General features: G+C 46.0%; 2 protein-coding genes and 1 pseudogene across 3 annotated transcripts in view; all 3 read left to right on the forward strand.

The window, feature by feature from the left end:
* Positions 1 to 9361: 9361 nt before the first annotated feature.
* On the forward strand, positions 9362 to 13291 carry LOC113198188 (cytokine receptor-like factor 3 pseudogene; annotated as a pseudogene).
* A 23757-nt stretch (positions 13292 to 37048) lies between these two features.
* On the forward strand, positions 37049 to 38644 carry Slc18a3 (solute carrier family 18 member A3). Its single transcript, XM_026410865.2, has one exon. It carries the CDS (start codon positions 37049 to 37051, stop codon positions 38642 to 38644), a length of 1596 nt encoding a protein of 531 aa, XP_026266650.1.
* Positions 38645 to 42713: 4069 nt separating this feature from the next.
* Positions 42714 to 71701, forward strand: part of Chat (choline O-acetyltransferase) — a 45420-nt gene continuing 16432 nt past the window's right edge. The window contains exons 1-6 of one of the 2 annotated variants that reach the window (XM_026410862.2): positions 42714 to 42788; positions 45552 to 45740; positions 46358 to 46476; positions 47914 to 47967; positions 50855 to 51035; positions 52988 to 53165. In XM_026410862.2, the coding sequence (XP_026266647.2) occupies positions 42723 to 42788; positions 45552 to 45740; positions 46358 to 46476; positions 47914 to 47967; positions 50855 to 51035; positions 52988 to 53165 (787 nt within the window). In that variant the 5' untranslated portion in view covers positions 42714 to 42722. Of the gene's footprint in view, positions 42789 to 45548; positions 45741 to 46357; positions 46477 to 47913; positions 47968 to 50854; positions 51036 to 52987; positions 53166 to 71701 lie in introns of both variants that reach the window. The other variant, XM_026410861.2, reaches the window with a different exon arrangement.

The following is a 71701-nucleotide window of genomic DNA, read 5'->3' on the forward strand; positions in this document are numbered from 1 at the left end:
TCTGTGGGTCAAGTCATTCTGAGTGCCTTAACATCTATGCTGCCCTTTAGGGTATATGTGTCTTGGACAGTTGTGGTCTGTGCTATTCAGGGATTTCATCTTAGTTATCAACATTTCCTACAGAAATGTGTGAACTATTAAAGAAATGAACCAGAACCATTCAGGAGTGCAGATGCTTTGCTCACTGGTGTATTTCTCAATGCCTTAGTGACCGGAATATCTTCTGAACCTTCTCTGAAAATGTAGTTGGGAGGGAGTAGATAAGTCCTGTCCAACATTTCTATCTCCATAGCCTTTGAATTTCATTCTTTGAATCATGCCAGGGAAGTTCTAGCATGCTATCCTCACTAAATATAGGTCAATCATGCCCAAGTTTCAATCAACAAAGAAAGCTATTAGAATCACCTCCAGCTGCATGAGCTAATGCATTAAGTCCAGAATGTATTACACCCATTGAGATGCACCCATATCAATGAATGAGGCTTAGTTTAGTGTTATATTCTACCCTGCTTGATCTAACATCCTAGGATCTACTCCTATTCATGTCTCCCAGGCTTCTGACTATATACACTAATAAAATCTTGTAATTATTTATGTGTAAGTTATTCAAGGGAGAGAAGTCATTGTGTATAACTGTTCCCCTGAAGGATGCTGAGATTTGACATTAGTTATGGATCTAGTGGCAACAAAAGGTGGTTTGGGTGGATTCTGAGGAATATGAGCACCCCTCTTAAAGACTTCTGCCTTGGGTGAAGTTTTACACAAGATTTTCAGACAAAGGAAACTTCATGTTACCAGAGGGCAAAATTCTTCCACAGGTAAGGGCATTGCAGAGCAGTTTTTTTTTTTTTTTAAGAGAGAGTGAGAGAGGAGAGAGAGAGAGAGAGAGAGAGAGAGGGAGAGAGAGAGAGAGAATTTTAATATTTATTTTTTTTTAGTTCTCGGTGGACACAACATCTTTGTTGGTATGTGGTGCTGAGGATCGAACCCGGACCGCACGCATGCCAGGCGAGCGCACTACCGCTGAGCCACATCTCCAGCCCCTGCAGAGCAATTTAGAGGTTCATGATTGTCATTCTTTTCTGGGTCCAACAAGATTTTCCCATTCTAGATTTCAGAATCACATTCTTTACCACCAATGCTCTAAAATTTAAGTGCAACTCTGCAAAAAAAAATAAATTTTCTGTTTGATTTTTAAATGTTATCAGCTCAGTTATAAGAAATGAGATTTTTTTTTAAGCAATCCAGTTTTCAGACTGTGACTTGAGTTGATAGGGAACCTGTGCTGCCTACTTTCTATTTGTAAGTATTCAAGTGTGCTTAAAATAGAAAATGATCTTATATCAGAGTCCTTGGAATCATCATCATTACCAAAGCAGGTCAGTCCAGCAAGCACTTGGACTCCCGAGAACCGAGAACTTGCTTCTGTTGATACTTCATCACTGCCAACCATAGGTAACAACATGACCCACGTGCTGTGGGTTACTGGCACCCCATCTCCCATGAACAAGGAGCTGAGAACTGCACTCAAGCTCAAAGGCCTGACCATAGCAACTCAAATATCTGTCTCTGTTGTCTTTCTCCTGGGAGGACGCCTGGTATCAATCAGGATCCAGACAGAAGAGTGAAAACCACACCATCATTTGATTAAGAAATTTTTGACATAAAGAATTATTAATATAACAGGGGATTAGAGTAATAGGGATTAGCTGGTAAAAATAAGTAGAGAGAACTCTAAAGAACATCAGAATAGTGGCTTTAATGTGCAGCTACAACTCCTAGAGCTGAGAGCATCCCCAGAGAAGAGGGCTGAGGTCCAGCCCTTCCTGGAGAGTCCACAGCTGAGGATCTGAATAGCAGAGAAGTCTCTAATGTCACATCTAGGGAAATGAGTCTATATCAATTAGGGTTCTCCAGAGAAGCAGAATCAAAAGAATGTAAATATAACCAATAATATATATATGATAGAGTATATAGAGAAATATACCCCCACATACATATATTTTCATTTCTGAGAATATATAAACATTCAAGTTTATTACAAATTCTCCACAGAACTTCAATAGATAACTCTGCCCTCTGTCACTACATAACTAGGAGTCCTTTCCCTCTGTTTTCCAATGAAATAGTCCTCATTTCCTTCTCTGAGCCCTTGCTAGTGGCATCATTAAATCTCATATTTCTACTAAGTCTGTTCAGGATAACTTAAGTTTTTTCTATCATGATTTTCAAAATTCCCCCCAAAATAATTCCTTCAGCCTCAGCCCACATTTTGGGCACTTTTTATGGATATACGACACTTTACAGTACCAAGATCCATCTTGGGTGTCTGTTACTATGAGAAGTGCCACATTTGTGTGTGTGTGTGTGTGTGTGTGTGTGTGTGTGTGTATGCACATGCTAAACAAGTACTATCAATGAGCTACATCCTTAGCCCACGGTTCTGCAAATTTAGCTGCTTGACAACTATTTATTAGCTTATAGTTCTGTAGATCAGAAGTTCATGTTCAGCATGACTGTATTGTGCTCAGTATCTCACAAAGTTCAAATCAAGGAATTGGCCAATGCTACATTCTCATGTGGAGCCCAGGACCCCTTTCCAAGATCACCTGTTGTGGCAGAATTCAGTTCCTTGCAGTTGTAGAACTGAAGCCCCCATTTCCTTGCTGATTGTCAGTTCCTAGAATGATACCTGCATTCATTGCCATATAGCCCCCTCCATCTTTAAAGCCAGGCATAGAGAATCTCTCTCGTGTCCAATTCATTTCACATTTCAAATCTCTTTCATCAAGAAGAGACCAAGCCTTTTTAAGGACTCATCTGAGGCTCACCCACTAAACATAATCTCCCTATATTAAGGTCAATATACTTGAGATCTTCATTATATTTTCAAAGCCCCTTTGTGCTATATAATTTAATAAAATCATAGGAGAGATAACCTAAGCATAGGTTCTGCCCACTCTCCAAACGAATAGCTCACACGGACAAAGGGTCACTGGGGATTATCTTAGAATTCCAATTATCATAAGTTCCTACCTCACAGAGATTTTGTAAAGACTAAATAATTTAATATATAGATCTTCCTTAACTTACACTGAAGTTATGTCCCAATAAGCCCATTGTATGTTGAAAATATCATAAGTTGACTATGTACTTAATACGTTTAGCCTATCAAAACTCTAACTTAGCAACGCAGCACAGTAACATATCAGTTGTTTACCATCATGACCACATGACTGATTGGGAGCTACAACTCACTGTCACTGCCCAGCATGGCTAAAAGTTTCCTACTGTGTGTCACTATCCCAAGTAAAGATCAGAATTCTAAACTCAAAGTACAATTTCTACTGAAGGCCTCTTGCTTTTCCATCATTGTGAAGTTAAAAATTATGAGTCAAACCCTCATAAATCAGGGACCATATATATATACGAAAAATTGAGGACAATGACTGGCATATGTCTCTTATCAAATGTCAGCTGTTATTGGTGTTGACATTAAATACAGAATCCCAGGCCAACTTCAGGCCACTGGAACCAGAATCCTCAGAGTTGGCTGGGAAAGGGCTTATCTCCCCAGCAACCTGGAGACCGGGGTAGAAGTTGAGAGGTGGCCTCCAGGATCCACACTAGATAATACATTTCTTTCTTTCTTTCTTTTTTTTTTTTTTTTCTTTTGTGATGCTATGATGGGGAAAACACTCAGGGCCTTGTGTATGCTCCACAAATGCTCTAGATCACTGGGTCACACCCTCAGCCTTTCTCTTTTATTTTATCTTCCCTTTTCCCCTAGGAATTAACCCAGGGAGAGCCTCACCCCTGTGCAGGCACGGCCAAATCCTTTCCCACTGAGCTCAGCTTCCCAGCCCTCATTTTATCATCTTTTGGATGTTGCTTTTGTTTCATAAAACTTTAAGTTTGTTCAAAGTGTTAAAAGATTTTACTCTCTTGGGCCTGGGATTGTAGCTCAGTGGTAGAGCTCTTGCCTAGCATGTGTGAGGCAATGGGTTCAATTCTCAGCACTGCCTATTAATAAATGAATAAAATAAAGAGGTCCATCAACAACTAAATACACACACACACACACACACACACACACACACACACACACACACATAAAAGATTTCACTCTCTAGACTGGGGTTTTAGTTCAGTGGTAGAGCATTTGCCTAGCACTTGTGAGGCATTGGGTTTAATCTTCAGTGCCATATAAAAATAAATAAGTAAAATAAAGGTATAGGGGTTTGTCCATACAAACAGGGTCAAGAGAGCTAGCCTACTAACCAATCCTGGGTAAGGCACTCAGTGTCCAGGAGCTCTTCACCCACTTGCTCTGTGGTCCAATCAGGTTATTGTCCTCCCCTTTTTTGGTGGGAGTCTGAGCACTAGGCAGTATATGTCTCACTATCATTTAGTTCATCCATCCCAGTCCCTTACAGAGGAATTTTCCTGACCTTGTTGAGGCTTGATTTCTGTCCTGTAGTGTATCAGCCCTGCTGCAGGGAGAACTGCCCTCTAAGAAGCTCAAGTTTCCTGCCTGTTCGTTTTACCATTTTCTCCTGCTGCAAAGCGAGAGTATGGGTGATGATACATTTCTGACTCCACCTCTCTCAAGGAAGCTCCTCCTCCTAGGTGACATCCTCAGAATGGTTCCTTCTGTTGACCAATGTTTTCTTGTGTTTCCCTCTACCTCGTGGCTATTCCTGACTATCATCTTGACTTTCTGCTCACCAGAATAACTGTTGTGGAGTATTATGGTAATATTGTTTTCCAGAACTTACACTGTTTCATGTTTCTCACTGAAGAGATCTAATATTTTATTTGTAGTTGGCTACTCTAGCCTAGGGGGCCAACGTGGAAGTGACACAGGTAGGGGCAGAAGTCAGGATGTAGAACTCAGCAAATGTGCCAGGAAAAATTCAAACCAATATTCAAGAAAAAGGTGTAAACTCCTTTCAAACAATTAATACCTTGGGATCATGGCTTTAATTTAAAGATTTGAAATCCTTATTAAGGATTAGGACTGGAAATCATAGCCAGTGTGGTGTGTATTGGTTTCCATCTGATAAAGGAACTGAACCTTTTGGTCCAGCAGAGAAAATACTGGGCTCAGCAAGTTTCCAAAGTGGAAGCAATTTGGAAGTGGCTTGGAGATCAATTCCCTGCCCAAAAGGTCTAAACAAACTCAAGCAAGAGCTTTTTCCACAAATGATTAGAAATGAAAGCAAAAATTTCATCAAAGCAAAGGTGTGCGTGCAGCATATTGGCCCCTTGGTGTCATTTGAAGGAAATTAATGTGGAGGGCCAAAGAGATGGAGTCTGCAATATGCAATGCTTCAGAGACTTGCCTGTGATTTTGTTCCTAGTGTAGCAGAAATGAAAGCTCCCAGTAAATCTTCCGGGAGAAATAAGACATGTGCATAAGTAAGATTAATCAGTAAAGCTAACACCGACCTAATGAGTCATCTTTGACATCATAAAACTAGAAAAATACAAGGTTGTGGCATGGCAGCAAGATGGGGGGGACTGCCCAAGCACACAGCAGTGTGTGGCTCTTAAGCACACTAGCCTTGACAGAGAAGAAGAAGTCATAAAGAAATGGTGGCTTTCTAGGTGTTATTGACTTGGGGTGGGCTGCTGGGGTATGATGGGGGGGAAGCAGAATTGGTGCCCAAGCATCTTCTCCTATCAGGAGCCTTCTTCTTTTATTCTAGTGAATCTGGGGGTGGGGGCTGTTTCCTTGGGAGTTTCTGGGATGCATTGCTGGCTTCCGGAAGTCTGTGGAAAGGAGGTTCACAGAGCTGAGCTGGGGGTATGCCATTCAGGGAAGGCCTGGGGCTGGACACTGCTCTGCAGCCTTTCACAGTATTTTCATCATATCCTTTGACAATTTTTCATTGTTGGACAATTCTTCATTGTTTTTATTAATCCCACTTTTCAGGTGAACAAGCCGAGGTTCCCAAGTCACACATCAAGGACTAGGTGAAGCTGAGGTCTAAGCCCCACTGGGAGATTTTGCCCAGGTTTCTCCTCTTGGCAGGGCCTCTGAGGGGTAAGACCTTCCAAAGTTTCCTGGCCTGCAGAAGAGGGTTGGAGTGGCCTTTGTTCACTCCTGCTGCTGATTCTATGCTCCATTTGTCCCTAGATCCTGTGGGCCAGCGCTCCTGTGGAATTAACCCTACCTCTCTGCCTTCGTTTGTTCTTGCTCAAATAACCTCTTAGGCCTAAAAATGTCTTCATGTCCTTTCTCCCTCCATGAGTCCTCAGACTCAGCTAAGGATCATTTGAGGATTGTGGTACTATCCTCATAAACGTCCCTTTTACAAGATGGCCTATTCTGTTCAGAGCCTCAGATTTCCCTGCCCCTGCCACACTTAGCCATCAAAATGTAAATATCTAACCCCAGAAACCCTATATATGGTTTTAGGGCAAGTCAGACCACAACTGCTTAACCATATACAACCCAGGTACTTTGAAAGCTTTCTCTAAACACTTGAAATTCTGAATCCTACCTTCCTGCTATTGACCATCCGATGGTTCACTAAATCATTTCTCTATGGTTGAAGGCTTGTAGAAGAACAGCCAGGTCCTAGATCCCAGGCACAGCCAGATTCTGTGGGGCAAAGACCACACTGCTGGGCACCACCATTGGCACCATCCATACTCAAGATCACTCCTGCCCACAGCAAGACTGGCTACTCAAATATTCCAAAGACTCAACCACAGGATACTGAGTACATGTCCCTAGATGATCTTGAAAGTCCTCAGCAAGGGCACCTCATTGGGCTCTATAGAGGAGAAGTTTCTGGGGCTCTTCTCCTGATAGTCATTGAGCCCATAGAAAAGCAGGAGCTTTGGAGCAAATGTAGAAAATGTGGGCTGGTGTCCAGCTCAGGCACTGATGTGCATCCTGGCAAGCAAACAAATACCTCCGAGCCTTGGTTTCCTTCTTTCACTCATCAGTGCTTATTTACCTTGCCTCCTATGCACCTGCACTGCTCTGGACACTGAGGATATGACAGCAAATAACAAAAGTACGTTTTTTGGCTCTCTTGGAGCTTATGTTTCAATAGAGAAAGAAAATAATGCAATAAAGTCAGACAGAGGTAAATACCCTGAGGAACATGGAAGGAAGGCCCTGTAGAGGGACTGTGCCTGGTGGGAGAAGAGGAACTTGGAAAGACTGGTCACTAGTCAGATAAGGCTACACTGAGAAAGTGATCTTGAAGGTGAGCCCCCATCGCCAAGAAAGGCCAGCATGAGTCGGCCTACAGTGGGGTGCGCAGAGAGAGAAGTTGAGGTCGGAGTGAATTCAGTGTTACAGGGATCTCCCCTTATCTGTGGGGGATGCATTCCAAGTCCCCCAGTGGGCATCTGAAACAGCAGGTAGTACCAAGCCCTATCTATTGTTTTTTCCTCTTATGTACCTATGATAAAGTTTAATCTATGAATTAGGCGCAGTAAGAAATTAACAACAAATAATGATAAAATGGAACAATTATAATAATACACTTAATGATCATGTGAATGTGCTCTCTGTTTCTCCCCCCACCCCCACCCATTCTTGGTAGATCTTACCGACCTCAGCACATGATTATTTTTCTTTCCTTACTAAGGTGAGATCTTTCACCTTTTCACTTAAAGGAAGCTGTTTTACTCTGCTTTTTCACTGCTGCGACTAAAAGACCTGACCAGAACAACTGTAAAAGAAGAGGAGTTTACTTGAGGGCTCACCGTTTCAGAGATATTGGTCTGTAGAAGGAAGGCTCCTTTCCTCAGGGCTCGAGGTGAGGCAGAATTTCATGGCAGAAGAATGTACAAAATATATTCCCCAAAGCCACACCCCCAGCGAACCACTTCCTCCAGCCACACCCTACCTGCCTTTAGTCACCACCCAATTAATCCCATCAGGGACCAGTTCACTGATTAGGTTAAGATTATAGCCCAATCATTTCTCTTTCAAATCTTCTTGTATAGTCTATCTCACGCGTGAGCTTTTGGGGGGGGACACCACATCTGAACCACAACAGAAGCACCTTATGACTTTTCTTTGGCATATCTGAATTGCCAGCATCTCTACTCTTGGACTTTGGCTATTACTAAATAAAGTAAGGGTGGTGGTCACTGGGAAACAGGAAAATTCTAGTGTAATGAGGCCAGAACTATCAAATGGGGGAGGAAAATAGAAAACAAGAATGAAAGGCTTATAAATGTCGTGGCTAAGAACCAGAATTTTCACCAAGGATGCAGAAAACAAGTTTTGCCAAAGAGTGAAAGACTGTTCCAAACATCATTAGGACATGAGAGCTAAATAATACCTAGTCAGTCCCTGGCTGAGCATGGATAGGTAGGTCAACACAGAGTTCTGAGTAATTTTTAGCCATTTATAAGATGTGGGATGAAACCGTTATTTCAAAATGTCAAATGATCCAATCATTTCCAAAGATCTCTACTGTTTCTCTATGTATTGAACAGACCACAACTAAAACTTCACAACTATGAACCTCAGGTGCTAGACTTTGTGATGTGTATGTGTGTGAATTAGACAGAGAGAGAAGGGGCGGGGAGGGCGGGGAGGGAGAGGGAGAGAGATCACAGCACAAAGGAGAGAGCTGGAGACAGAATCAGATCATTAAATTTGGTGATAAATTAACCTTTTGAAAATCAGATCTCTCTGTGATATAGTATTGTATCATACATCTTTCTCCTTAAGTCTCTCTCTTCCTTCACTCCTTCTCAGTCCTCTTTTGTTCAATATACAATTATTGACTTTTAAATTTAACATTACAAATACAACTGTACCTAGGTAAATAAGACCCTATATGGTACTCCCTAGAGTACAGAAAGAAGAAAACCCACCCTTTCCCCTTGGAGGCAGTGTGTTCCACATACTTCAGAGCATTGCTTCTGTTCCACTAAATAAACCCTTTATGCTTTTCTAACTGTGTCTCTCAGCTGAAATTTTTCTTTCAGGAAAACAAGACCTGAGGACCTCCACCTGGTGAACATACATGGTTCCATAACTTGGACCTGGCTTAGATCACTGTGGGAACCTGAGGAATGAGCTGGACAGACTTAGCCCCACTGCTACCCAACTTCTGTCCTTGGCTGCACAAACTCTCACTCTTGTCTCGGACGGCTTTCCTTTGTCATATCTGCCCCCTTGGCTCACGTTGTGTTTGCAAAACCACACTTTCACATAGACCACTTCTGTGATCTACCTTTGCCCCATTGATAGGATCTTTGCCCTCTCCTTGGTCTTTTCCACCACTGTCCTCTCTGTCCATGGACAGACCCCAGGCTCCAAACCCCTCTCCTGTGTTATTTTCTCCTGGATAACCCTATTTTTCTTCAGGTCATAACGATGACTCTCATTCTCACCTGGACTGCCCACCTTATTCTGAGGTACATCCCCAGCCCTTTTCATTTTTTATTTTGAGACAGGGTCTCACTAAGTTGCCCAGGCTGACCTTGAACTTGTGATCTTTCTGCCTCAACCTCCAGGGTTGTTGGGATTACAGGCATGCACCACACCCTGCTAATAGTTATATCTTAATTAATTGACTCCTTTCTTAACATATAATGCCTTCTTTATCTTTTGTAACAATCTTTTATAACAATTTTCCCTACAGTCTGTTTTGTTTTTGATATTATTATAGCCACTCCGACTCTGTTTTGAATATAATTTGCTTGGAATATTGAATATGTTTTTCTGACCTTCATATTCAACCTATTTGTGTCTTTGAATCTAAAATGAGTTTTCTGTAGATAGCTTATAATGGTTGGATCATTGTTTAAAATTCCATCTGCCAATCACTGCTTTTTGATTAGAGAGCTTGATCAAGTTACATTTAAAGTATTTACTTACTGGGAAACACTTATTTCTGTCATTTTACTATTTTTTTTCCTGTGTATCTTATATTTTTCCTATTCCTCTTTTTGCCTTTTGTTTCTTTTTGTAATTACCCCTTTGATTCCCTTCTCATTTCCTGTTCTTCAGTTTTTAGATTTTATTTTTTGTGGTTACCATGAGAATTACTACTAGCATCCTAAATTTATAACAATCTAATTTGAATTGTCATCAATTAGCTTCAGTAGTATACAGAAACTTTGCACCTCTGTTGCTCTTTCTGACTCATTTTATGTTGCTGTTGTCACAAATTGCATTTTTATATATTGTCTATTATCATAGATTTATAAGTATTACTTTAAACATTTGTTTTTTTACATCATATAAAAAACGAAAAGTAGAATTACATACCAAAATCTAATAATACTAGCTTTTGTATTACCTTTGGATTATCTTGGCTGGAATTCTATATTTCTCTGGATGGCTGTGAATTATTGTCTAGTGTCTTCACTTCAGCCTGAAGTGCTCCCATTAACAGTCCTTGTAGAGCAGGTCTACTAGTAACAAACCCTATTACTTTTTGTTTATCTAGGAATGTCAATTCCTCTTTTAATTTTGAAGGATACTTTTGCTAAATACTGAAATCTTGGTCCACAGGATTTTTTTCTATTCAGCACTTTAGATCTGTCATCCAACTCCCGGTGGCTCTTTGATTTCTGAACACAATTCAGCTCTTAATCTTAAGGAGGACCCTTGTGTTTAACAGGTTGCTTCTCTCTTGCTACTTTCAAGATTCTTTTGTCCTCTCTGGCTTTTGACAATTTGATTATAATGTGCTCTGTATGGATAGCTTTGTGTTTATCCTTTGAGTCAGTTGAGCTTCTTATGTGTGTAATATAATGTCAAACTTGGAGAGTCCTTGGCCATTATGGTGGTCCCTACTTATCAATGGAGGGAGGATATGTTCCAAAACCCCAGTGGGTGCCCAAACTCCTCATATTATACCTCTGTGTGTGTTGTTTGTTGTGTGTTTGTGTGTTTTCCTATACATATATACCTATGGCAAAGCTTAATTCATAAATTAGGCAAAGTAAGAGATTAATAACAAATCCAATAATAATAAAATGGAACAATTATAACATTATACAATAACAAAATTGCCAACATAAATACTCTTACACTGTGGGGCCATTATTAAGTAAAATAAGGGTTACTTGCTCCTCCTACCTGCTCTAGGCTCTATGCCACAGCAGCTACACTGCCTGATGAGAGCGGTAGTGGAGCTGACCCAGAGTTCCTGCTGCAGGAGGTCCACAAGAACATGGAGGACGTGTAGAGCTACCAGCCTGCACTGGACCACAGACTGCAGGGGCTGCAGGAGGCACAGAAATCAAAAAGAGTGCATCACAGACAAGGGATGTCCTCAAATGGCAAGTTAATGACTTAAAGGGAAGCCTGGTAAGCTCCTGGACAAATGATTTGTGACCCTTTTGTAAGTAGGGAACACCATTAAACGGGAATCCATTCAACCACTAGATGACTGCCAGAAGCTCATGAAACGTGGAGTGAACACTGCAGAGGATTTGGTCCAGGAAGGGGAGATTGCCATTCTTAGTGGTATAGAAGAGCACAATGAGAAACAGTGGAGCTTTACCATGAAGGCTTCACACATTCAGTTGGACAGTTTACCAGAAGTGCCTTTACTGGTTGATATGCCTTGTTTATCTGCTTAGTTGGCTGATTCAGTTCTAACATAAAGACATTATTTTAAAGCATGAAATAGTAGCATCTCACCTACCAGTGCAGACAGAAGAACTAATAGAGAAACCTGGAGGCATCATACTAAGATGGTGTCAGGTGGATGACCACTTTAAGCCCAAGATGACAGGCTCCAGTTCTACAAATATACTTCAAATCATTTTGAAACTGAATTCAGAGTATTGCACAGAGACCACAATATTGATTATCATTTTAGAGTCTGCACCGGACGAGATAGTTGACAGGAGTGGAGTCCTTGGAACATCCCCCACATAGGTGCCTCATGAGTGGACAACTGGCTCTGAGGGATTCAGCCTGAACAGCTGAAGAAGTACAGCACTCTGGGATGATTCTGAATCCTCAGGTGTTCTCTATGCCAGCGCTCCAACCTATTTCTGTGCACAGACATTAACATTCAGAGAGAAGCAGAATGGATAAGAATCTCTACAGCCAGATCACCAACGGTGCAGTTTTTACAAATGGAAAAGAAATGACCAGTAAATTGCCTGCAATGACCTATGGATTCACTGTCACATCTGACATCAAAGCTGTGACTCTAGGAACCACCAATAATAATGAAGTAACTATTAGCTTGAATAACAGAGAATTGGTTTTTGACTGGTTACTTGGTCAGTCTTGGTTCTCTTTGCTTTGGATGCTCTTTTTTTTTTTCTTTTTTCTTTCTTTTTTTTTTTTTTATCCTGGATAGAAAGTGTTTGTGTTTTAGAGTTTTGGTGGCTTGACTTTCATTTATTGTAGCCATCCTCAGCCCAGTTTAGCTGTACCTGAATTTTTTTAAAGTAGGTTTTTCAGGCCATTAGAAGTGGAAAGTGTTTACTGGATTCATTTTGTATACTTAGCAATAAGACAGTTGGACCTATGGACCCAACTATCATTCAGTCAATTTCGTCTTCAGCATACTGTTAATTAAAATATCAAATTATAACAAAAATCAAATTAGCTTTAAATGTTTGGAAAGATACAAAACATCTTGTATCATTCCACTGTACTTCTTCTTAAAGTTGGTTATTAGATCAGAAATATGTCATGTACCTTTATTTTATTAAATCTCCATCTGCATCCTAGGTCATGTAAAACTTCAGAGTAAATCAATAGGAATAGACCAGACAGAAGCTAGAGTTCTGTAATGCATGTTCACTTGTGTGTTTTCCACATGAGTGCATTGACTGTGTGCTGCAGGTTCAGGAATCTGGATTTTATTCCATTATCAACAATCTTTAAAATCTAAAAAGCTTTTATTATTTTTGCATTTTTTCACAATGCCTGAGCAGATGTATATAATAGGCCAGTATTATCTTTTGTTCTTTTCATACAGCTTGATTTTAGATAAGATAGAGAAGGCAGGGCGTGATCATGCAGGAAATCACAATTATATCAGAAAAGGTCTACTCTGATCACTCTGGAAGCATGGGCCAGGGTCCCGCATTGGGAGCTCAGGTTGCCATCTTTAAGGCCACTGACAGGCCAAGGCAGAGCTTTCCTAACTATTCCTAAGTACCCCCCTCCCCTTGATTCAGGATTTTCTTGGTTGCTGTAAACTTCCGCCTATTCTTCAGAGTTCTGAAGAAGTCGATTCAGACAGCGTCTGCTGGGTTTTCCCCTATTTCTGTGGAAAAACGGGCCCTGGGAACCATCTACTCCAGTATTTTCACTTACATCACTTAATCAGTTATTTTAATGAACAGGATCCATAGGATGTCAGCAGAGACTAATTTTATAACTTTTCCTATGTGCCTTTAAACCTGCTCTGCAGGCTATTTATCTTTAACCCTAAATTTAAAATCTTAGATAGATTCTATAACTTTTCTAGTTATACTTAGATAATGAATAAACACATCCTTGGCAGCCCAGTATAATAAAAATATAATTCCATTTTATACCAGTGTAACAACCCTTTTATAAATTAAACCAATTTAAAACTGCTCTCTGCCTTGGTCCCTCCCTATCTCAGATGAGGATACCTGGAAGATGAAATTGTTTGAGGAAGAACACAGTCATCATCTTCACTGTTTTCCAGCTCCTTTTTTCTTCCAAAATTTTTTTTTAGTTGTAGATGGACACAATATCTTTGTTTTATTTGTTTATTTTTATGTGGTGCTGAGGATTGAACCCAGTGCCTTACACATGTTAAGCCAGCAGCTTCACCACTGAGCTGCAAACCCAGCCCCTTCAGCTCTTTACCCATGTTACGATTTGGGTACTTCCCCAGGATTCGTGTGTTGAAAACTTAGTCCACAGTGCATCAGTGTTGAGAAGTGGGGCCTTTGAAAGGCAACTTGGTTCTTGAATGGATTAACAGGTTATGGAGGGGTGTCTTTGTTGTAAAAGTAAGCCATTTCTGGCTCACTTGCTGTGTCTCACCATGTGATATCTTCTGTTTTGTTCTGAGGAAGCAAGAAGGCCCTTACTAAATGCTGGCACCAACCTCTTGGACTTCCCATTCTCCAGAACTGTGAGCAAAATAAATCTCTATTCTTTATAAATTACTCAGTCTCAGGGATTCTGGCATAGCTACAGAAAACAGACTAAGACAGCCTTCTTCTAGCTAGACTGGGTTGAACCTAGAGGGAGAAATAATTAACAGAAAGGCATAAAATCCTTGGTCATCTGGTAAAAGTGAGCCCCAGATGCCAAACAATTAAGTAGCTATGCAGAGTGTTTTTTTTTTTTTTTTTTTTTTTGGGTCTCCTACTGGAAACTGTCTGGATGGTAATGGCCTTGGAATCTGGACAAATGCCTCCCTTGTCCCTTTCCACAAACTAAGCCCAGATGGAGCAAGGACCCAGCTTTATTCATGAATCCAGCATAGTATCTCTCAAACTGTGGTCCCAGAGCAGCAATAGCAGCAACTACCCAGAAATGTATTAGAAATTAATATTAGACTATATACCAGGAAAAATTAGAACTTTAATTTGTTTAACCTCGCACTCTGTGATTTTAAGCCCTGCAGGTAATTCTGATGCATGCTAAAGTCTAAGAACCTTTGATCTAAAATCATGTCTCAAACATGTTGGATATTCGCATTGCCAGGGCACCTTTAAATAACACCAAAACCTATGTCTCACATGCAGAGATTCAGATTAATTGGTCTAAAATGGGACTTGGATGCCTGGATTTTTAAAAATCTTCTTTGGTGACTTTACTATGCAGTCAAGGTTGATATACCTGCCAGAAGGGTAATGGGAAAATAGAATGAAAAGAACTGAGCGCCCGCCCTGATGACCACATGGAATAGAACCTCCTGCTGACTTGGAAACTTCACTGGGGAACTTTGTTCTTTAAGTCACATATTTTGGGGTGTCCTCTTAGAGGGATTTTAGCTTGAGCAGTACATGACTCTGTAAGGTGTGACCCAAAGTCGGTAGCTCATTCTGCTCTGCTCTTCCTATTAGGTCCCCTTAGATGAATTGACCCAGATTAAGCTCCTGGGGCTCAAACCCCAGCTCAGGCCTACTTGATCAGCCTTAGCCACCATAGGAAGAGCTTCAAACCAAGGGAGTGACATACGCTGGAAGGAAAGGAAGGAGTATGGTCTGAGTGAGGTGAGAGTGATGGGAGAGGATTTTAGTTATAGACATGGATAGCACCCGTTGGTGCAAACTCATGGCAATGGCCCAGTGTTTGAGAGGATCCTGCCTGGTACAGGTTGGAGCCTCTGGGGCCTAGAGAGTTGAGTTGCTATGCAACAGTGAGGAGGAGGACATTCCTCCCTGACTATTCCTGCCTCACCCCACCTGTCATTTCCCACTGGACAGTGCTATAATTTGAATGCATCCCCCAAAAGATCCCATGTTGGAATCTTAATCCTCAAGGCATATGTTAATGGTATTTGAAAGTAGGCATTTGTAGGAGGTAATTAGGTCAGATGAACATGTTCGTCAGCTTAATGAAATACTTATGAAGAAAGATTCTTATTTTGGCTCACCATTTTGGAGGTCCCAGTCCATGACTGGGTGTCCTGTGGCTTTGGGCCTGTAGTGAGGCAGCCCGTTATGGCAGGAGTGTGTGGTGGAGCAAAACCCCAGGGCCAGGAAATAAAGGAGAGTAGGAAGTGATCTGTGATCCCACAATCCCCTTCAAGAGCACGTCCCCAATGACCCCAAGACTTCCCACTAGGCCCTATCTCTTACAGATTCCACTGCCTCTCCATAGTGCCACTGTCGGGACCAGTCCTTTAACAAATGGGCATATGAAGGACATTCAAATGGATAAAAACTGTAGCAATGTGGTATGAGGATGGGCCCCCATGGTGAATTAGTGACTTTATAAGGAGAGGAGTTGAGACTCGAGTTAGCAAGCTGCTGTGTCTCACTATGTGATACCCTCCATCAAGTCATGATGCCGAAAGAGGCCCTCCACCAGGTACAGAGTAGATGTCATTGCCATGCTCTTGGGCTTCCTGCCTATAGAACCATGAGCCAAAATAAGCCTCTGTTTTCTATAAGATTTCCATTCTCAGGTATTTTATTATAGCAATAGAAAACAGACTAAGACAGGTGTTCATGGTCCCACAGAAAAGGAGATGACTATAAGCAATTATAAAAAGGGAAACTTTCCTGGCTTTGAGTTTCAAAAGCTAAGAAGGCACTTAGATGAGAGGTGTGGGAAGCCACCCATGAAATGTGTGGGGACCTTTTCAGCATTGAAGCCAGTGAGGGGGTAGATTGGGAACTTATAGTGGCACTCCCACTATTAAGACTGCACAAATCAAGTGAACTCTCTCTCAGCTCTGCCCAAAAGTTCCCAAGCAGCCTACCTGCCCCCACCTCTATCCTGTTTTGGTTATGAACTTTCTATCAAATCCCTTTAATCTATTCCAATGTAAATAAAGCAAGCACGGGCTCCCTTCTTTGTCAGAAGCTGTACCTGTCTGGTCAGCTTGGCCCATCGCTGCCCGCCTTCTGCAACTATACTTCTGTGCCCTGTAGTTATTTTGTAGTGCTACTTTTCTTGGCTTTTAATTCTCAGCCAGCCCATCGCTCTGGAGGGGAACCCTTTTCTTTACCCATGCAGATCTGAGTGTGAGAAAGGAGTTCTGTAAATTACTTTCAGCTGAGAAAAAGGCATCAAATCCTCACTTATCAGTGGGATCCATGAGCACAGGTAAGTTATGACTGCCTCCTGGGGAAGACCCTGGCAAAGAGTCAGGGACTGTCCTTGGGGGAAATGTCAGCAGTAGATGTCCATGCAGAGAGCCACTTGGGCAAACTCTCAACACAACAATTCATGAAGTCTAAGAACAGCCCAGAAGACAGGCCCCTAAGAGGCCATGCGACAGGAATGAGGGATGCCACCCTCTCCACCACTGTGAACTGCAAAGACAAATGACATCAAGGACTAGAATCTTCTGTCTTTGTTTTCTGTTGCTATAATTGAATACCAGGACTGGGTACTTTATAAAGAATAAATGTTTGCTCCATTCACATTTCTGAGGCTGGGAAGTTTAAGGTGGAGTTTCTGTATCGGATGAGGGCCTTCTTGCTGGTGCAGACTGTCTACAGAGTCCCAAGGCGGTGAAAGGCATTATATGATAAGGGGATACACATAATACGGCAAACTGATGTTTTAGCAGGCTCATTCTTGTGATAACTAATTCACTCGCTCAGTGATTTATTAATCCATGGAGGTTTTGCCTCCATGACCCAATCAATCCCTCCCAAAAATTCATCTCCAAATACCATTAAACATAAAATTTTAGGTGTTAAGTTTTCAAGGCATGAATATTTGGAGAGAAACATTTAACTCATAGTACCCTCTCTTTCCCAAATATCAGATTCAGTTATAAGGGAAGGGGGAGGCTTTCCTTACCTCTGAAAAGTAGAGTCTGGAATTCAAATAAAGAGCATTCATATTTCCTGTGAGCCTAAACTATGGGTTGACCATTGCAGTCTGCCAGTTGCTCTCAGTTATGAGCACAGGATGTAGAAGAAGTGCTGCCAAGATTTCCTTTTTGTTTCTTTCCCCTCATTTCCTTAATTCTCATGACCCAACAGCAAATCAATGGATCAACTCAGGTTAATAACAAGGAAGTGACCACACCTGGCTTGTCCATCCATTCATTCAGCTGCCATATGTCCTAGGCAGCAGCATACAGAACTGCTGACTCTGGCAGCCACCGTCGGCAGGAGCCTCACAGAGGAGAGATTCACTGAAGGATGGTCCTTGAAAGAGTATGATTTCGTGGACAAAAGCAGGTAGGGTGAGTGACTCCTCCTCAAGACCTCTGAGAAAGGTGTTGGACAGCAGGGTTCATGGCTCCTTTTCTTACATTCCCATTGCCCTGCAAAGAAACTGACCCAAGATGGATACACAAATGGATGAATGGGCAAAGAAAGCAATGGATGAATGACTGTATATGGCTATTTAAAGCAAGGTAAAGAAGAGTCAGGGAACACAAGCAAATTCAAATCTCAGTCAATCTAGATTCCAGCCTTGCTTGAAATCCTCCTGTTAGCCTTGGCATGATGATCTCTGGTTCAGGCTGAGAACAGGCGCTGTGTGGGAAATACACCAGACCTCAACTGGTTTGGATAGTGAAAGTCCTCCAAAGACCCTTTTATTAGAGGCTTGTTTCCCAGAATGGTGCTATTGGGAGGTGGTGGAATCTGTAAGAAGTGGGAAAGGTCATTGGGGGTGTGCCCATGGAAAGTAGTTCTGTGACTCCTTGATAGTTCTTGCAAGAAAACTGTTATAAAGCCTGCAATTGTTCTACCCTCCTCTCTGCTCCTGGATGAGATGCAATCACTCACTTGTTTCCCCACATTTGGCCATCCATGCCATGGTGGTGCAGCCAAGGGGCGGCCACCAAGCCTTTTCTATGCTGTTTGGACTTCCAGTCTCTAAAACTATGAGCTAAATAACCCTTTTCTCTTTATAAAGTCAATGCCTCAGATATTTTATTGTAGTAACATGAAACTGACTAACATACTCTCCCTCTACTTCTCCCACCTTCACACTGCAACACTTCTCAGTTCCCTATGGATCTCTGACCCAAGCAGGTTCCCTCTCACATGGGCTGTCCCTTTACCAGGAAAATCAATGTCCTCCCCTCTAAGTCTGTTTTCACTTATTTGTTCTCAGGTCAATTTGAGGACTCCAAAAAAAGAGACTCTACCTTATTGCACGGGTTCTCTCTCTCTCTCTCTCTCTCTCTCTCTCTCTCTCTCTCTCTCTCTCTCTCTCTCTCCTCTAACTTCTCAGCTGTCAGAAGATTTGTTTGTATGTCATCTGTCTCCTCCCCTCCAGAACATATGGGGTTACTTTTATTCTTTAGGACACCCTCTCCACCACAGAAGCAACCTCAACCAAATCATCTAGACAAGAAGAACATCATCACCTAGAACCAGAGAATTAAATATGACAGCAGGATGTATACACCATCAGCTGAAAATATGATCGTATAAAGGTGGGTGGGGGCTGCTCCTTGGCGTCTCCATGCCTGGCAGCAGCTCTTCTTCTTCCCTGAAGTTCAGCCCTCCCCAGCTCAGAATCTCACTCCCACCTAGCCACCAGGAAGCAGAATTTGGGATTATGTTGTGTCCTTATATCACACACACACACACACACACACACACACACACACATTATATAATATACACACATGTGAAACATATATTATATATAACATATACTATATATTATATATTAGATAAAATAGATAAGCTGGATAAATTAATAATTGTCCCTAAAGAAAACTTACAGAGGTAACAGTTATTTTGGAAAAAATTTTCAAAGGCCTATGGAAAAATAAGATCTTTATTGAGAATTTTTTAAGTAAAATAACTTATCCCAATGAAGGTACTTCTGGTGAAATAAAAATTGAAATGAACAGCCAGATGGATTTTGGAATTGGCCTGAGACAGAAGAACAGCATGCCATTTTCCACAATGACCAGATGGTGGCAGCAAAGACCAGTAATGGGATCATCCCAGCCTGGTTCTCAGGAGTTGATCAGCACCAGAAGGCATTCCAGGCAAGAGCAAATAAAACCCTGCTGAGAACTTGTTAGAAATGCAAATCTCAAACCGGAGGAATCTGAAACCTCTAGTAATGGGCCCCAGCAACCTGCATCTTAACAAGGTGATTTGGATGCTGGTTCAGTTTTAACTACCTTTGGCAAATCCTGCAGCCCAGCACGAGGCAGTTTTCTTCAAAATTTGCAGTCACTATAGTGCAAGTTGATCATGGATTTCTTTATTTTTCTAAACAGCTTCTGCCTAGCCACAAACTTCTTATTTTTGAAAGAAACAAAATGCGGTCAACTCAATATCAGACTCAAATGTCAACCACTCCCACCTAACTTTGTCTGCAGTTTAACCAGGTAAATGTAGGCAGGTTTTGAATCCAGTGTCTGCAAAAAGTGCCCAGCCTGGTCACTCTTGCCCCTACCTGTGTTCCAGGCCTGGGCACTGTGACCATTCCAGCCTAGCCCTCTCTCCTGCTTTGATGTTTCTCACGCTGATTACCTGCAAGGAGAGCTTTGCTGTTTGTCTTGGGTCTCCTCTTGGGAAGGAATCCTATGATCTATCCCCCAGGAAGTAGGGCCTGCATTTTCATGTCTTGACTCTTTCCCAAGAAGAGGGGAGACGGCACTGATGAGAGAGAGAGAGAGAGAGAGAGAGAGAGAGAGAGAGAGAGAGAGCAGGCTGCTCCCTGAACAATGGAAAATGTAAGCTTTTATGGACTTATGGGGTGGGCTAAAATCTAGTAGTTTCTCATTGTTCAGGGGCAAGAAGATCGGTTTTGTTTTTGTCTTTGTATGCATGAGTCTGTGATAGGACTGGGCTGTTGCAGCTTCTAAGAGTGCCCTCCAGTGGGGATGGAAGAAAACACAAACCATGCTTTGGCAAGTTCACAGGTTAAGAGCCCAGGAGTCTGTTTGCCTTCTGTCTGCGGTGATACCCCAATACTGTCATTTCCTCATCTAGTTTATTCCTAGAGATGTGAGGTATCCTAACATGATATACACATAGAACATAGAATGTTTATGATAAGTCATATGTTTTATGATGTACCTGGTCACTGGAGATGATAAGATTGAGAATGAGGGGGACAGGGAAGGACACACAGCATGTATTTGGGAATGTATCTGCTTTTTGTCCCCATGGTGGTCCCTGACTAACTCAAGGATGATTCCTTTACCTGTAGGCTGACTTCATTTAACTCCGCTTCTGTGCCTTGCCCTTCACCCCCTCTGCCCTGCTACACCTTTAATAAGATGCCCTGTCACTAGAGCAGGTCCAAGAAGGTCCTGGAGAGGGCGACCTCAATTCAGGATGATGGGGTCCCTCACAAACATCACAGAAAAGAATTTCAATCTGAGTCAGAGGCATTAGCAGAAATTTAATCAGGAAGGCAAGTACACATTCAAGGGAGGATACAGGCTATCTCCAAAGTGAGATTGCTTTTGGTATCTCAATTTCTTCTTTTAAAGGAAACTTGTTGAGGGAAGGCGTTCAACCCAGAACCTCAAAGACCCCCAGCATACTGTTTACCAATCTCAAAGAAGGAACTTAAAGGACTCAATGGAAAGATTTGGAAGATTTTATTACTCACGTGCTCCTCAGTGACGGCAGGCTTATATATAATGGAGAGTCATGCCATGCCTACAAACAGGTGGAGTACATGGGACAGGTTGCACGCCCACTGTGCACGTAGATTTCATTGGATGTTCTCTGTGTACATTCTTTTACTTTGCCACCAAGTTCACTCTGCTTTGATCCTCACCTAAAGACTGGAGACACAGAAGCGGCCAGCTTCCCCTCTCCATTTACTTTGTTATCACAGTCTTTAAAGTCCTTATCTCACTGCCTGGAACAAAAAGCTTTCCTAGGTATTGACGAGTGTTTACCCCAACAGATGGGCATGGGAAAGAAAAAATATGGGGATGACCTTAGTGTGGCCACGGCAAGATGATTGATGGTGCTCGCTGTTGTGAGTCTCTAGGTTGGCATTGTCTCCTCTATCTGATCAATAGATACTGTTGGAAATGTAACCTATTTTATAGGTTTTTAAAAACATCTTATCTCCCTTTGCTTAATCTTTTCTAAAAATATTGTGTTAGTACTTTGTACAGGGCAATTTTCATAAGAGGGTGAATTTCAAGCAACTTTAAGACCAATGTGGAATGCTGTTTCTGAAACTGCTCTGCACCTCGGGTAGAAATGGAGACTGTTGATCAAGTTCAGCTACCCCATGGCACAGATCCTCCAGAGATAACTGGGATGTCCCCTTCTCAGTCACGATTCCAAATAGCCTAGTCTCTGACCATCTATGATTTTTAAAAACAAGATTTCTCAGCACCATGTTTTCCATGGTCCCACAAATCATGGTGGTGTACTAATCACAATAGCACCCCTCCAGCAATGTTGGGGCTAGGAAGACCCTTGCTAGGCTACAAAGCTTGCATCTGAGCCCAGCTCTACCACTTCCTAGCTCTGTGACTGTATTAGCCAGTTCTTTTTGCTGCTGTGACCAAAGGACCTGACCAGAACAACTGTAGAGGAGGAAAGTTTTATTTAGGGGCTCACGGTTTCAGCAGTCTCAATCCATAGAGAGATGGCTCCATTCCTCAGGGTATAAGGTAGGCTGAACATCATGGAGGAAGAATGTGGCAGAGAGAAGCCGCTCACATGATGATTAGGAAGCAGAGAGAGAGATCTCCACTTGCCAGATACAAATATATACCCCAAAGCCACACTCCAATTCCCACTTCCTTTAGCCATACCCTACCACTTCAGTTACCACTGTTAATCCCTATCATGGGATTAATTCATTGATTAGGTTAAAGCTATAACCCAATCATTTCTCCTCTAAACCTTCTTGCATTTTCCTACACATGAGATTTTGGGGGCCACCACACCTAAACCATAACAGTGACCTTGGCTCATCACTTAAGTTCGCAAAGCCTCAGTTTGGAGATGAGTACAAATCCACAGTCCTTTGGCTGCAATTTCAAATTTTAAAAAGCACTAAAAGCCAGATTTCTTGTGATTCTCAGGGTTCATTGGGTAACAAAATCTAACCGGAAGAGACATGAGTCTATTTATGATCTTCATCAACTCTGTAAAATATGAACATTTGTACATGTCTCTGAAACAAATACACATGCCTTTGGTTATAAGCTGCTCCCCAGATCCTGGGAGTAGTTATAAAATGTACAGTAACAGACAGTATGTGAACCATATTATTGCCCTAAAATGTTTAAGATTCTCAATTCCAGGGCTGGGGTTGTGGCTCAGCAGAAGAGCACTAGCCTAGCACGACTGAGGAGGCCCCGGGTTCGATCCTCAGCACCACATAAAAATAAACAAATAAAATAAAGGTATTGTGTCCAACTACAACTAAAAAAATAAAAATAAAAAGATTCTCAATTCCAAGATCCATAAGGCTCCAGGGTCTCAGATAAGGATTTGCAGATCTTTGGCTCACAGGTGGTTGGGGAATTACGTGTGATGTTCCATGTAGAGGCACATGGCAAAAACTCAAAACTACCAGCCACTAGGCATATGGCTTCTCATAATGAGTACCATTCTCTCCTTCCCAGGGCTCCTTCCTGTCCCTTGAGACCTCTTCTGAGCATCACCAGTACTGCACTGTCCCCATGGGGTAGGCTCTCCTCAGAGGACAGTTCTGTTACCAGTTCTGGCCCTCCCCACCCCGGGAGGCACCAGATGGCATCCTTTATATCCATGAGCCCTGAGCCTGGCCTGGCCTGCCCCTGCCCTTTCTCCTTCCCCTTCCCACCTTCCACACCCTATTTCTGACACTGAAGGATGGGGATTTAGTGGGTCCTCCTTCAGCTGGTGCCAGCCTGATGATTTAGTTCTTCCTCAGAACCAATATCTGAGTTATTGGGGTTGGGGGCAGAGGCAGAGAAGCATGGAGACTACCAGGCGGCTCCTGATTGCCTCCTTCTAATGGGATCTACAGGATCCTGAATAAGCCATTAGAGACCATCTATGCCTCCTTCCCTTCTATGCATGGCTGTTGGAGGGCACAGTCCTGCCACGGAGGGAAGCTGGACAGAATATCTCCCTTCTAGAAAGCCTCCAGCTTCATGGGGTGGTGGTCTGTACCTGCAAGGTTTAGTCTATGATTTTTACCCATAAGGAGGTTCACAACTGGCAGATTACAATTCCCTTGGGGCCAGGTCCCTTCCAGGAGGGCTGTGGTCTGCCCTCTCCTGAGGTGGCCCCAGGAAAGAAGAACACAGATCTCCCAGGCAGAGGGGCTATGGGGACTACCTCAGTGGTAGTTCTATTGAGACTGTGAACAAGCTAAAGCAAGATGGGGAAGGTCAGTGCCTATGAGATCAGAGGTCAGTCTCTCCAGACTGTCGTCAAGGCTGAGATCATCTGGGTTGTGCTTTGATGCATTCACAATCCCAGGAGTGGGCAGATTTGCCTCTATGAACCCTCTCCCTTTCTCTCTGATATGTCTTCTCAAAGTCCCTTATGATCAGCTCAGCTTCCCCTTCCTACTAAACCTGCTTCTACAGGCAGCTAACTCCTCCCTAAAGCCCACCTTCCTTGAACATGCCCCCAACCTTGGGGCTTTCCTGAATCCTGGCTTTCTGGTAGGACACCATCTCTTTACCACCTCCCCTCTGAGTTAATTCAGCAGCTCCTCAAGGGTCTCTGCATGCCAGCAGCTGCCACTCCCAGGACTCACATCAGAGGGGACCAGGTGTTCAGCCTTGACTACATGCCATGGCCTAGACTAGCACCCAAATTTAGACAGGAATTTAGAAGCTTCCAACTCTTCTATAGCCCTCCTTGGGCCATGGGTGGTCAGATTCTCCCTTTTCTAGCTGACATTCAACTCTTTACCTCCCCACCCTCTCCCCCACACCCCACTCTCATGGAGCATGCCTTCTAAGGAGGGAGACAGTACACATAATCCATGAACCATGTCATGTGTCAGCAACTGAAGAAGATAAAAAGTGCTGGGGTAGAGTTTTAAATAAGGAAGTTTCGGAAGGTTCACTGTCAAGAACAGACAGCAGGAAATGAGACTGGCAGATGAATGCCTTTGGGGGTGGGTGGGCAGGAGGTCACACAAAAGACCCAAGGCAGTAGATAAGGGTATGCTGAGTTGAGGCAAAGGTGGAGTCCAGATCAGAGGGCCTGGAAGGGCATGACACCCACATCCCTAATCATAAAAAAGCAGTTATTAAACAACCTGGCAAGGATCTCCTGTTAGCTCTTGGTTCCTCTAAGGTAATAACCTTAAGGTAGCCAGGCCAGTGGCACACACCTGTAAACCCAGAAGCTCAGGAGGCTGAGGCAGGAAGATCGCCAGTTCAAAGCCAGCCTCAACAACAGCAAGGCACTAAACGATTCAGTGAGACCCTGTCTCTAAATAAAATACAAAATAGGGCTGGGGATGTGGCTCAGTGGTTAAGTGCCCCTGAGTTCAATCCCTGGTACCCTCCCTCCAAAATAACTTTAAGGTAATAACCTTAGAAAGGCACCTTTCACAATAGATGCAGTGGAATCCAGCATCAGGCTTTTAGAGAGCTTTGGCTTTATCTATGAAGAGATATAAAAATGGTCCTACCTTTTGGAAAGAACATCCTGTATCTGGAACTGCATGCTTGAGAAGATTTCCAGCTGTGGGAATCCTGTGTGGCTCCCTTTGCTTAGCCATGGAAACTCTGTGGCTCACCAAGACTGGGTACACTGCCCCTCCAGCCCCTGGGAGTCTGCTCTCCATCAACACCCCTACCCATGACCACCAGGAGCACTTACCTTACTTAGTGTGACCTCAGTCTTCTTCCACCATGTCAGGGTGGCAGAGCAGCCCTTCTCCACTCCTGCACAGAAAAGTCCCCTTCTTCCCCTTTCAAAAATAGCCTCAGTCCTGGACCAGAGTCCTCTCTGCATCCCTCTCATGGAGGGATAGAAGAGGGAGGACAGCTCAGGTCAGCCCCTTGCTCCCACCATGAGTAGAAAACCTGTTTTGGATAGCCTGGCCCCTCCTGAACCCTGGGGTGTTCTCAGTGATCCTACCTGTCACTAGGGACAGCTGAGAAGGGCTAGTCAAGGGCCTGTTGTTCTCCTCTCTCCAGCCACAGAGGCAGGACAGAGGCATTCTGAACCAATCAACTGAACAGACTGAACACTGCACAAAGGGAGTCTGAAATTTACACAACATCTGGGCTCAAATGGAAACACTCTGGGCCACGTTGTGTGCTACTAGATGATATCAAAGGAATTTAAGTGAAGAAATGGCACCTCAGTTACAGGCAGTCCACTCTGAGCCAGTATGGTGGGGCCTGAAGCCCACCAGTGGTCTGACTCATGCAGTGGGACTGCACATCCTGAGGGAGGCAGCACCCTCCTTTGTAAGCGATGCCTGCCATATGTTTGTCATCAAGCTTTAGTTTGACACTAACTTTAAATGCAGTTTAATTAATTACATCTTAGCGGGGAAACAATGCTCTGGTTATTTTTCTTGACACTCAAAGTAGATCATGTTTTCAAGTAAATCAGAGTGTCTGGGTGACCTTCCCCACAGCCAACACCCCACGCTGCCTGGTCTCCTCACAGCTGGGGAAGGATGGAGGCCACATCCACATTCCCATCTCCACCTGCGAAGTCTCAGAGTTCCTGTTCACATTACCCTTCAAGGCCATTCAGGAGACTTTCTCTCCCCTGCTCAGAGAACAATGAATCAGGGTTTGCCAAAGAACTTGACCAATATGGACAGGTCACAGTCAGGGTTGTCAGGGATGTCCTGGACCACTTCTCCACACCCCAAGGGGCTAATTATTTCAACATAAATATAGAGATCTTTCTCTATCCCCACCCTAAACATCATTGGGAATTCAGGGGTCGGATCCCCTTAGGCTCTCAATTTATCAGCCCAGAGCTTTTGATCTCTAGAGATCTCCCCTGGGGCCTCATTGTACCATGTGGACACAGTAGAGATCTCTAAGATTATTGAGGTATGTTTCACATCCTTGAACCTCAACAAGAGAGGATCAGAACTCTGGACACTTTCTTCTCCTTGAGAGTCTCCAAGGTGAGCAACATTTTATGTGTTCATTTCACATGTGCCAGGTGCTGGGAACACAGTCATGACAGATCTTAAGAGGATCACAGATCATGTACTCGAAACAGTAACCATCATGGGCATGTCGTCTTGGGCAGTGATGGGGGTGTCATGGTCCAGTATTCCACGGTTAGATGCCCAGCACCCCCAGAACTGCTCTGGAACCTATCCTGCTCACTGGGGATTTGCCTCACCTCTCACCCTAGGCCCGGTTCTGTCCCTGAGCATAAATAGCAAATGAGGAAAGGGTTGGATACCAATGGCTTCAGTCCAAGCTGACTGTCCCTAACTCCCCACAAGGGCAAGATCAGGGCTTTGGGCAGGATCACCTGCAGCTACTGCTGGACCCAGAGGGAAGGGTGGCAGCTCCAGCTCATTCTTTTCTTCTGCCAATTCCCAAGGGTGGACAGGAGCTTCAGGACATCTCTGAGGAAGCTTAGTGTGGCCTTGTGTCCCATGCATCACCTAGCCCTGAGGCTTGTAATCGTCATCAAAACCACATTTGTTCAGGATGGTAGGGAGCAGGCTGGGGGCCACCTGCCAGGGTTCCAGCCCCAGCTCTGTTATCTTCTTAGTGGTGTGGGCTGGAGTAAGTTACTTCACTTCTCTGATCTCAGTTTCATCTCAAATAAAATGGGAAGGAGTGACAGTCCTGACATGATGAAGATGTGGTAAGGAGGTACAGGTCAACAGCCTTTTGTTAATTATAGAACCAATTTGGTGAGTTGTGACCAACATTTAACATGAAAATAAAGATAAAAAGAATGTGCCTCACTTCAGAGGGATCCATACAGACATGTATGCATGTGGAGAACCATTCCAGGTGTTTTTCAGCCTGGGGCCCCATGGTGGGCTCGGGAGATGTGAGATGGGTTGAACATGGCCCAGAATCCCTCCCGGTGATGTCAGGGTGGAGGTCCACGTGTGGGCATGTGCTCCCTGCAGGGAGTAACCCATTCTGCTGGGAAAGAGGACATAGTCAACAGTGGGGCTGGCCCAGCAGGACCCGGTCATCCTGGGCAGTCGAGGCTGTAAGTGGCAGAGAGTGCTAGGAAGAGCAGCATTGGGGAGATTGGAGACCACAGATAGGAGGCCTGGAAACCATGATGAGTGGGTGGCTGACCCCAGGCAATGGGAATTTGAAGCAGGAGGCTGATTACTTTAACAACTCTCCATTGTGTACCTACTGTGGGGAAGATTTGTATTTTAAAAGTTGACTCTTAGAGCAGTTTGGGGGATCAAGAACTGGTATCAATACTAGAGTCGGGGGACCTCCCAAGAGGCTGTTGCAATAGCCCCAGCAAGAGCTCACAAGGACAGAGGTCAATCTGTCTGACGATGAAGGAAATAAAGGGTACCTGCTCCTAGGTACATGGGGTTGGACCATCTCCAGCACTCAGGGGAGTACAGCGGCATCGATCCTGTGGAAGTGGAGGTGCTGTGGAAAAAACAGGGCTTTGAAGGCCGTGGAAGAATACCACAGGCACCCAAAGCACTAAAGCCACGTGACCGAACAGTGAGTCAGACAGCTTGTGACCTTGGAACTTTACTCCATCTTCCCACCCTGCCAATCTTCAGCTAAAAGAGTCCAGAAGAGGAATTACCTCACAGGGTGTTATGAGATTGAAAACTAATAATGATAAAAGCCTTCCACCGTGACTGGCATGGTGCTGCAGCTGGTACTGCGGCTGCTCTTGACCTCTCTTGCATCACGGATTTGTCTGGACAAGGCACCAGGTGCCAGGCTGGAAAGACCCGACTTCCAGCCACTCAGACAGATACAAGTCATTGACACAGGGCTGACTACAAGCACGACTGGCCCTCTTGAAACCCCTGAACAAAACTCAGCCCCTCTGTAGTGAGGTTGTGGGCACAGTACACAGGCTCTTCAAAGCCCAATCTTCCCACTAGATGGGGCCTTCTTCTTGCATCTCTACCATCCATGTCCACACCTGGGAGCCTGTTTTCAGAGGCTTCAAGACAGATAATCTTGAAGCTGTGATCACATTAGCCAGGCACATAGAGTAAATGGCCACTATTTACCCATTCAGAATGACTGGCTCCGTGATGAGTATCTCCTTTAGATTCTCACAAAGCCCTTCCATGTACCACAGTGTGCTGGGTGCCAGGGAGACACAGATGCATCCTCCCATGCCAGTCCCCTGTCGATGACTCTGTCCTCAGAACTATCTTTTCCTTACCCCAAACCCATGCTTGTCAAGTCTAAAAATGGAAGTGACTCTGGTTGCCTGGACTGAGCTCGGACAAGCCTCAGAATCTGGAAAGATGACTGGTGGCCTTCATCTATAACTCTTGGTTTTCTCAGCAGAGGCAGCTCTGATAGCAAAATGCAATTTTCCTTTAATATCTTTTTGCCTACTCAACTATTCAATCAGGGGAACCATTTCCCAGTTTCCTCAGGGTATATCTGAGAGTATTTTTCAGGAATATCTCATCCTCCCATTAAGGATTTCCCAGTACATTCCAGGGTCACAGAACTTTGGCACAATGAGAAAGCCCTAATTCTTTTAAAATGATAAACAGGTGCATTCCTCCATTCCATGGTTAACTATTCAGGGTGTTCTGTACCAGTCAGGGAGTGAGACCTGTCTGTCTCAGACCCAACTGTCAAGGGTACACACTTCATTAGAGGAAGCAGAGCACATCATTGTAAAATACTGTGATATGCACAGCAAGAGGTATGTGGTCATGACACAAGGGAGGAAGAGATAATTCTATTTGGGGTGGAGATTGATTTGATCATAAAAATTGAGTAGAAGTCCTCTAGGCAAACAGGAGGTGGTATAATGAACAATAGCATCAAAATTTACAAGTAATCTCATTCCATCTATATTGAACCCTATAAGGTACTGTAAATGCACCCATTTTATAGATGGGTAGGTATGTTTCAGAGAGGTTAGGTAACTTGCACAAGATCAGAGTTAGAAACTTGTAAAGGAGGGACAACTCTGTAAGTTTTTTTAAATGACAGATCCTAGACCCAGAGAATTTAAGTCAACTTGCTCCAAGTTAAAGAGACAGACAGAGATTCAACTTGCTCCAAGTTAAAGAGACAGACAGAGATTGAAGGTGATGAAATCAGGATCAAATACGGGCATCACATTGAGACTGTAGAGATGGATGAATAATAGAGGACCTTTTATGTTAAATTAAAGAACTTGGACTCTCTCCCATTGCTGATGAAGAGTCTCTGAAGGGTTTTAACTGATGCAGCAATGTCATATCCACTCTCATTTATCCTGCCCAATAAATAAAAACATCAAATCTAGTAATGAAGAAGTATCAATAATTTTAATCTCTAATGTACATGTCTGGGACAAAGATATTCCAGTTTTAAATATTGAGACTACTTACAACTCAGGTGAAAAAAAGACAAACAACCTAATAGAAAAGCAAAGAGAGAAAAAGGAAAAACAAATGGCTAATAAATATACAAAAAGTTTTTTGGCCAACTAAAAAGTTAAATGATTATAATGATATTAAATGCCCCTTTTTTCCATCAGACTGATGAAAGGGGAAAATACTGGTAAAGAGTGAATGCGGGCATGGGCATGGGGGACTTGTACCCCCCACACATTGCTCGAAGAGTGATACATTTATGCAACCACTCTGGAGGGCAATTTGGAAATTTCTTTTAAAATGTAAAATGGGTAGAGATTGTTGGGGTTTCAGCAATCCCAGTTACTAGTGCATCATTAAGCATCTCCACACTAGCACAAGAAGATTCATTGTCACACTGTAACATCTATAAATCAGAACTAATCTAAATGTCCATTGATAGGGAAACGTTAAAAAGCACTGGTTTACTCATAAGAACAAAAATGACACAAAGCTATTCAGAAGCTTAAGAAAACAGAGCTATTTTAATTAGAGACTAAAGTGGATAGTGTTCAATGAAAAATGAGAGCAGAGGAGACATATATAACAAAATTCATGTTAAATATTCTTAAATAGTGCTGAGGATATAACTCCGTTGGTAGGGTGCTTGCCTTGCATGCACAAGCCCTGGAGTTCAAACCCCACCACCACCAAAAAAAAAAAAAAAAAAAAAAAAGAAAGAAAGAAAGAAAAGAAAAGAAATTCTTAAATATGTTTATGTGAGCAAAATGTTTGTTAAATTTTATATGAGCTCATATATGTGTATGGAAAGAGTTAAGAAAATGGTTGAAAAATATACTTTGAAAAGAGTAATTGTGTCTCCTGGACTGTTACTGCAGGTTTATAAGTTTCTGGTAATTCTGTGTATGCAGAGTTAGGTCATATTTGTCCTAAGAAACTCAGTCAGTGGATTATCACTGATGGTAAAGGAATTGACATCAAGAGGAATCAGCAAGCATAAATGTAATTAACATAATTTTGAAATAGTGTTTGTATTGGGTTAATAAATACAGTTTCTGGAATTGAGGGAAAAAAAGTAAAAAAAAAAGGAACAGTGGGAGGGAGGAGAGAGAAATGGGAAGTACTGTGGATTCAATTGGAACAAATTATATTCCATGCTTGTATAATTATGTCCAAATGAATCCCAATATTATGTGTAACCATTATGCACTAACAAAAACTCAGTGAATCTATAATGAACTAATTTAAAAATTATAAATAAATAGAAGGAAAAAAAGAGTAATTGTGGCAGAGGAGACCAAACAGTTATCATGCTCTAGTTTCTATAAGAAGAATATTTCTCTGTATTACTTATTTGATTAATTTTCATTTTAATAAATGTAGAAGTGGATTCAAACACCACTGACCCATCAGTTCCCATGCCAGGTGCTACAGCTGGTGCTGTGTAGGTACCTAACAAGTAAGCCACAGTACCTGTCTTCAAGCCTGGTTTGGGAGAATAGCTTCAATGTTATGTTGGAGAGATTCCAGAGGAGCAGGAAATTTGATGGAATTTGGGGCTTGGGGGGAGCTGTTTACACTATTTCAGGAACCAAGGAGAGGAAAACAAGCAGGAGCCGTAAGAACATTGGTTCAATGGTGCACAGGTAAGAGCTCTGAGATCAATTAGGGAAGATGGGAGGAAAGAGGCATCTTGGAAGGCTACAATGCTCAGGGAAGAAGCTGGGCAACAGTCCCAGGAAGCAAGGGGGCTATGCAGGGTCTGTGAGCCTGGAAGCTTGCCTAGAACTTTACAGAGAAACAGTTGGTGTCCATGCAGGAGTGAGTTGACTGAGTGAGGAGGTAGGGGTGTAGGGAGGTATAGTGTAAGGAGGTATATAGTGTTAAGAGGAGATGTAGAGTCTGAGCTGACATCAGGCAGGAATCTGCCTCAATGGGGGGGGGGGGAGAGATCAATCTGAAAGACTCATTGGATTGGAATGGAAAGTAAGTGTGGGAGCGGAAACCAGAGGGATTTTTGAGGCTTTGCTTTGAGTCAATGGTTCATGTGAACTATCTGAGAGTCAGAAGGAAAGCAGGTGGGCTTTGAGGCTCACTTACATTGCAGAAGCCACAGTCCCTTTCTATGTTGTGCACAAGGCACTTCTGGACCCTGGGACGGACTAGCCGAGGGCAGCCAGGCAGGCACGTAGCACTCTGGCTTCCAGCCACCCGACTCACAGTTTTCCGGGAACAGCTGACACAGGCCACTATGTTCCTTTGAATCTGAGAATACATGGCTGTGGAAGCCTAAATTAATTAGGTGATGTTGAAGCCCTGGGGCCCTCCCAAGGCAGCATATAGAGGAGATGTAGCAAGGCCTGGGCAAACTATACCCCTCACCCCAGTGCCGGAATCCAAAGAGGCTCATGAGCTTCATTGGAACTAAGCCTGTACTTAAGTGCTTCCAGGGAGACAAAGAAATAATAAATCAGGAGCAGGCACCCCGCCCACATGCTGCCACCACCACACCAGCCTGCTTCCTCATGAAAACACAGTCATTTCACTTCTCAGGGACCCATGTCTTAGTGAAGTAATAAATGACAAAAATCCCAGAATTGATGTGTCCCTATGTCCTCCTCAGAAATGAGGCCAGGCTGGACTGGTAGCTCGCTCCATTAAAGCCACCACAACCTTGCAACCCACTCAAGAGCCCCCCATATACATAGCAGACCTCACCCAGGCATGGTGCAGGATGGCTGTCCTTCCACTGCCTCCCCAAATTCCCATACACCAGGAATCCCTAGTCCCCAATCAGCTCTCCATGGCACTAGTCCAGCAGGAGACAGACTTTGTTCTATCAGGCTGAGACCACAGCTATGTCCACTGGATAAAAAGATTTCGGCTTGTTGTCAAGCCCAAATCACCAAACTATCTCTAGCCACATAGAATAATAAAGTTCCTACTAAGATTCAAGCATTTGGGTATATCTTGTCAAGTAAGTCCTCTCGTTCTCAGCTGTGCATCAGAACATCATGGTGACTAGAAGATGGACACTGAAGCTAGATCCCCTGTATTTGAATAAGTCCCCACTGCTTGTGAGTTCTCTGTGGATAAATTACTTCACCTCAGTGTCCTTGACCATAAAAAGGTAATACAAATGTTGGTGAGAGCATTAAATGAGTTAATATTTGTAAAATGCTTTTAACAGTGCCTGGTACATTATAAGTACTTCTATGTGTTTAATAAATTAATTTCTTCCTTTACTGATTCAACTGAAACTTAGTACTACATGTACCCTGCAGTAACAATGGCTATATGTGGTTAAAAAAAAAAAAAGCTTCCATTTTCCCAGGATTGGATGGGAAGCTTCCTTTCATCTATAAGTTATGCTTAGATAGAGGAATCTTGGGGGAAAAACCTTACCAAGAGTTCAAGGAAGGGAAGTCACACGCACAGGAAGACAGTTGGGCCCTTGAAGACTGTATAGTAAGCGACAGCGCTAGGGCCAGCACCATGGACAGCTCCAGACATCCTCAGCAGGGAAAGAGGATTGTTCTCACAGCTGGTCCCAGATCAGGGGATCCTTCTCCCTAAGACCTTTTGCTGAAGAAGGCCATTGCCTACCTCCCCTGTACCCAGTCCTTGGTGCTAATTGAAGAAGGGATGGGGTGATTTCAGATCTGGAATTTGAGGAATGAAGTTTAGTGTCCCTGGGGCCTGCTGAAGGAACCTGCCCAGTACCTTCCTTTTCTCCTGGGTCTTCATCTGCTTAAGCCACCAGGTGTGGGTAAAGCAGCTGCAGCATAACAAGACTCAGCATGAGGACCACAAGGCAGGTTCCACAGTCTGGGTTTAAAGCCAGGATCTGTTACATGGATCTTGAGCTAAGATTCAAGTCTTCTATGCCCAGTTTCCTCAACCAGTAAGACAAGGGGGATAGCATTTATACTACACAAGGATTGATAAAGAACGAAGTAAAACTGAACACACAATGCCTCTGACACAGAACAAGTGCTTAATAAATGAGCCTAATTCTTGCCATATAGGAACGGAGGACTGGAGAGTTAACATGATCCCAGAGACAACTTGGCTTCATGCTCAGAAATAGCTATGAATTATGTGGGCTAGGGAGCTGGGAGAAACAGTTTTCACCTTGAAGTTACCAGGAAATTTTCTCTAATATTCCATTGTTTTTTTAACCACAAGACAGAAAACTTAAGCCTCAAATTCTTTCCTGCCTCCTGTTTTTAATCACACAGGGCAAGTAACATATGCATAAACAATCACTGCATGATGGAAGACAGCCCCCTTTAAAAGCCTCAATGGGAGTGTCCAAAGAGCTCAGAAGTCTTAAATGATTAGACCCGGGCAAGCGACAAAAATGTGAAAAGTCAGCTAAGGGCGAGACTAGGATGAGCTGGAGAATTATATGTAATGAATAAAGACTCTCAAATAAAATCTAAAATAATTCTCTTACCCTAAAAGAGCCCTTCTACAACATACATTTCCATTTGATGGCTGCAGTGAGTGGACTCCCACCTTAAACCCTTACTAGACGGAGGCCAAGGCTAAGTCCCAGATAGGGATTATGAATCACCCAAGGAAAGTCAAAGCCAGGCCTGTCCCCACAATAGGGTTCTTTCCCTCCCTCAGACAAAAGGGAGGTTCTCTGTAGAGCATGTGCCAGCAATGCCACAAGTAAAGGAGTTTCTCCTCCTTCCCTGGGATGCCTGGGAAGATTCGGCAATAGATGGCAAAGCTGTTGCCTCTCACACTGACACTCTGGTCTCCATTGCCTCATCTCACAGAGAGCTCAGGGACAGAAGCCAACTTCCCAGTTCCCTTTGCACCCTCCACCAGCCCAGACAGAGCCTGAAATCACAATGCCCACCTAACCAGAGGGCCCATCCAGTTAGCCAGGGTGCCTCCATGTCTTATCTGCTCTTCACATGTCCCTCAACTGTGACATGAGGATAAAACAGCACATTTTACAATGATAATCACAATAGCAAGTACTTACATTGCTCTTACTAAGCCAGGAACACTAAGCAGTAGGTAATCCATTGTTCCATTTTACAGAAAAAGTAACCAACAGACAGAGGCAAAATAATTCCTCCTAGGTCCCCTTATCTAATAAGTGGCAGATCTGGCCATCCTAAGTTGTCTGTCTCTAAAGACCACGTTCTTTGTACTGCATCAGGATGCCTCCTGCAAGGTGGGAGTCACAGTGGGAGAAGCTGGATCTAATAAAATGCTAGTTTGCTTTTGAGGCCAGAAGAATGAGGTTGGAGACTCTGGAAGAGAGACAAATTGTAATTTCAACAACACCAATCCCCCAACCTCAGCTGCCTCCGAGCTTCTCTCCTGCCAGTCTGCGGAGTGGAACACAGGCTCTACGTGCCATCCAGGGTCAAAGCTCTTCTGGGGAGGCATCAGGCCCAGCATACACTCCTAGACAGCTCAGCCTATCAGCTGAGAATGGGGCACCTCGGCGTGTGCAACTATCTCTAAAGGTGAGCCTCCCTCGAACCTCTCAAGACACCAAGGCTGCTGGGCCTTGCGTAGTGAGTGGGCGCAGCTCCCAGGCGGGGTTTCTCACAGCTCCAAGAGAGGACGACATAACTGACGAGCCCACCCGGGGCTGGGAAGCGGCTCTGGAGTTGGGGGAAGCCGAATCAGGGTATGTAGAAAAGTGGGCGGAGAGTCGCAGGAGCTGAGGGAGGGCTTGGTCTGGTGCGGCGAGGGCCTGGGAGGAGATAAGAGTGGGGAGGGGGTGAGGAGAATAGAAGGGAGAAGAGGCGGAGCTGGGGGACCCGCACTGAGATAGCAGAAGGGAGAGTCCAGGCAAGCGGGAGGGAGGAGGGTGCCAAGGCAGTGCGGGAGACTGCGAGGAACAGGGTTGTATTAGCGAACCCTGCCTTGGGGCGATCGACTTTCCCCCCTCAATCCCCACTTGTTTCATAGCCGGGAATTAGCTGCGGTGACATTCTGCCGAAGGGCTGGTCAGTCCAAAGCAGGCCCAGCAGTCTCTGAGCCTCCCCCTCCCTTTCCGCGGGGGTGGAAGGAGCCAGGGGGCGGGGCCAGAGTAAGGGCTTGGGGGTCAGTGCCCAGCGCCCCTCGGGTAGCGGCTCCACATTCCAGCTGCGAGAACAGATGGACGCAGCACGGCTCACCTCGGGGGCTCCCAGCCCGCTGTGCGCCGAAATCCTTCTGAGGTGGCGATCTCAAGCTCGGGTCGCCCCATCTCCCGTTGGGCTGCGGGGAACTGGCGGCCGCGCCCCTCTTCCCATGAGAAGAGCGGGGGCTGACCCCGTAGGTCCTGGAACTGGAAGAGACAGAGGGCCCGTTCCTCTCACGGTGCGCACATCTCTAGGGGTTTGTGCAGGACCATTCTGCACCAAGACCCCTTCCAGGGGCTTCTAGCCCCGGCGCACCGAGGGAGAAGACCCCTGCCCGGCAGCGCCCCGCCCCTGGCCCCCGCCCCGCCGACGTTGCATTAGCATGAGCGACGCAAGTGGCCGGGGCACCACTCGGGGGCCGGGACTCGCCGCGTCACAGCCCCGAGTGGAAAGGAAAAAAAGAGGAGGAGGCGGAGGAGGAGGCAAGAGCCGACGCGAAGGGAGGGGAACGCGGCGGCAGGGCGAGTGAACCGGCGGGCGGCAGAAGCATGCCCCTCGGCCCGTGCGAGCGGCCTCGGCACGGCAGGGAGTGCTTGCTGCGCTCCCCAGGCGTAGCACTCCCAGTCTCTGCCCCAACCCCTCTGCGCACCCGCCTTCGCAGCCGCACCTGAGCCCACTGGCGGCGGGTCCCAGGATCTGCTCAAAGCGGAGGCGGCTCCTTGCCGGACGGAGTCTTTGCATTTCCCTGGACCCGGGGGCATGAGCCCCACAGCCACCTGAGGCACAGGGGGCGCTGCGCGGCGAGGACCGCGCCCCCGAAGTCCCGCGCCCTGGTCTCTGCACTGCGGGACGCTGGTGCCCAACTCCGGTGGAGGCGTCCTCGGAGGAGCAGCTAGGTGGGGGCATGGAACCTGCGGCACCGGCCGGCCAGGCCCGGGCAGCGGCCACCAAGTTGTCGGAAGCGGTGGATGCGGCACTGCAAGAGCCCCAGAGGCAGCGGCGCCTGGTGCTGGTCATCGTGTGCGTGGCGCTGTTACTGGACAACATGCTGTACATGGTCATCGTACCCATCGTGCCAGACTACATCGCTCACATGCGCGGGGGCAGCGAGAGCCCCACCCTGACCTCCGAGGTGTGGGAGCCCACCCTGCCGCCGCCCACTCTGGCTAATGCTAGCGCCTACACTGCCAACACCTCGTCCCCGACGGCTGCCGGGCCTGCCCGATCGATCTTGCGGCCTCGCTACCCCACGGAAAGTGAAGATGTGAAAATTGGGGTTCTGTTTGCCTCCAAGGCTATACTGCAGTTGCTGGTGAATCCCTTGAGCGGGCCCTTCATTGACCGCATGAGCTACGACGTGCCGCTGCTTATTGGCTTGGGCGTTATGTTTGCCTCCACAGTTATGTTCGCCTTCGCCGAGGACTACGCCACGCTGTTCGCAGCACGCAGCCTGCAGGGCCTGGGTTCAGCCTTCGCCGACACGTCCGGCATTGCCATGATCGCGGACAAGTATCCTGAGGAGCCAGAGCGCAGTCGAGCGCTGGGCGTGGCGCTGGCGTTCATCAGTTTTGGAAGCCTAGTGGCACCGCCCTTCGGGGGCATCCTCTATGAGTTCGCTGGAAAGCGCGTGCCCTTTCTGGTGCTTGCTGCCGTGTCACTCTTCGACGCGCTGTTGCTGTTGGCGGTGGCCAAGCCCTTCTCTGCAGCTGCACGCGCTCGAGCCAACCTGCCGGTGGGCACGCCCATCCATCGCCTCATGCTGGACCCTTACATCGCTGTGGTAGCCGGCGCGCTGACCACTTGCAACATTCCCCTAGCCTTCCTCGAGCCCACTATCGCCACGTGGATGAAGAACACGATGGCGGCGTCGGAGTGGGAGATGGGAATGGCCTGGTTGCCGGCCTTTGTGCCCCACGTGCTAGGTGTCTACCTCACCGTACGCCTGGCGGCGCGCTATCCACACCTGCAGTGGCTGTATGGTGCGCTGGGGCTGGCAGTGATTGGCGCCAGCTCGTGCATTGTGCCAGCCTGCCGCTCCTTCGCGCCGCTAGTGGTCTCCCTCTGTGGCCTCTGCTTCGGCATTGCACTAGTGGACACCGCGCTGCTGCCCACGTTAGCCTTTCTCGTGGACGTGCGCCACGTCTCAGTCTACGGCAGCGTCTATGCCATCGCTGACATCTCCTATTCCGTGGCCTATGCGCTCGGGCCCATAGTAGCTGGCCATATTGTACACTCGCTTGGTTTTGAGCAGCTCAGCCTTGGCATGGGCCTGGCCAACCTGCTCTATGCGCCCGTCCTGTTGCTCCTGCGTAACGTGGGCTTCCTGACGCGCTCCCGGTCGGAACGGGATGTGCTGCTCGACGAGCCGCCGCAGGGTCTGTACGACGCGGTGCGCCTACGTGAGCGTTCTGTGCCGGGCCCGGATGGCGAGCCTTGCAGCCCGCCTGGCCCTTTTGACCGGTGCGAGGATGACTACAACTACTACTACACACACAGCTAGCAGCCCCGCTCCTCTTCCAAGCCACCCAGCCTACCCCCTTGAGTCAAGGTGCCCTGCGAGCACACTGGCCAACTCGGGCTCAGGGCCCGCCTCCTCCAGCGAGTTCCCCAGCTCCATCCCAGTCTTGTCTTTCCTTGTCCTAATCCCCTTTCCGATACCCATTCCCTATTCCCCTTTCTCTTATCCAATGGGGCCTGGAGCACCAAGGTGTGAGAAGAGATTGCACTCCTGGCAGAGGTGGAGGTGTGTGAGCCACCACCTCAGCGCTCCCTAGCGTAGAGCAGAACGTTTGTCTGTACTCCCTTTGGTTTTTCCCAGTGCCAAACTTGGCCTGCTGCCCCGCGGCACCTCCGGCCGAATTAATAAACCATGTCTGTCCGAGGAGGCCGAGTCTCTTTACTGGTGAGGGTGGGCAGATTGGCACAAAGCCCGGGAGAAGGGTGGGTGATCTGGGACTCCAAACCCCAGTTCAACCCTGAGTTTGGTAGCCGTGTGAGAATCTGTGGTTCTTTTATTACCTGGGAAAGGGGATACAAAGGAAGCAAACCCATCATGGACTTTTCTCCACATACACAGTAGAGCACATGTTCATCTCAGTCAGAGATAGCCCTTCCTATTCAAGCTCAGCAGATGGCCCGGGGGCACCGTCGGAAGCCTGGGTACCCCACCGGGCTCTTGAGGACACTTCTGGAACAGGCCAGAGCTCCTAGGATCCTAGCTGGGCTTCCCTTCCTTCCAGTATTCCGATCCATCCAGGCTTGCAGAAAGGAGTAGGAATAGAGCTGTTGTGGAGAGAGGGAGGAAAATGGGCCCCATCTTTCAGGGAGTATGTGTATGTTAGAGAGGCAGACTGTATCTTACAAGGAGTTGTCAGTTGTCAGCATCTCTGCTACGTCCCTGCCGAGCAGGTTTGGGTCCTGAAGGGAAAAGATGGGAGTGTGGGAGCTGGAAGAGAAGTTTCCCATTGTTGAGTCCTGGTACTGGGAGCCCCAGGGTCAAGTGTGCCAGATTCTCCCTGTCACGGAACCCACAACCACTGCTGCAAGTCCTTCCATTCCAGAGAGAAAAGGCAGTTGGGTTAGGGTCATCTATGTGTGTGTGTGTGTGGGGGGGCGGGTGTTTGTACTGCTGGTGTGTGCATGTCTGCCTTGGTCTTTGAGTCTGGCAAGGTGGGTGTGAGCAGCGTTTGTCTTTGTGGTGAATTTATATATACTCTTCTGATAGCATCTATATGGGAAAGGGGTTGTCTGAGAGGAATGTGTGCCTCTTGCCAAATGTCCTAAGCAGCTCAGGTCTGCCATCCAGGGTGGCCCAAATCTGCATTTCCTCAACTCCACCTCCCACCCCAAAGTGCCAGAAAGGATGGGATGGCAAATGGAAGAATGTCCTGCAGGGATCCACAAGCTGATTCATTATTATTATTTTGAAAGGGGGTATAATGTAGGGTTTGAGCCTGGCCTAGCCACTGGGGAGGGGGACAGTCATTTCCTTCAGATCGACACACCCAATTCTGCTTATGCAAACACAGCAGTGAGTGATGGGGGGCTTGGAGGATTGCGGAGACTGGGGAAGACTGGGCTTGGGGTGGACCGGCGCCGGCAGGCCAGCGTTCTTCACCCAGTTCTTGTGTCTGAATCCCGCAGCTGGTCCGCGACATCATCAGGGAAGCCGTCCAGGCAGGTTCCGGGACTGGGAGGTGGGATCGCGGGGGATGGGTTGCAGAAGCCAGAGGACCGAGAGGAAGAGAGATGGGGGAGGGGCCAGGGGAGGGAGAGAAAAGGAGAAAGGGGAGGGAGGAGGAACTGGAAGGAGAGGAGAGGCGCGGCGGCTCGCTAGCCGCCAGTCGGGCTGCCGCGGGGACCCGGCGACGTCGGAGGCTCCACTACCCGCCTAGGTGGCAGCCCCCACCTCTACGCTGCTGACGCGCCTTCCCCCACCCCCATCCCTCTGGCTCACGTTTCCGCCCCCAGTCCTGCTTGGTGGTGCAGCGGCAGCCGAGGCTACAGAGTCCGGGAGAGCAGGTGAGAAGGGCTGGGCGGGTCGGGCAGAGGGCGGCGCAGGAAGCGGAGCCCGGGAAGCGGAGGGCAGGGAACAGAGGCGCTGTCCCTCCGGAGGAACTGTCCAAGGAGCGACGGCATCGGGGCCCAGAGGCTCCAGGACCCTCGGAGGTCTACCCAGGATAGAAACAGCCGTCGGGGAACACACAGGAGGCTGCGGCATTACGCAGCTTGGGTGCCTGGGCTTGGAGAGGCTTCACCATCAGGGCTCCGGACTCCGTGTTCTCATCTCACCTAGAACCGCAGAGAACTATACTTTCGGTGCCCTCTGGGAGGGTCCGCGGGACCCAACCTGAGCTTCCTGAAGTACTGGGAGCACCCAGCTGTCTTTAAACCCTTGCAGAAAAGTGAAAGGAGCGACAGCAGGTGGCAATTCTGACCCGGGTCGCAGCTCAGAGACGCTGTGATGCCCGACTGAGTAGGGTGGGACCAACAGAGCAGAGGAGAGATCCCTTCCGCTGGCTTTCAAGACCAGGTCAGCAGGAATACAGATGGGAGGGCACCAAAAAAGACAGAAAGACATATATTCGTATATATGTAGGTGCTGGCCCCATGAAGAAGAGGAGCTGGCAGGTGGAGACCACCAGGAAATCAATGTCTGAGGTCTGTGCTCCTAATACGAGGCCTGACTAGTGTCACCCATGTGGCACCCCTGGGGAACCAAAGGAAGAAGCAGCCTTGGCTGCACCTTCTGCAGGGACTTTACAAACTTGACCTTGCCCTCATAGCCTCCTCAAAACAGCATAGTGCTAGGGTGGACTCTCACCTGAACACTGCCACTTTGGCCATATAGTCTTAGGCAGTCCTTGCAATCTCCGGGCTTAGTTTGGGAGTGCCCTTCACTTGCCTGCAAAGACTTTACATCTTTCTGCCAGCAGGGCCATTCAGTTCCAGGATCCTCCAACCTTGGACTTTAGTGCATCCATCTTTCTGGATGCTGTGTTCCAAAGATCAACTGACCCACATGCAAGCACCAGGGCTGTGCTTGCCTCTGGTTAGGGGCAGTAGTAGTAGAATGGGTTAAACATATGCCTCAGGCTCTAGGGAAAAAAAATAGATGATAGTTTGATGGAAATCCTGGTTGTATACCTCTGCAGATTAGGTTTAAGTGGATTGCAGGGGGTAGAGACTGTACCCCCACAGCTTTAAAAATTGGCCTTTGCCCTTCTTGAGCTGGCTCACTTCTACTTTACTTTCAAAATTAATGTGTACCACCAGGTTGTCAGGTGGCTCTTAAGGACCCTAGTCATCCAGTTTCCTAAATCATCTCCATCCACATTCTTATGGTACCTACCCTTGGAGCCTGCTGACCAGTGATAGCCTAAGTCATAGCCTTTCCAGCAGGCCCTAAGGTCCCTCCTGCCTTGGTCATAGGCCACTTCCAACCATCCCAGAATGCCTTCTAGAGCAAAAGGCCTTAGAGGACCTTGGAGTCATTCATGCTCATGTTAATTCACACAAGCATTTCTTTTCTTCAGCTGACTAGCATTCCCCCTACTCCATGCCATACCCCAGGCCAAGCACCAAGGATGAAGCACTGGGCACAGCAGATATAGTCTTGCCCTTGAGAAGCTCAAAATCTAATGAGAAAAAGAGATTTCAATTAACAAAGCACATGCCAATTGGATTCCAGGCAGGAGCAAAGCTAGAATCCAGTAGTGACCTCTCATGGATTGGAAATAGGCAAACCCAGCCCTGCTTCCTCCAATGCTGCCCTGGGGTGATCACTTGGCCTTTGGTAGCTGCAACCTTGATAGAGTAAATCCTAGTTGGAGGCTCACGTCAGAACCCACTCTTTCCAACATGGGTGCTCAGGGAGGTCATTGTGCTCACAGGAATAGGCATGGGATCAAAGATTAGAGCCAAATCTTCAATGTGACTCCTAGATACTGTTTTCAAATTCTAACCTCTGCATGGGGCAGAAGTCAGGCTGTGGGCAGTGGAGGATTCCTTGTGTTAATGACTCTCCTTCTTTGTCCCCAGATCTACACCTCTGCTACTTAAGACCAGGAGTCACCAAGATGCCTATCCTGGAAAAGAAAACCCATAAGATGGCTGAAAAAACTTCAAACAGTGAGGAGGAAACTGTGAGTCATTTTAGAGCCCTCTGTCTTACTTGTACCCTCCTCACTCACATGCCCTAGAATAGTCCTAAGTGGGACCGACACCCAGCATTTTCCTGTTCCCCAATGCTGCACTCTCCTGGGCATGAGGCCCAGATTGCAGTGCTGCCCCAGGCCAGCAGAGGAGCCCAGAGGCCCTGGAGGGGCTGGGTGTGGCTCAGAAGTGCTGGGGAATGCTGACAGCCACACTTCCTAATCACCAGATCAGGGAAAACCCTTGAACTCTGCCACACACTACTACTCCCCCTGCCACCTCCCCAGACCAAATTCTATTTCAGATGGCTTTGAGCCCAGTGTGTTTGTTTAGGGTGAGGCTGAATTCCCTACTCCAGACCCTGCCACAGCCCAGCACCAGCTGCTGTCACCGTTCAGCCTTAGAACATCAAGCACCACGTTCTCCACTGCTTTTCCACAATGCCACTCTCCCTGGGTAGGCATCCTCCAAGTGATAGAACACGATATCCAATTTCAGGTTGTTGCTTGTGCTGGTTCCTCTTCCATACACATCTTTTTGCCACTGCTCTTCCTCCTTCCTGTGCCTTCATTTGAAACCCTAATCAGAATTTTCTGACTTCTGACCTTGAAGTTGCTCATTAATGTTGCCCCAACCTCTGAAGTTGATCAACTCCTCTACTGTTACCTCTAGTTTATGCTGTGACCCCCGATTCCCCTAGACTGTGGTTTCCTGGAAAGCAGGCTCTTGTCTCTCCATCATCTCTGAGTCCAGTCCAGAGCCTGGCTTTTGTGAACTCCCTAGAAAGCATGTATGGACCTGAGAGAGACTCCAGGTACCAAAGTCCTTTGTTGGTTCAGTTCAGAAGTCTAGAAGTGCCTGGAAAAAGGCCCTTCTGGACCTGAGATGCCTGAGCTGAAATTTCCTGCTTCATTTTTTTTTACCCATCTCTGATTCCCTGTTACCAGGCTGAGCCCTAGCCCACAATGAGTGCCTGGAAGAAGAGTAGCCATTTCTAGCAGTGGCTCCTGTCAGACTTGCCAGCACTCTTGGCCAGGTCACCACCTGGGCTGAGCTTTCTGTAGTTGCTTGCTCACCTATTGACCACTAAGAGACCACCCCCACCAAATGCAAGAGAAGTAAGACCAGAGAAGCTGGGTAGGGAACCAGACTTGGTTTTCTGGGAGTGGGCTGAACAACCCTGCTACTGCCCAAACCCGTTCTCACATGCCCATAGTTGGCACCAACCCCCCACACCCTGCTGAAGCAATGAACTCTAGAGACAGGATCAGACAGGCAGGGAACTGTATTCATCCATCAGCACTCTGCTCTGCCCAGGGTGCAGGGGCAGGAACAGAGCAGGAAATGCTTTCCAGGGGCCTCTTCGCTCTCAACTAGCCATGGTGGGGTGAACACGGCTGCCTCATGGAAACTCTCCACCCTCCAGAGGAGAAATTCCTCCAAGGAAGGCAGCCCACTGTCTGCCAACTTTACAAATTAAGCATTATCAAGAGTCCTGCTTTCCTATTGTCAGAGACTCAGCAGGGAGGGAAGGGGTGGAAAAGGGAGAAAGAGAGAGAACAACTGGAGAGAAAGAAGCAAATCCCCGGATGTTGGGTACAGATTGGTTTCAGTTCAGGCTCTGCCATCAAATTGTTTTGTGAACTTGGACTAGTTTCTCCACTCTTTGGGCCTCAGTTTTTTCTTCTGCAAATGGGATGAAAAACTGTGGCCTGGCAAGGAGACAAAGTTGAAGACAGACATGACATCCCTAAATGAAATGCAACTGGGCAAATAGGAAGTACAGTGCCCATGTAAGGACCATGAATGGGTTCTCAGTGGTGGGGTTTCCCAGCAGTTGGGATGCTGTCCTGACTCTAGCCACACTTTGGAGTACCCCAAGATTACAGTTTTCCTCTTAGGATTTCTTTTGGAGGGATAAGGTTGGTAATACCCCCAAATGGGCCTATTTGTAGACACTCATTTTTCTCATTTAGTTCTCTGTGTGACCCTCTCAGATAAGAGTTGTTATTTATGTCCTATGGATGATAAGCCAAGACTTGGAGAGATTTGTGTATTGGTTGAGCTTCCATTGTACCTTCCCACCCCTCATCCGCACACGGAACAAAATCTTCCTCCTCGGTTTCATAACTGGGAGGGATATAACAAGGAGCTCAGGGCATGAGACATCTTGCTGGGGACCTGGGGATTATGAGTGTGGCTGTCAGCACTTTCCCAGCACTAATGACTCTGGTCATCTAGGCAGCACTGAACCATGTCTCCCACCCAAAGCAATATTTGACCCATCCAAATCTCTACAAGAGTAGCACCCTTCCCATCCGACAATGTCAGTAATTTTCACCTTAGACCTACCCTTTATGTTTTGTAAGTACTTTCATATGCATTATCCCTTTCATCCTATAAGAGGATCATTTTATATGGAAAGAAACGGATACTGACGGAGGGAAAGGAACTTGCCCAAGGTCATACCACTGTCAGCCAGAGGGTCAAGGTCTCGCTGATACCAACATCAAGGTATTTTCCTCTGTGTTTTGTGACCTTCTGGGACCCAAGCATAGTGAAAGACAGGAAAAGGAAACAGAAGTATCCTTAATTTATAATTCTGTTGAGCCAGATCCTAGAAACAGAGAGGTCCCAGAATAGGGAACAGAGAGGACAGAATGAGACACAGGCTATGGATCATCTCAGGGACAGTCATGGGCTACAAATAAGGACATGCACACTGAGTGCCTGTGAACCCCCTCTTCCAGGAGCTGCCCAAATTGCCAGTGCCCCCATTGCAGCAGACGCTGGCCACCTACCTGCAGTGCATGCAACACCTGGTCCCTGAGGAGCAGTTCAGAAACAGCCAGGCCATCGTGCAGAGATTTGGGGCCCCTGGTGGCCTCGGTGAGACCCTGCAACAGAAACTCTTGGAGCGACAGGAGAAGACAGCCAATTGGGTAAGTGTTGCTGGGACAGGCTGACAAGGGTCCCATGGGTAAGGGGCAGGAAGCCCATGTAGAGACACAGGGAGAGACAGGGATGGGGGTAGACAGGAACAGTTAGGTAACATGGGTTGGGGACCACAAAAGGCAAGAGTGAGGGGCAGGCAAGATGAGAAAAAAGGATGGAGAAAGAAGAGGAGAGATGGGGATATGACAGGTGGGGGATAGGAATAAGGGAAAGATAGGAATAGAGACGGGGGATTGAGACAAGATACAAAGATGGGGACAAGTCTTGGGGAAATGGAGATAGAAATGAAGTCAGAGAAGCAGAGCAGAGTGAAAAGCAGAAATGAGACCCACAGGCAGGGCACAGGGGTGTATTACTAACCATCCAGAATGAGACAAAGATGAAGGTGGACTGGGGTGCACCTGGGCCCCAGAACATAACTGGGGCTCAGTTATGAATGAAGTGAATAATCCAATGAAGTGCCCCAGTTTTCCCCTGGGACCACCAGGATAGAATTAGTAATCTCTACTGGCAAGGGGCCCTGTTTTGGGAGGGGTCTGTGTGGCCAACAGAGGGATATCACCAAACATCCAGAATGGCTCCTCTTCCCTGTGCTTCCTGGCAGGTGTCTGAGTTCTGGCTCAATGACATGTATCTCAATAACCGCCTGGCTCTGCCCGTCAACTCCAGCCCAGCTGTGATCTTTGCTCGGCAGCACTTTCAAGACACCAACGACCAGCTAAGGTGAGGCTACTGTGCTCCTGAATTTGCAGCTTGGGTACCTGCCCAAGGTATGGGGTCTGGCCCCAGCACAAGGAAGGTCACAGTTTGTGTATTGGTTGAGCTTTCTGGAGCCAAATGCCTCAAGACAGTGGCTATCCAAAGCATTGGGTTGAAAGGAGTCTAGGCACAGCTGCACTCAGGTAATAAACACACAGTCTTCTAAATGGAGGTCATGGGCCCTGGGGATCCCCACAGCAGTCTTGACCTGGCTGAGGCCCTGGGAGGAGGCATGTGTTCTGCCACTCACCAGTACTCCGGCTGGGACACACTGCCCCAGACTGCCTGAGGGTAAAGCTCCTGCTGCTCCAGAGCCCAGGTTCCAAACTGAGACTCCAGAGGGGTGGAAACATCGCTCCCTGCCAGCCGCTGCTGCCAGAGTCTCTGCCATCTGCTGCAATTTCAGAGCTCACTGAGCCGCTGGAAGGGCCTCTGGGCCCACTAATGACGATGACTGGTGAGGGTAGGGGGTGGGGGTAGAAGGATCCCCCTGCTGGAGTCTCAGTTTCTGCTCTCAAGACCTGAATGGGGACAATGCAGAGAGAAGGCAGGCCAAAGTGGCCTGAGGAGAAAAGGCAGGGCCCCGAAGTCTCTGGGCAGGGCTCAGCCATGCTGGGAAGTCCCTCACCACCACCCTCATCCTCTCCACAAGGCCAGCTCCGCTGACTATAGTGATGGGGGTAACCTTCTCTTCCCCTGCAGCCAGAACTTCACTGGGGCAGAAGGAAGAGTGTGGATGGATGAATTTCTGAAAACACTTGTCCAAATTGCATCTGAGGGGGCACTTTCCCCCCTATGCAATTAAGCCCTGCCTCATCATCCATGGACAATTAAGATGACATGGTCCCCTGGCACAGTTCTCTGGGGCATCCCTCCCCCCACTCACTACTCACTTTCCTTTTCATTAGCCACTAAAAGAATGAAACTGTGGACTTCTCCCAGTAGACTGAATTTTCCAGAACTCTGAGGGTCCCAACCCTCGTAGTGGCCTTTCCCAGGGAGAACTCCACCCCTCACCATTTAGCCCTTTCCTGCTGACTCTGGAGCCTCTCCTGGCCCCCTCTTCCTCCTTCTCCTTCTCATCCTCAAGGAGATTCCAGTTTCCTCTCCTCTCCATTCCCCAAGAACTGCTTCATCCCCAGGGACCATTTTTAATGCAAGGCTTGTGATGGGCTGACAGCATTGGGGGAGGGGCAGCAGGAGCCACAGCTGATTAGTGCACACACAGACCCGGCATATGGTGGGTTGATGGTTGAGTTTGGAACAGAAGGAGCGGGCAGGAAGAGCAGAGACAAAGGTAGGGAGGAGGAAGAAGGAAAGGAGGAGAAAAAGAAGGAGGAAAGGAGGCAGAGGGGAGGGAGGGAGAGAAGCAGGCAAACTCAGCCTCTCCTCTCTCTGCAGGTTTGCTGCCAGCCTCATCTCGGGTGTGCTCAGCTACAAGACTCTGTTGGACAGGTAGGACTGGGCCCAGTCCCGGATGGGTAGTGTTCTGCTCTGACACAGCCTGTTCATGCATCTATCCCCCTGCCACGCTAGACAGAGAGCTCCAGAGGGCAGGGATCTTGTCTTTTTCCTGCTCTGGATTCCTGACCCTAGTCACAGAGCCAGTGTTTCCCTGTCCACTCCTCAGCATCGGGAGGACCTTTAACCAGCTGACCTGACCAGTGAACATTCTTCTTCCCAGAATAAGCACCCTCTTTCCTTGGTCTGTTTAAAATGCCTCCCTCCCTCCAAAACTTAGATGTTCACACAGTGTGAATTTGTCAGGAGTCTACATAACCTGTGGAGGGTAGAGAAAGAAGGCTTAGCTGTGCTGCATGGTGGAAGTGGTCTCCCTGCTCTGAGCTTCTTTCTTCAATCCCACCAAACTCAGTGGACATGGGGATGCTCCCGCAGATGGAAAGAGTTGTACGAGCACAGTAGGTTATCTGTGATTTTAGAAGGGAAGTCCCTCTCCTGGCCAGGCCCCAAGGCTCCTAGGAACAGCAGGGAGAGTGAGGATGTCTTGAAGACCCAGGTCTGCAGAGGCATAGTATATATAAGGGCATCAGGTGCTAGAAAGAGAGAGGAGCCCAAAGTAGTGTCCTTTGCACAATTAAGAAAACTGAAGCTCAGAGAGATTAAGTCATTTGCCTGTGTTCACACAGCCAGAAGGTGACAGGGTAAGGAGGGAACAAAGACCAACCTGTATTCTTTGTTCAACTGGATCCAACTCAGGCTTTACCCAGCCTTGAGGCTCAGACCCACATACCTTCTAGAGAGGAGGAGGCATGACTCTCAGAAAACAAAGAAAGGCTCAGAGGTCAGGCCCTGGGGTCATCAACCTGAATCTGAATTCAGATTGCCACTAACCGCAAGTGTGGACCTCAGAGTCTGACAGCTTCTAGCTGTTGTCCCCTGCCTGTCAAATGGAAATATTAACAGTAGCCTCTCCAGTGGGCTGCCATGACTGTCCTCTGAGGCCTAAAATCTCTCAGCCTTAAACGAGGCACACAGCAGCCTCCCCAGTGTGCACCCAACCATGCACGCTGTGACACTCTTCTCACTCCTCTCTAATGTGGTGGTCACTGTACCTTCCCAAACTGGATCTCCAGAACTTCTATCCCCTCAGGTGTTTCTTCGGCCATCTCCCTCCTCACTGGCAATACTCTGTCTCCTCCCAGAACTCAGTCCTCTAGCTCACAGCCCCATCTCTGTCTTCAGAGCGCCTCATCACTTACAGCAACCCAGCCACATAGTGGAGAAAGGGCACTGACCCTGCCCACTAGGCCTAGGGACTTGGAAGACATTTATCATGGACAGTCCTGAACATGAACTCTTAGGGGTGTATGTGTCTGTGTGTGTGCAAACACACACACACACACACACACACACACCCCACACACATCCATGCCTATCTGCACAATGTTTGTAAATGCCATAAGGTTGGAACATTTGCCTGAGTGCCTGTTTTGGACCCTTAATTAATTAACTAATTCACTTTGCAACATACTGATGAGAAATAAAGCCTCATCCCTGCCCTCAAAAGATTCTCAGATACTGGGCAAGACAGAAACATAGACACAAAATATAGCTGTCCAGCTCTGTTCTTCCGCTGAGCCCCAGGCATCCCCCCTGGGCATCTCCCAGCCATTTCAGAAGAGCCCCTATGAACTCTGATGCCTCTCCTCCTCCCTGCTGTCTCAGTAAGTGCACCAGCACATCCCCAGTTGGTAAGTCTAGGAACCATGAAGTCCCTCTTTCTCCCTCACCCCACATCTATCCACTGTGTTCTGGTGTGGTCACTTTCCCTCAGAGCCTCAGAGCTGCCCCAGCTGCTCTTCTCCCTCTCCCTGCCCCCAAAGACCAAGGCCACTTTTCCATCTCAGCTATAGCTCTCTTCCTTGTTCTTCCTGGGTCTCCTTTTTCCCACTCTGCTCATTACGAAAGCAAAACAGTGCTGGGGTGTGGCTCAGTGGTATAGAATATGCTTAGCATGGGTGAGGCTCTGGGTTCCACGCCCAGCACCAAAAAAAAAAAAAAAAAAACAACCTCAGGACCTGGCCTTTCCTACCTGCCTTCTCTTCACTCAACTTCAACCCTACTGGTTTCCTTTCTGTCTTTCAGCATTCCACAGTTGCTTCTCAAACTATTTCTAAGGAGGACTTTTTAAAAATAAAATTTATAAAACACAACCACAATGAATTACTAGAAAAATGCCACAAAGGACAAAATGTGTTTTATCATGGAATTCGAGATTTTAAATTTCCATACTGTCGCTCCAAATGTTGCACCTTTGGTGGCAGGGTGGTGGGAGATTTGAGGAAACCCTGAGGGTCTTCCTGGGCCACAAAAATGGGTCACTCTACTATTTTAAAAAGTGGAGAAGTGCTGGACTCAGTGGTGCACACCTGTCATCCCAGTGGCTCCGGAGGCTGAGGCAGGAGGATCCCAAGTTCAAAGCCACCCTCAGCAAAAGCAAGGCACTAAGCAACTCAGTGAGACAATGACTCAATAAAATACAAAATAGTGCTGGGGATGTGCCCCAGTGGTTGAGAACCCCTGAGTTCAATCCCTGGTACTGCCAACCGCCCCCCCCCCAAAAAAAAAGTGGAGAAGTGAGCTTTGAAATTGACATAAAAATTCACTTCTGGGCTTGGTACCTCATCTTTCCTAATCAAGTTGCAATAGAGGTCTGGGGGTGGAGCAGTGGTAGAGTGCTTGCCTAGCATACACAATGTCCTGGGTCTAATCCCCAACACCACACACATTCACAGAGGAACAATAGAACTGATTCAAATTTCCTCTCTCTCCCTTGTCCATTCTTTCATCTGCCTGATTCTTTCTTGCTCTCCTCTTCCAGCCACTCCATCCCCACGGACAGTGCCAAGGGCCAGCTTTCAGGGCAGCCCCTCTGTATGAAGCAGTACTATGGGCTCTTCTCTTCCTACCGGCTCCCTGGTCACACCCAGGACACACTGGTGGCCCAAAAAAGCAGCATCATGCCTGAGCCTGAACATGTCATTGTGGCCTGTTGCAACCAGGTAAATGGCCCCTTGTCACCTCTGCACCTCTCCAACTTGGGGGAGGGAATAAGATACACAGTGGCCAAGTGTGCTCATCCATTCTTGCTTCTCCAAGGGTGCTCAGCCCAATTCCCCGAGTCACACAGTAAACTGGGGAACAGTCCCACAAAGTGGGCTCTCCTACTTCCAGTCAATCCTATTTCTGTTCACCAGTTAGCAAGGAGAGTCATCAGATAGGGAATGCCCTCCCTGGGCTCTCGTGCCAAGCTCCTGAGTGACAGAATGAGGGTCATGAGTGAAACCCAGCATGGCCTTGGTGCTGCCACCTGCACATCTATTTATTTCCATGTAGTTACCCAGGCTGTGGCCTCCCTGGAGACTACCCCCCCCCCCCAGAGAGGTGAACTCTGTAAAGGACTGTCGGATGGGACACCCTATGCTAAATCATGGGTCTAGCTCTTAGCACTCATTCATTCCATTTAGTCCTCAAAATGAACCTCCAGAAGGGGTCTTTGAGTCTCTTTTTGACAGATAAGAAAGTGAGATTCAGGAAAGTGGTTTGTCCAAGAGTAGAAAGGACCCCATAGGTCTGGCCAATGCCCCAAGGCCATGTTCTATGGCCTGCAGCTCAGGTCTTCAGACAGCGTTCCACAGAGGAGCTAGTAAGGACTCCATGGGGCTCCGGGAAACAGGCCAAGATGAGTTCCTGACCCCTTCTTAGTGTATATATATAAAAAATATATTTTATATATTGAGGATTCACAAAAGTAATTCACCTGAAAAAAGGAGCTTAGGGGTTGTTTTCTTGTTTTTGCTTTTTAAATAGTAAACCTTAGTTTGACAACCATACCATGGACCTTCAGCCCCCCTGTATTTGTGTTTCCTTCTTGGGCTCATCTCACATTTTTAAAAAGTAGGGAACCCAGTGAAAGTCTGCCATCTGAGATGGTTGAGACCTCTGTTCCCAGGTTTGAAGGCCAGCAAGAGGCTCTGAAGCCCACCTGGCACCTGGTCAGCCAGCCATAAAACAAAAGCCGTTTTCCATCTTCACTCACAAGTCAAACCCAGGATTTCCTAGCCCCCCATATGGCACAGTATTCACCCCTTCCAGAAACAATCTCTCGGACCCTTGCTCTAGACCAGTCCATGTAGACACTGCTCAGGGAAGGGGCTAGTGCGCATGTCAACCAACTGAAAATGATGACTCAACCTGGGAATTGGCCCTTTATGAAGCCCTTTATGAAGGCTCTGACCTTCAAAGTGACAGAATGTCAGCACCGTACAGAGTACATGCAGACATACTGGCATGTGCACTTGGTTGCAGAGAGTGTTTGGTGTATTGGTTTTCTACTTTAATCTTCCTCTGCATATTGTCTGCTGGCTTGCTTATTTTTCTTCACTCTCCAGTGTGTTTGAGATCTATCCCCATAACTCTAACTAGTTCATTCTAGTTAATTCTGCACTATATAAGAACACTGTATTTTACTTATCCATTCCCTTCCTGGAGAAAAAATGATGCTCTTTCTACTGTCTTGCCAATGCAAAAAGGCTGATATGCACACATTCCTTCATATCTCCCTGATACACATGTTTCTCCAAGTCATAGGCTAAACCATATGTACTTATAAAAGCAATTGCTGAGTCATAGGTATGTATATGTTAGTCTTGATAGACACTGCCCTCCCATAGTGGAGTTGAACCATTCTTCCAAGACATAATGGTTTTACATGAACTAGAAACCACGCAAGCCAGTTTTGTTTTGGCTAAATTTAATCCGGCTTTCTTCAAGTCCAACACAGTCAATAATATTGGGTCATTCCCCAAACTGGGACAGTTCGGAATTACCTAATACCTTGGGAACCTTGGGCCTGAGTAGTCCCAAACCTTAGCTCACCAGTGAAGTCTCAGTGAAGGCCTGGCACGTTGCGCCAGCTGCCTTGAGTGACATGTTTGACCTGTTTCCCCCACAGTTCTTTGTCTTGGATGTTGTCATTAATTTCCGCCGTCTCAGTGAGGGGGATCTGTTCACTCAGTTGAGAAAGATAGTCAAAATGGCTTCCAACGAGGATGAACGCTTACCTCCAATCGGCCTGCTGACGTCAGACGGGAGGAGCGAGTGGGCTGAGGCCAGGACGGTCCTCGTGAAAGGTTAGCAGCAGTGCCCGGCACATCTCCACGTTCATCTCATCCTCATGCCCACTGGCTTTCCCTCTTCCAGGGCTGGGCACCATGGCCTCATCCCCATTAGCCATAGCACTGGGTGCTCGGGACGCCTTTCGACTCAAGATGGGGTGGCAAGGGGTCTTGAAGCTGAAGACCCTGTTGTACCTTCGTGTTTTGTTGGATGATATTCTAGCTTTTTGGGTGACACTGAGGAGTACTGGAATTGAGGGGCTTCTGGGAATACTGGGAGAGGGGAGGTTTTGAATGGGAAGAAGGTTGTTTTACTGGTGGGCTGGGCTGTGGTGAGTTCTGAACTGTCGGGAGATGGTCAGATTGGGCTCTGGGAGGGTAGTTGGCCTCTTTCTTCACCTGATTTCTTAGTCCTGGGTCTTTTTCAAGCCAATCATTATCCCTCTGGCTGGCTTGATTCTTATAAGAGCTTCCAAGCATTCCCATAAGAAAGCTAATATTATTAGAATCCAAATATTATTATTAGAAAGCTAATATTATTGGAGTCTCAAAAAAATTTTAATTGTCCTTTTGGAAACTACTTTCCAACCAAAGCAGCCTTAATTCTATGGAGTGCCTTCCTTTCTTGTCCACATTAGGCATTCTAGAAGCAAGACTTCTAGGAGTCTTCATTCAGTTAGAGATTGCACTGGACCAGGCAATCTATTCAGACTCCCTCTGTGTCAACAACTGAGGAATCTGTGACTAGCCTGGGAGTATGAGAGATAGAGGGGATGAAGCCCCTTACCCTTGAGCCACCCAGTGATAGAAACAGGGCCAGAGAGAGCATAGGAGAGGAGGCCCAATTGCAGAGAAACGGAGACAGCAGGTGCCAAGCAAGTGCTCCGGGACTTGAGAGAGGGCAAGGAGTCCTTATAGTTAGAATATTGAAAGGCTTTGTTGGACAAGGTAGGTATGGAGCAAAGCCCTGTGTCATGAGTGAGAGGGGCAGGAAGGATGGAGGGATGACATCCACGCAGGTGGAATGAGTGTGGACAAAGTCAGCCTTTCAGCAGGACATGTGTCTCCTGCCCTGGGGACCACAAGGAGAACAGCTGGCTGGCAAAGATGGCTATGCTGGATGAATGCACCTAGCTCTCTAAAAAAACAGGCATTTGCATTTTTATGGTCCCTCTCTAGAAGGTTCTTTCTCCAGAGCTGGCTCCTGGCTTCATGCAGAGCCAGCCTAGGTCAGGGCCTCACGCTCTCCCAGAGCATCCTTCCCTCAGATCAGCACTCTGTCACCTACACCACTTTTCCTGTCTTGATTGTATTGCTAGCCAGATCTCTGAGGGCAGCTTTGCATTTGTTTGGCTAATGCCAATTCTCTGCCTTCCTCCCACAGTCTGTGTGGTCCAAGAGGACAGGGCACTGTCTAAATAGAACCAACTGGTTCTGAATCTGCTGTGCCAATCAGAGTAGCAGCCCAGTTGCATTTGTTAAATAAAAGAATGTAGTGTTACTAATGATACCAGGCCCTAGATTTATTTCTCACTTACCAATTATTTTTCTCTCTCAGTTATTGGGCACCTGATGAATACTTATTCCTAAATAGAAGCTTCAGGGGCTACAGGGAGGTGTGCTGTGCCGACTCTGTTCTCACAGAGCTGACCACCACATTGGGGAATTAATAACTTATCATTTGAAAGTGAGTTAATTCCCTCTAGAGACTGTAGTGAAATCACATCCCCACTCTTCTCCCCTCCAGGGACGTAGACAGGCATCAAAATAATCGCCTCTGCTTCCAGCACGGTTTCCACTTTATTAGCAGGCCAGGCCCCAGACGACTGACCAGGATTGCCTTGAGGTCTGAGTGCTTGGGCTGCGCTAATCAGAATTAATTTGTTAATGGCACTTGATCTGGCTTTGTGAATGGAAGTGCTGCTTCTGAAGCAAGTTGAACAGAAAGGAGGGAACACAGGCACCGCCTCTTGGGCAAACGGATTAATTGAATTAGCACCATCGACTGTGTCATGGGCAAGGCAGGAAACCAATCCTCCCCAGAGCCCTCCTTCTGGGAGCAGCCCCTGCCCACAAAGGGGCAGGAAGACCATTTAGAAAACAGTTTCCATTTCAAAATGAAAGAGGATAATAGTGTGGATGAGGGTTGAGAGTGAAGATGGAAAGATGTGCGTAGGTCTGTGTGTCTCAAATCAGATACATTGGGAAGGAAAAGGGCAGTGAGAGAGATTCCTGTGTTTGTTTGTTTGTATGTTTTAATATAAGCCACTAAGTGGATGATGGCACCATTTCCTGAGATGGGGAACAAGGTGGGGAATGGGCCTAAAGATCCTGTCAGAGCGTGTTGGATTTGAGATGCTTTGAGTCATCTAAATGGAGATGTCAAGTTAGATCTATGTGTCTGGAGCTCAAGGGAGAGGTCAGCACAGAGATATAAATTCAAGAGCCATCAGCACCTAAATGATATTTAAAGTCCCCGACCTGGATGAGATCATCTAGAAACAGGAGAACAGGGACAGGGGGTCAAATAGAGAAAGATGCAAAGGGAGTGAGAAACAGCAGCCCGTAAAAACAGGAGATGAGTCACAGATTCAAGAGGGAAGCTGAGACTGGCCAGCCATATAGATTCTGTAGAGAGCTCAAGGAAGAGGGGAGATACTAAGCTTGGCAACCTTGACATTGTCAGTGAACCTGACAAGGATCAGGCTGGAGTAGTAGGAAGAAAGACTGGTTGGATGTGGATGGGAATGGTCCATTGGCAGAAAAAGATTGTTGATGGAGCAGTGAGTAGAACCAGCAAGCGCGGGTGACTCTGATCAGACAGTTGGTATTAAAAGAAGCAGAAAAATAAGGGAATTTCTGGAAGAGGATGACTGTCAAGGGAAGTGTTTCTAAAAGGAAAGGCAAGTTCATGGTTAGAGACAAATGCAAGGAAGGAATCCAGTAAAAGGAGGTGGATGAGGAGACCAATGAAGGACCAAAAGGAGCTGGAGAGACATTTGTTTTACAGGGACACAGAAAATTTGAGCCTGTGACCTGCAGGACTATACCTGTGATGGCAGTAAAGTATGAGGAGGCTCTCAACTGGTACTGCCTGGTCCCAGATCTGCAAGGAGCTGAAGGTGGGGTGGGATTCTCAAGCCAAAAAAAAAAAAAAAATGATAGAGCCTCTTGAAATGTAGAAAAGAAAGAAAACTTTCTCAGGAAATTTGATTGAGATTTATGAGCTGTGTTGGGCCATCTAGGAGGGTTTGGGGTCATAAATTTTAGCACATTAATTAGAGTTGCTATAGGACCCCATCCCAACACACACACATACATTGCTCAGCTTCTTGGGTTTAGCAAGAAGTAGATGGGTTACTCTGGTTCAGCTGGAGTTGGTGAACACAACTGAGGGAAAGAGGTACAGCAAGAGAATGGTTGTAATGTTGGAATCTGGGCTGAGTTGGAATTGTGCTAGTCAGCTCAGGCTGCCACAACAAAGTTCCACAGACTGAGTAGTAAACAACAGAAATTTCTTGTCTCACAGTTCTGGAGGCAGGAAATCAGAATCCAAGCATCAGCTGGGTTGGTTTCTCCTGAGGCCTGTCTCCTTGGCTTGTCCATGGCAGCTTCTCCCTCTGTCTTCACGTGGTCTTCCCTCTGTTTGAGCCTGTGTTCTGTCTCCCTGGGGCCTAACACCAGTTGTGTTGGATTAGGGCCCACCCTAGCGACACCATTTAACTTAATTAGCTGTTTAAAGCACACCCCCCCATCTCCAAATACATGTTCTCATTCTATGGTGCTAGAGGTTAGCATATGTGTTTGGGGAGGACACCATCAGCCTATAACAAGACAGTATACCATGGATGGTGAGAGTAGATAAGAGGCCAATGGGTTTGGGAGGTCCTGGTGAGGTTTGGTTATTCAGTAGGTGACAGTACGTGAACCAGGAAGTCAGGGTACATTAGTGCGTGCTAGACTTCAGAGGTACTGGGTTTCTGGTAGTGAGAAGTTCTCAGAAGTGCTCCTGGTAGTGGGTGCTGGGGTTGCACCGTCCAAGGTGGGTGGAAAAATGAATTGAGAGAAGAGGATGTGGGCTGGGTCATCGTCATGACTGTTGAAATGAGCAAGAATGAGGATTCCATTGACTATAGGGAAGATGAAGGAGAACCGGGAGTGGTTCTGTTGTGCTGTGTTGAGCACGACACAGCAACAGAGAAATTGATGCCAATGGTGGTAAGAATCTAAGAGGTCCAGCTCCAAAGGGAAAGTGGGTGCAGCAGGAGGAATTGCTTAGAAGTGAGAACAAGGATAAGGGAGCCATATACCTGGCTTGGCCCTGAGGTACATGAGTGTGAAGGAAAACAGCAGGGTCCAGTGAGAGGACTGCCGGGTTGGGTCCCTCCACGCTCCATTAAAGCAGAAGGTGAACAGAATACTCACAGAGGAGGTCGGCCATGCTGGGAACCGGTCCGTCACAAGGCCAGAGGCACGAAGGCTCAGAAAGGAGGACAGGAGAGGAGGCTGAGTATGTGGAGCTGGGGGATGGGAGTGCCAGTACCCAGGGATTGGAGATCATCATTGCCAACAATGTTCCCCAATCCTTAACCCCCAGTCTGGAAGTGGTTGTTAGGCCCCAGGGTCTTTGAGGCCCACAGCAGCATCTGTATTAATGCCCTGGGATGGGAAAAACATTTCAGAGCATCACACATCCCAGCTCTTTCAGTTGAAGCCCTGAGGTCCCCTCCTCATTCCCTGAGATCTGGGCACAGGGATCAGGCAGGTGCTGTCCAGCAGGAGGGCCCATCAACCAGGTTCTTCTCATCCTGGCAGAGGGCTGAATCATGGTGACTGTGCTCAGACAAAGAGTGTCCCTGAGTTCTCATCGGGTCAACGGAGACCAGATAGGGCAGGGGCTTGTCCGCCCTCAGTCTTCATTGCATCAACCCTTTCTCCTTTGAGACACAGTCTCTGCTCCTCAGCCCCACCTCCAACCAGGACAGGCCCCCACCATGAGCCCCCAGGTTACCCCATCAGACATTCTGCCCTGACATTGAGTATGTGAAGCTCACAGAGGGGTTGAGGGACCACCAGGGTGACACAGCGCATGCAGGAGAGCCAGGATACTTGCACCTTTCCCCACCTCACCCCACACAGTCCTTGCTCAGAGCTTCTCATGAAGAGCTCACTAACACCGCACAGAAGTATGCATGCTGTGGTTACTACGGTCAGCAGCTCCAGCATCCACAAACCATGACAAGTGCCCTCCTACAGGGTCCTATGCCCAGGGTACCAGGCTAATACCCAAGGGCACTTCAGACAGAGTCCTGAAGGGCTGTGGAGGCCACATTTCTGGCCTGTCCTAGCCCAGGAGGAAGTGGAACTTGAGGCCTAGCCCAGGTGGGCTGAGGTCAGCATGACTCAGCCCTGGCTGCAGACTGGGGTTGGCTGATGACATCAAAATCATCTAGAGCATTCCATTGAAAACAAGATAGATTCCTGGGCTCAGTGATTTTCCAGTGGGACAAAAGTGGGGCCAAGGAATCTATTTTTAAAGAACCCTGATGACTTCATGTGCAGCCCAGGTTGGGACCCACTTACTCAGATACTAGCAGCGGCTGCGCGTCAAGCCCTTCCTGTGTGCGTGATTCTGTTCCCAGTGTTTTCTGTTCGGTATTGTCACAAGTCTTCTGGGAGGTGGAGATTTCCTCCCTCTGAATAGCATAGGCAGCTACGTCTCCCATGGGGCGAGCAGTTCCCCACCTTTAGAGTTGATGGTAGGGCCAGGACATCCACCTCCCCACCTGAAGTCTGCACTCCCAGCAGGCGGTGATGGGATTCTGAAGATGAGCTAGGGGCCTCAGAGGGGGCCTGCACATCCTCTTAGGACCTCCCTCCTCACTGAGCCATGAAGCTGTGGCCTTCTTGAACCCAGGAGGAGTTAACACCGTTATCCTGGTCTGGAAATTTAATTAGACATTCGGCCTTGAGTCTGGAAGACTGCAGCACTTGTCAATTTGTAGGAAAAGGATGGCCAGCTTGGAGAGGCCCCCCTGAGCCCGCTGGTTTTCCTGGATGCTGCGTGGAGATCCTGTGAACAGACCTCACAGGCAGATGCTCTTGGTTTACACAGTGCCGTAAATATTTATCCCCAGCAGCCAATTAGAGCTGAGCCACTGCTTTCAAGGAGGGAACTGACAGAAGGCAGCTGCAGCTGCAGAAGGCCATGGTCAGAGTTTACAAGAACTACTCAGGATGGGGGCATTTTGCTGTTTAAATATTGTCATCCAGAGCTAGGCAAGTCTGCTGATTTTAAAACCAATTACACATTAGCAATAACAGCCTCTCTGATTTAATTGGCCTAGAAATACCTGCTGCACTCTCTAGGCAATGTGATTTTCTTTCTCTGGGGGTGGGGGCCTGGGGCCATGCTTCCTCCTCACCCCCACAGTAGAAGCATGGAGGCCTTCATGGATAAGAGCATTCAGACAGGGAGGGGTGAGTGGTCCAGGGCAAAAGGGCTTGTCCTGACCTGCCCCAGTTGCTGTCTCTGGCAGCCCAGGCTTCCTGGCCTGTGACATAGAGACAGCAGCCTGACCTATAGACAGAACAGAGGGAATGGCTGCTAAGCAGATGGCCTGGTGCCTGGCACACCAGGAATGTTCCCTAAATGAGAATTCTTAATAGATTTAGGGAGATACTCTGGGGGATACTTTGCCCAATGCCCTCAACCTCTCTGAAAAAAAAATCTGGCAAACTTGAAAATTGGAACCTGTTGAATGGGCAATACCTATGTGGTCAAAGACAGTGACCCTGGGCCTGGGGTGTAGAGGGTCATTGATTCTTGCATGCAGTCCTAACCTTAATCCACCTCATTATCTCTAGGGTGAATTTTGCTTCCCCTACTCTTCACCTATCACATGCTCTGTATGCCCACATGCCAGACACCTATTTTCTTTCATTCTTCCCTGGTCACCATCACTGTGGCCTTTTTCTCCCATTTTTTTGGTGCAGTGCAATAGTACCTGGGGCACAAGGCATCTGAGAAGTGCTTTTTTTTTTTTTATCATCACCTACCACCCTTCTCCCAAGTTCTGGAAGAGTGAAAGATCTTCATATCCTCTGTATTTATGGGAAGGGTAGTTAGAAACAAAAGAAAAGAAAGAACATCTTGATTCTTGAGTTCTTTTTTTTTTTTTAATTAAGTTAAATTTATTTTGGGACCACTGTCAATAGGCATGCAATTGTAAGAAAAAATAGAGATTGTACGTGTTCCCAATTTCTCCAAATGATAACGTCTTGCAAAACTACAGGACAATATCACAACCAGGATATTGACATAGACACAGTCAAGATTTATAGCGTTTTCATCATCATAAGGATGCCCCCAAGTTGCCCTTTTAAGCCACACCTACTTTTCTCCCACTCAACCCCTCTTTAGTTCCTGGCTACCAGATCTGTTCTCCACTTTTATAATTTTATTGTTTGAAGAATATTATGAAAACACAGTATGGTGATGCATGCCTGCAATCCTAGCATCTCAGGGAGCTAAAGCTGGAGGATGCAAGTTCAAAGCCAGCCTGGGCAACTGAATCAGACCTTGTATCAGAAATAAAATAAAATAGAGGCCTAGGATGCTCAGTGGTGAAGTGCTCTGTGGCACCGAGACAGCAGCCTGACCTATAGGCAGAACAGAGAGAATGGCTGTACTGAAAAAAAAAAAAAGAACATTTTAACTATACATTATGTATGATTATTGGGAATGATTTTCTTTATTCAACATAATTCTCTGGAGATTCATTCAAGTTGTTACATTTGTCAGTAGTTCATTCTTCTTATTGCTGAGTAGTATTCTATGGTATGACATACCACAGTTTGCTCCACCACTTACCCACCCAAGGATGCCTGGGTTGTTTTCAGTTTGAGGCTATGTTTATTTACAAATAAAGCAACTGTGGACATTTATGTACAGGCTTCTGTGGGAACATAAGTTTTCACTCCGGGAAAAATACCTAGGAATGAAATTGGTAGGTCACATGATAGTTACAGGTTCAGTTTTTTAAGAAACTGATAAATGTTTTCCAGAGTGACTGTACCATTTTGTGTTCCCATCAGCAATATGGGTGCAATCCAGTTTTTCTGCATCCTTGCCAGTATTTAGTGTTGTCACTATTTTTGTTTTAGCCATTCTGAGAGGTGATGTAATATCTTATTGTGGTTTTAATTTCTATTTCCCTAATGACTAATAACATTGAATGTCTTTTCATATTCTTTTGCCCATTTTTTAATTGGGTTGCTTGGAATTTTTTTATTGTTAGTTCTAAGAGTTATTTATATATTCTAGGTACCAGTCCTTTATTGAATATGTATTTTGCAAATATTTTATCCTTTTCTGTAGCTTGTCTTTCCATCTTTTTCTTTTTCTTTTGTTTTCAGTGCTGGGGATGGAACCAAGGGCCTCACATATGCTAGGCAAGTGCTCTACTACTGAACTACATCCCCAGTCCATCTTTCCATTTTCTTAACAATGTTTCAATAAATACATTTTTTAAAATTTTGTTATGGTCCAATTTATCATTTTTTTCTTTTTATAGATCATGTTTTTGGTTTTATCTAAGGTTCTTTGCCAAAAGAATTCTTCACCAAAAGCCAAAGCTTTTCTTTCATATTTTTCTGAAAGTTATATAGTATTATATTGTAGATTTAAGCCAACAATCCATTTAAATTTATTCTTTATATAAGGCATGTGTTTTATTTCAAGGTTTTTCTTTTCTTTGCCCATGAATGTCCAGTTGGTCCAGTGCCATTTATTGAAATGCCATCCTTCCTCCATGGAATGATCTGTGTACCTTAATCAATATCAATGGGGCATGTTTTTGTGGGTCTATATTTGGATTCTCTGTTCTCTTCCACTGAGATATGTGTTTATCCCTCTGCCGGTATCACCCATGCTTGATAAAATAGTTTAATATAATTAGTCTTGAAATTAGATATACTGATTCCTCTAACTTTATTCTTTTTCAAAATTGGTTTAGCTATTCTAGCTTCTTCACTTTTTCACATTGATTTTAGAATAACATCATCTGTATCTACAAAAAATCCTACTGAAATTTTGATGGAAACTGCTAAACTTGTATGTCAATTTGAGGAGAACTAAAATCTTGAATATGTTGACTGTTCTGAAGTGTGAGCATGGTGTATTTCTCCATTTACTTATATCTTCTGTGATTTCTTTTTGGTTTGTGCTTTGTTTTGGTATACAAGTTCTATATGTTGTTTTTCAAGATTTACACTAAAAAAACCTTAAATTCTTTTGAATGATGAGAATTGGCACTGTATTTTTTAATTTAATGTCTCTGTGTTTGTCAGTGATAGACAGAAATATAATTGATTTTTATATGTTGATCTTGTATCTTGTGACCTTGCTGAATTCTTTTATTAATTCTAGGTGGGTTTTTTTTTTCTTGTTGTTTGCTTGCTTTTGTAGCTTCTTTAGGAATTTCTATGTAACAAATTGTGTTACATGAAAATAGTGGCAATTTTATTTTTTCCTTTCTAATCTGTAAGTCTTTCCCCCCACCCACCTTTTTTTTGTGTGCCTTATTGCACTGGCCAGAACTTCTAGTACTATGTTGGGTACCAGTGGTGAGAGTAGATATTTTGGTCTTATTCCTGATCTTTAGGGGAAGGATACCTTCTTTTGCCTTTGAATATGATGTTAGCCATAGATTTTTTTTTTTTTGCAGATGCTCTTTATGAAATTGAGGAAGTTCCCTTCTATTCTTAGTTTCCTAAGAGATTTTATCATAAATGGATGTTGAATTTTGCTAAATGTTTTTTCCTATGACAGTTAATATTCATGTGATTTTTCATTTTTAATCTGTTAATATGATGAACTACATCGATTTTTTTTAAAGTATTAAAATAGCCTTGCATCCCTGAGTCAAACACCACTTGAACATCGTGTATAATTATTTTTATATTTGCTTAGTTCTATTTGCTAATGTATTATTCAGTACTTTTGCACCTATGTTGGTCTATGGTTGCTTTGTTTTTGTACTATGTTAGTTTCGTTTTGGCATTATGGTAATAGCAAGTTCATAAAATCAATTGGAAGTTTCTCCTCCTGTAGTATTTTCTAGAAAAGAGTGTGCAGATATGGTATTAATTTTTCTTTAAATGTTTGGTAGAGTTTTTTTTTGGTGAAAATCATTTGGGCCTGGAGATACATTTTTGGAGAGGATTAAACTGACAAATTCAATTCCTTGATAGCTATAGAGGTCCGGAAGGGTATCTCAGTGGTAGAGTGCTTGCCAATATGCATAGAGCCCTAGGTTCAATCCCCAGCACCACATACACACACACACATACATGAATTATCTGTTTTATATTTAGTGCATGGTAGAAGTTTAAAGTTAATCTGAATTATCAGATTTTTATGTGTAGAATTGTTCAAAGTATTCTCTTATTCACTTTTGGTATCTATAGGACCTAAAGTGATATCCTCCATCTTGTTCCTGATATAGGTAATGCATTCTCTCCCTCCCCTGACCCCCGCCTTTGCTCTTCTCCCTCTCGTCTCTCTCATTGGTCTTGCTAATAATCTGATTGATCCTCTAAAAGAACCAAGTTTATTTTCTTTTTATTGATTTTCTTTCTTTTTCCCCCCTCTTTTCCATGATTTCTTTCTTCCTACTTTTCTTTTTCTAGTTCTTTTTTAAAATGTTTTTAGTTATAGATAGACACAATACCTTTATTTTAATTAATTATTTATTTTTATGTTGTACTAAGGATTGAACCCATTGCCTTACGCTTGCCAGATTAGCGCCCTACCACTGAGCCACAACCCCAGCCCCTTTTTCTAGGTTTTTGTGGTGAGAACTTACATTGTTGATTTGAGACTTTTCCTCTTTTCTAAGTAAGCATTTAATACTATAAATTTCCTTTATCTTAATATTTTAGCTTCATCTCACAAATGTTGACATGTATATTTTAATTTTCATTTATTTCAGTGTATTTTTAAAATTTCCCTAAAATCTCCCTTCACAGATTATTGAAGTGTTATTCTGTTTCTAAATGTTAAACATTTTTCATGTTATTTTTCAGTTTTTTTAAATTTCCACTTTGCTTCCACTATGATCAGAAACAAACACATTTTGTATTATTTAAATTATTTTCAATTTTATGAGGTTGTTTTATCCCTGGAGGTAGTATCTCAACCTATGTTTCATGGGTGCTTAAAAAAATGCATTCTGCTGTCACTGAACAAATGTTCTATAAGTGTCAACTAGATCCTGACAATTGATGGTGCTGAGTTCTATGTCCTTACTAAATTTCTGTCTAGTTGTTCTATTAGTTGTCAACAGAGAGAGGCTGAAGTCTCCAACTACAATAGTGGATTTATCTATTCCTTCTTTTAATTCTGTTCGTTTTTGCTTCACACATTTGTGATATTTTTGGTACACATGAATTTATGATTGCTTTATGGACTTACCCTTTATTTTAAATTATTTTCCCCTTATGATTGATTCATTTCTTTATTCTGAATTTTACTTTATCTGCCATTAATATAGTGATTCCTGCTTTCTTCATGATGTTTGCATGATAGATCTTTTTCTTTCTTTTTACTCTCAACAAACCTATATCATATTTGATGGGAGTTTCTTATTAATAGCACAGAGCTGGGTAATGTTTTAATATAATCTGCCAATATTTGTTTTCTAATTGGTATATTTAGATAATTTACACTTAATGCAATAGTTTATATGTGAGAGCTAAACTCTGGCATTTAAATTTTTGTTTTATCTTTTTTTTTTAATATTTTATTTAGAGACAGGGTCTTGCTGAGTTGCCCATGGCCTCACTAAGTTGCTGAAGCTAGGTTTGAATTCATGATCCTCCTGCCTCAGCCTCCTGAGCTGCTGGGATTATAGGCATGCACCACTGAGCCCAGCCTTCTAAGGAAGATATTTCCAAAAGATATTTTTACCTGGATTTAGGATTCTGTGTTGACAGTTATTTTGTTTCAGAACTTGAAAAATGTGTGCCACGTCCTTCTATCCTCTACTAAGAAATCTGTTGTTATTCCAATTGCTTTTCTCCTGTCGACAGAGTATCATTTTTCTCTCACTGCTTTCAACATTTTTCTTTGTCTTTGGTTTTCAGAAGTTTGACTATGATATTTATTAATATGTACATCTTTCAACTTATCCTGTTTCAGGTTTTGTCAGTTTCTTGAATCTTTAGGTTTATGATGTCTTTTGACAAATTTGGGGACATTTTTTGCCATTGTTTCTCTGTGTACTTTTCCGCTCTGCTCTTTTCCTCTCTTTCTGGGAATTTGATGACATGAATGCTAGATCTTGTGTGTCACAGTTTTCTTGGGCTTATTTGTTTATTTATTTATGTGTTTATATTTTATTTTTCTAATCTATTTCCTTTGTTGTTCATATTGGGTAATTTCCATTGTTCTAGCTTCAACCTCCCGATTTTCTTCTCCACCCCTAAATTCTGCTCTTGAGTCTATCCACTGAGCCTTCTTACATTGGTTATCATTTCTTTCATTTCTAAAATTTCTATTTGACTCTTTATATCTCCTCTCCCACCCTCTGCTGAGATTTATAATGCTTTGCCGAGACTTTATGGTTCTGTTCATATGTTTCAAATTTCTTCAGAATTGTTTGACACATTTTTAATATTTATTGGTTTAGAATAATCTGTCACATGGTCCTAACATATCTGTCATCTCTGTTGAGTTGAAACTTGGATGTATGATGTTCTGGGACTCTAGAGCTTACTGAAGCCTACTCTTTTTAAGCGGGCTCACTCTGACACTGCTGCAGCAGGTCAAAACAGAAATCCAGGGTCTTCACCTGGGCTCTATCGATACTCTAGGACAGGTAGTTCTTATTGCTGCTGAGTGGGGATTCCTGCTCCTTATGTGGTCTCTATTAATACTAGTCGGACAGGGTCCAGGGGACTAATTACCATCCAGTAGAGATGAAGTCTAAGTTTCCATATGATATCATGCCTTCTCTGATAACCCCAGAGGTTGAGATGCCTCATTATGGACCAGTGATGGTACAAAGTCTAGGCTACCCGCTGGCTTTTGCTGACAGTAAATGGTGGAGGGTTGGGATTTGAGGTGTGTGTGTATGTGTGTTTGGTGTGTGTGTGTGTGTGTGTGTGTGTGTGTGTGTGTGTAGAATGACAGTCTTTCCTGTGATATATAACTGAACAAGAATAGCTATTATCTAAAAGTCTATATCTTTCCAGGTTGCCTCCCATCACACCCAACCCCCTGTTTTTTGGACATAGAGAGCAGGCTTTTGTTGAGATTTTTTTTTTCCATTTGGTTTTCTATGCCTACTTGAGATTTTATGTTGCTGGCTTTTCCTCTTCCAAGTGTGGGATATTTTAGGGGGAAAAATACCCTGTATATTTGTGTGCTCAGGCTGCCATCACAAAATACCCTAGGCTGGGTGGTTTAAACAACAACAAAGGTGCATTTCTTATAGTTCTAGAGGTTGGGGGTTGAAGATCAAGGTACTGGCAGTGGTGGAGTCTCCTGAGGCCTCTGTCCTTAGCTGGCTGTCTTCTCACAGTCTCCTCACATGGCCCTTCTCTGTGCACACATCTTTAGTCTTTCCTTCTTCTTATAGACACCAGTCCTAGTGGATTAGAGCCCCACCCTTATGATCTCATTTAACTTGAATTACCACTGTAAAGGTCCTACCTCAAAATGCACTCACATTAGAGATCTGGGATTCAATATATGAATTTGCAGAAGACACAATTCAGTCCATTACACACACAGATCTGTCTCCGTATTGTTTTGGTCCTGAGGTCCCAGGCTGGTCTGTTTTCCTTCCTCTGACTTCCAGATTCATGTTTGTTTTAAATGTAACATCCAGGGGGGGGCTGGGGTTGTAGCTCAGCGGTAGAGTACTCACCTAGCACATGTGAGATGCTGGGTCCAATCATCAGCACCATATAAAAATACATAAAAAAGGTATTGTATCCAACTACAACTAAAAAAATATTTTTTTAAAAAGTGTAACATCCAGGGTTTACAGTGGGAGGATAGAGAAAAGCCTACTCCATCTTCCTGGAAGCCAAAGACCTGCCGCCTTGAACTTTTTAAAGGGTGCTTTTGTAAATTAAGTCAATGCATTTCTAATTTGCAAGAACCATTTGCAATGAGCAAGAAATAATTTTGTTGGACTCTCAGTCTCTGGGGATTATTGGGACATAAAAATCACCCTCCAGGCCATGGAGCAGGGAAGAATATGGGACTTGTGATGGTAGATTTACTTCCCCAAAGGTGATACAGTTCCTTCACCAGGGGAGGAAAGCTGTTCAGATGGGATTGCCAAGGGATTAGAAGCTTTATGCTTTTGAAGAGGAGGTCAGTACCTCCATCTCCCTGTGTGATGGGGACAGTCAGCATAGTAGAAATCTGACCTGTGCCCATTTCCCTGGTAACAGATCAAGGATGACAAGTGTCCTAGAGAGGACTCTGTATGTCCTTATGTGCTCATGCACAGATGTGCATGTTAAAGAGCAGCCACACAGAGTCATGCAGCCCTCCAAAGACAGAGATACTAGATGTGCCTGTTATCTTTGCTCACCTGAGTCAGTCTTAAAGCTTTCGACCTCTAACAGAAGCCTCGGGGGTTCCCAAGACCTTCTAGTCTCTGGAATTTCCGCACCATGGAAGCTGTCAATGCCCTGAGTATGGGTGTCAGGGCCAGCTCTTCTTTTTACTCAACTCACACACCTCACTATTGAGCAGGGCCTCCTTGAAGAAGATTGATTTACCACATTAAGTGAGCCCCGATATGCTCCGTGAGAATGCCACAAGACAAACAGCTCCTGCCTTGTGCCTCCATCCCACCTGCCTGTGTTTCCATTACATTTGGGCCAGAGTCATGGTGGATGGGTTTGGGTGTAGTTCATTTTCTGCCTTACACGATAAACTTGTCAGCCTTTGAACGATCAGCACTTGTATGCAGGGAGTTCATTTGCAAGGCCACCTGGTTTCTCAGCTCTGTCCTGCTCCCATTTCACTCTGTCTAATGAGCCAAAACCTGGCTTCTGTTGAGCAACACTGAGCTGCTGGGCCCTGCACAGCCTGCAGGAGATGGCAAGACCTCAGCCACTCCTCAGGCATCCTTCTCTCCTGCCTGGAGGAGGCTGGGGCACTGATGCCCAGAGGACAGTCCTTTCTTGCTGCCAGCCTTGTGATGCCCAGCCTTGTGATTCCTCCAGTCTCCTAGCAGATCAGGCTTGCTGTGGGCTTTCTTGGGAGCTGCAGCTTGTCCACCCCACACTGATCTTAGGGCTGTTTCCAAGAAATCTTGGTGAGGCCAGATACCCAGCAGGCTCTTGCAGCTCAGCAAGGCATAGCCAACAGGGCTAAGGTGTGCAGCTTTTGAGTTGCCCATGGTCCCTGACTGGCCTCCAGGTCCACACCCTTCTCATGCTGCCAGGCATTTTTGACTCTACTCTGACTATTTTAACCTTGGTCCAACCTTCTTTGGTGACTCCCTGTTGTTGCTGAGCCTAACATTCACAACTCTTGATGATCTGCTCCCAACATAAGCATTGGAGTTCAATGCCTGGGATCAAACCTACTCCTCCCTCTTACTGAATGATTATTATCATCCCCCATTTACAAGTGAGGCTTTGGAAATTGCCTAAGGTCAAGATATTTGGTTTCTCTGTTTCTCACTTGCAGATGAGACATGACAATGATGTCTATTGCATATTCACCAACATGCATGCTTAGGTTGATACTGGCACATCATAGGGGCTCAACAGAGGTTGGCTAATAGCCTCACATCATTATGTTTTTCCAGTCACCTCTAAATCCTCCAGCCTCCATCCATAAGCTGGAGGCCAAGCTCCATCTGCAAACCGGGGGTCTGCTCCCAGTCCCCCAAGCCTTTCCCCATACCGTTTTCTCCCTCTTGACACATCACTGTCTTCCTCACTCATATCTGAATCTGACTGAGGCCTGTCCAAGACCTTGCCATGCTGTGAAGGCACAGGCTAGCCTGCAAGCCCAAGGTGATGCCCAGCACAGAGCTTGGTGCAGGACTGATTGAGCACCATGGCCAACTGCAGAGATGCCTACTGGAGGGGAGGGGGCAGGGGGCAGAGGAACTTTGCAGACGAAAGGGAATCCCTACCTTGTTTTCAGCCTCACCCCCAGCCTGCACTCCCCCACCATCTCTGATGTTTGATGCCCCAAATGTAGTGTTTTCCTGTTCTCGAGGAACCATGGACCTTTCTCATTAGCTAGCAGAGCTCCTCCAGGCCCTCCTGTGAGCTGGGTTCACACATCTCAGCCCCACCCAGGCCAGACCAACAGAAGCACACTGAAGTCCATTACGAACCATGGACACTTTCCTGTGCCAACCTTGTATAGAGGTCCAGGTCTTGTCCTTGGAGAGCTCACAGACATGGGAAGGGCATCAGATCAGTGCTCAGGGGGCTGCATGTGCTGGACAGCAGTGACTGCCTGAAGTGTGGGGCTGTGGGGCTGGCAGGGTCACATGCCATACAGCAGGAGGCAGTGGGCATAGAGAGAGCTGGTCCAGCCCTGGACTCAGGTACTGAGGGAGTCCAACCTGGCTGGTAAAGTGAGGCCTTCATGTCTGTACTGAGCAGGCTGCAGAGCCAGTGGATTCTGGGTGTCAGGAGTCCTTGAGGATAGGGCCAGCACTGCTAGGGGATCAGGGAGCTCAAAAGAGACTAACCAGCAGGATTTGATAGGCAGAATAGGAGAAGGGCCCTGATGAGGAAATGGAATGTACACAGGTGACCAGGGGGTACAAGTGGTTGACCATGAGGGCAATGCAGGAGTATAATGGGGCAAGGGAGACAAGAAGCAGGAATGGATGAATGAATGTCCCAAAGATGGGCTGGCTCCCCAGAGTGGAAGGCCTGCTGTGGAGTCCATCTCATTCCCCAAAGATTTGCAGATAGAGTAAAGGAATAAGTGGGGACTGGCGACACCTTTCATTCAAGGACCTCTGTGGACACCTCTCATGAACCTGAAGAAATCACCTGGGCAGAGCAGGGACCAGCACAGGTGGCCACCTATCCAGCAGCTATTGAGAAGACCCATCACAAGAAATTAGGATTGAGCAACCACATTGGGGGTTAAGGGGAGGTGTACACCACAGGCTTGAAGAAGGCAAAATGGAGGTGACAGCTCCAGCCACTACATGTGCGTTCCAAGCAGCAGGAGGGAGGAAAGTAGGGAGAAGGGCAGAGAGCGTGTGCTAGTTACCTTTAAGGAGATTTCCTAGAAGCTGTAAGATAGCATTTCTAGATCTTGTTGGCAGAATTTAGACACTTGGTTGCTCCTGGTTGTAAAGGAGACTGGGAAATGTAGCTTTAACTGGTAATTTCTGTGCCAAGCTAAGTACCAGGGGTCCTATGAATAAGGGGGGGAAAGGAGGCCTGGCATGCAGCTAGGAATCTCTGCCACACAATGGCCATTTGTTTCCCAACACCATGCACTTTGTCTTCCCATGCATAGAGCACTCAGCCCTTCCCTGGGGCTGAGGGAGGCTGGTTTCCCTGCACCAGATCTTATCACTGTATCTAGCCCCAAGCTCAGGATCTTGGGAGATTTGCAGCCCTCTCCTGTAGGTCTTGATATGGCTCCTTAGAATTTTGAACTTAATACTAAACTTTGATTTTAGTGGACTTAAAAAATTTTGGTGGACTTTAAACCAAAGATAGGTTGTCTGTTCCCACACTCACTCAGTATGGGATGGTGGAGAAAGCAGGGCACCAACACAAAAGAGATTTCCGTTTGGAAGAAGGGCAAATACCTCCAGCAGCAGCAGCCACGGGCATCTGTGATCAGGCCCCATCAGGAGATTTAAAAAAACAAACAAACAAACAAAAAAAACCTATGATTGGTGGAAGAATCACAGAGCAGCCCCTCTGGCTAGCCTGACTCACTTTCTAGGAAGAACCTTGGGTTCGGTGCCCTCTGGGGAGAAGTCAAGCCCCCTGTGCCTAACTCCCCCTCCTGAGGAACCATCCTTGTCTAAGTTCCTCCAGGGCCACTGTGGTGGGATGGGGGGGTACTATTTGGGGGCTTGCATGGCTTTCAAAAAGCCCTTCCTGTAGGATAATGTCCAGCAGCCTGAGAATTATTTTAAAGCAAGCTGTAGGCCAGGCTTGGGGCTCCCAAGTGACATGTTTCCTGCACACCTAGTGGCTTTTAGTTTATTTGTCTTGATGAGTTAGTTCCACATGCCTGCAATGGCCCCAGATGATCATCCAGATGCAGGTTCAGGGGCAGCCTGGCCCTTCTGTCTATGATTCTGACTCCAAACCATGAACTGGAAAGAGGGGCAAGCAGAACCTTTCCTTCAGATTTTTGCATGAAATTATTGCCTAATTTTAAAACTTCAACCACTAATTTAAATGTTTGAAAATCATGATTCAAGACAAATAAACATGCCTATGCAGAGGTATGGCTCAAGGGTGCCCAAGTGGAGGATGAATTGGGGTCCCTGTGCAACACGGGCCGAACTGAGGGT

The sequence above is a fragment of the Urocitellus parryii genome, chromosome 5 (assembly GCF_045843805.1).
Source record: "Urocitellus parryii isolate mUroPar1 chromosome 5, mUroPar1.hap1, whole genome shotgun sequence".
In the NCBI taxonomy this organism is placed as follows: domain Eukaryota; kingdom Metazoa; phylum Chordata; class Mammalia; order Rodentia; family Sciuridae; genus Urocitellus; species Urocitellus parryii.

What these genes read in the sequence shown, in the direction of transcription:
- Slc18a3 (XM_026410865.2), top strand. Translation starts at nt 37,049, where the DNA reads ATGGAACCTGCGGCACCGGCCGGCCAGGCCCGGGCAGCGGCCACCAAG.